We start from the raw sequence: 70,424 nt of genomic DNA on the forward strand, positions 1-70,424 counted from the left end.
GGGCTGATGCTGCAGTTGCATGGCTCTGACAGGAAGTGTCTCCTTGTATGTTGTGCACTAGACACCCCGCTTGCCTCACTCTGGTCCCAGCCTTAACTCCAGACTTTTGATTGATTTTAGACAATGGGAGGTGCTAAAGGCACCAGAGGGCAAAAGGAAAGTGAGGTCCCAGGGTACTCATTTTTACCCTGGCTTCCTCCCTGGGATGTTACCATAGGCTTGCATCACATGTTCCTCTCCCTGTCTGCATTCCTCTAATCCCTCCTTCCCTTCAGCCTGTAGACCTAGGGTGGTTACTAGCTCTGAGGCCCTATGTTATCCCTTGTAGTTTCCTTACAGAGCTGATGCCTTGGTAAGTAGGCCCTTATTAAGTTCTCAAATTATCCACTTTGGCCGTGGATAATTTTGACCATCTGAGTCCTGTCAGGTCCCTGGGTGATACACAATTAGCAAGTCCTGAAAATGGCATGGGCTGTTTTGAGAAGAATGGCTTCTCTGCCTGCTAGAGGTGTTCAAGCCAAAGCTGGAGGGTCAGTGGACACCAAAGCCATGAAGGAGTTCTCTGCTCTGGAGGAAGGCATAATTATGGGACTATGATTTTCTAAATACGGAGACTGCACCAGTCTCACACACACAAAAAAACTGTAGTGTGTGTGTGTGTGTGTGTGTGTGTAGTGTTTGTAGGAGTGATGGGAATAGGGAAAGAAAAGAAGTAAAACAGGGGACTTTATTGCCTTGCTAACAAATATGTAGTCAAGGGAGATTTGTTGGTGGTACTAGGAAGGAACATCTTGGTTAGTAACAGAGAGTAGTGGAGTTAAAAGAGAGATTTTACTGGATCATCTGTGTCAAAATTAGCAGAATTTTAGGTCTCTTCTTTTGAAATGTGAGTACCTGGCTGTGGACTCCTTCTAAGAGTATGCACATCCTATAGTACTCAGGTATAGATTTTTTTTTTTTACAGGTATAGATTTAAATTGGGTATACTAAGTCTCTTACTCCATGTAGCAGGAAGAAAAGTTTCCAGATGTGCAGCTTACAGTATGGCCAAGATGGTGAAATGTCATCTCAGATTTAAAGCACAATGCATGTTCTCCAAAAAGGCATTCCTTGTGGGCAGCTAACCCATGTTAAATTTCTAGTCACCATGCTGGAACAAGTAGGAGCCTGGGTTCAGCCCACACTGGTGTCTTAGGAGCTGGGGTCGGCATGGAAATAGATGAGGACCAGGGTATTAGACTCTGAGTTCCAGGAAAGCGTGGCTCAGGGAGCAAGGGAAGATTGAAGACTTGCAAACAGTTTAAATTCCCCTGGCAGTTCTCTCCTTTCCACCCCATCTACATCCACACTCAAAGTTATGTGATGGAACCAATGTCTTTGACAACAGATCTTTTGGGAAAGTACACTGGAAAATGTATGTGGGAATTTGAGGGAGGCTAACAAATAATGTCCATCTTCCTCACTGGAGTTTGAAAGCAACAGAGAGATAAATGCAGCAGGTAGGTTGATGGCAGTGATAACATAGTCATAACCTAGTTTGAGCTGTTTGGAGAACATGGCTTGGGTTTGAGTGCTAAGTGGACTGGTTTAGGACTATTTTCTGCTTCCCTGTCTTCAACTGTGAGATTGCCCACCCAGTGGAACATTTGAGTCTGCACAGCAGGCGCACTGCATTTATTGCTGCTTCCTCTGAATTGGGGCAAGAAGGGAAGAAAATAATCAATTCCTTAGTGCTTTGAGTCTTTTAATAGATTAGTCCTACCAGTCAAGAAACTTGGGCTAATCCTACCACCCTTAATGAGGCATCTCACTCCTCCTCAATGGGGAAAAGTGAGTAATGAATGGGGCAGAAGACCATGGATATTGCCATGAGGAAGTCCCACTCTCCACAGGGAAACATGAGGAGAAGGGAAATAAGTATTCTTCCCTAACTTGACCTATTGAACTTAGTCATTAAGGTTAGGGTCGATCAGGGATGTGGAGAGGAGATTTGTAGCTATCAGGGAAGCTCTATTCCTTACCTTTTGTGAGATTGCACCTTTTTGAATTCTCCCAGGAATGTTGGTCAATAATGTGAATTTTGCATCCAGAAGACTCTAAACTATATATTAATCCTTATATTAACTAAATTAGCTCCAGGACCATGATGTGTCAAGATAAAAATTTCATTTACTATTTTATTTCCATTCTCACATTATGGCCAGGCCGTTGCCCAGTATGATTCATCAGAGGTTCTGTTATGAGATTAACATACTCCAATAATAAAATGCTAACAACATAGAGATACCCGATTTTAAATATAAACCCCCTCCTACTATAAAATTCCTCATGAAAATTCAAAAATTAAGGTCAAAATGACAGTGTGTTAGAAGGTGGAAGAGGGTCAGTACTGAACCCTCCAGACTAAGAAGTCACTTTAATACCAAAAAACAAAGCAAGCCACTCCATATTATTTATACAGAGTTTTATTCAGGGTAATTTACTGACAGGGACAATCAGGCTGGTGGACAGACGATCCAGGTGTTACTATACAGCTATAATCTGCTCCATAGTCTCTGCTCATTCTCTGCACCTTCATCCCCAGTTTTTATGGAGTGAAGGACATGGTGGTGAGGACACAGGGTAGTTATCTAAAGTGGTGCCATCTGGGGGCACCTGGTGCCTCAGTCGGTTAAGGGTCTGTCTTCAGCTCAGGTCATGATCTCACGGTTCTGGGATAGAGCCTTACTTCTGGCTCCCTGCTCAGCAGGGAGTCTGCTTCTCCCTCTCCCTCTACCCCTCCCCCCACCCATGCTCACGCTTTGTCTCTCAAATGAATAAATGAAAAAAAAACCTTTAAAAAAATAAAATAAACTGGTGCCCTCTGTGCGCCAGAGGGGAGAACAAGATAGAGGGCCAAAGATGGAGTCAGCATTCCTACATTGTGTTAGTCTGTTCTAATTGTGGAAATAACCCCATTATTTTAGTGATTTACAACATCAAAATATTATTTCTTGATCATGTTACCTGAAGGTCATGGGTTGGCTGAGGCTCTTCCGGGCTTTGCTTAGCTGACCAGGGCTCCAAATGTCTTCTCATACTAGCACCCAGGCTCAAAGCGTGACTACTACCTGAGACACGCTCTTCTGATGGTGGAAGATGGGAGCAAAGCTAAATCACTTGAGTCATGTGTGCTCATATTTTATTGGTTAAAGTAAGTATCATGACCGAACCCAAGTCAGTGAAGCAGAGAAATACACTCCAGCTATGCAGAAGCATGTCAAAGGCAGGGAGGAAGTAATTGTGAACAAATTTGAAATACTGTAAACAGTAGTAGTTGAAATTTTTGCCCTTATGATTTGAAGTCTCCAACCTCCACTTTTTTTTTTTTTTAAATATTTATTTGAGAGAGAGCGAGCGAGCAGGGGGAGGGACAGAGGGAGAGAATCTTCAAGCAGACTCCCGGCTGAGTGTGGAGCCCCTAGGCAGGGTTTGATTTCACAACCCATGACATCATGACCTGAGCAGAAACCAAGAGTCAGATGCTCAACTGACTGAGCCACCCAACTACCTCTCCAACCTCCACTTCTAACCCATCTTTCTTATCTTCTCTTCTGCCATGTCTCTCTGACTTCTGCATTCTTCTGCTTTAAGGGGTCATATGATTACATTGGGTCCACCAGTAATTCAGAATATTCTCCATATTTTAAGGTCAGATGGTTAGTAACCTTAAATCCTTCTATAAAGTCCTTTCACAGCAGTATCTAAATTAGTGTTTGACTGAATAACAAGGGGCGTGAACCTTGGGGAGACATTTTTGGAATTCTGCCTACCACACTGGCTTCAATAATAAAGTAAGAAAAATGACTTGCGAATTCATCTAGTCTTAGTTCCTGTCATGTAGGAAATTGGTCTATTCCAAATACCCATTCCTAGGGGTCAATTCTGATTATGTCCTTTTTGATAGGAGATCACCCATTTTTTCTAGATTTTTCAAATTTGTTGGAATAAGTTTGCATGTAATGTTTCTTCTGATTCTTTTCCTTTCTTCTATATCTATGGTTGTTTCTTTTCTCATTCATAATCTTATATTCCTTTTTTGCTCCTTTCCCTTAAATCAGGCTTGAGAAGGGCTTATGCATTTTAGTGTATTTTAAAAACAAACACACAAAATAACTATTGCTTTTATTTATCCTTTTATACAATTTTTATTTCTACTTAAGTATTTTTAGTGTTTCTCTGTATTAATTTCCTATTCATAATTTCTTGTGGTTTATTTTATGCTTTTTCTATTTTCCTGAGATGAGAACCTTGGGATCCTTTTCACTAAATCTTTTTCAGGAAAAAAGAGAAGGAGAAGGAGGATGAGGAGAAGGAGGAAAAGGAGGGGAGAAAAATGAAAACTTGACATTTTCTTTTGAACTAGCTTTTGCTGTTGTGCAAAATGTTTTGGAATGAAATGGTTTCCTTTTCATTTTCTACCTTTCAATTTGAGTTTTGATTTCTTCTTCATCCCTTCTTTATTTTCAAATAGTAAATAAATTTGGATTTTGCTTTATGTTTATTCTTAACTTTATTGGATTATTTTTTACAAGTCTCTACATTTATTTTAAAAAAAGAATATTGGGTGTTTCTGCGTAGCCCACAATATAATCAATTTTCTATGAACAAACCCCCAAATCTATTTTCCTCTGTTTCAAAGAAACAGAGGTCTATATCCATTACATCAACTTTATTAATTGCATTATATAATTACTCTGCATCCATACTTTTTTGTTTTGTTTTATCTGTTTAATTCTGAAAGAGATGAACTGAGGCCTTCCACTATAGTTTTATTTTTATTACATTCTCCTGGGATTTCCAGTAATGTTAACTTTATATAATATAAGCCACTTTCTTCTTTGGCATGTACATAGAGCACCAAAGATGCTGTTTCATATATTGTGCTTTTATTATTACATAAGGTATAAGGTCTTATTTATTGTTTTTAACCCTAAATTTTAGTTTATCTGATATTAATAATGCCACTCCCACTGCTTTTTATTTCATTGGTCTGATATCTCTTTCCCCACTCCTTTATTTTCAAGATTTCTTTATTGCTTTAACTATATTTCTTATAAACAGTATATAGTTAAGTGTTATTTTTTAAACTCAGTCTGAAAGTCTTGTCTTTTAATGGGAAAATTCAACCTATATAAACATAATGATACTTGATTTCAATATTTTTATGATTTATTTTATATTTGTTTTTTTCATTTTCCTCGTTTTTTCATATTAATCCCATTTCCCCTTTTATTTGGGGGTCTTATGATATATTCTATTCAATTAATCATTAACTCTTCTATCAAGATTATGCTCGAAGGTAATAACAAATCCCACCAGTATCTTAAAGAAAATAATATAGTGAGTGTGCAAGTGTGTGTGTATAGTGTGCTGCGCTTGAATCTCCTTAAGTGTCTTATTGTTTTTTTTATCAAATCACTCCTTGTCTCCTCTAGCAGCTCTGTGCGTTTATTTTAGAGCTGGTTACTGACAGAGTTGGATTTGGCAGGGTTTTAGCAAACAGGAAACAACTTTATTTTTTCTAATTATTTTTCTCACTGCTAATCCTATAGAATTACTGTGTTTACTTCTTCCTCCCCACCCCTGAAGGAGATCTCTGGCAATTTTCATAATTTTGTCCCTTTCTCTCTTACAGTCCTGCCTGGCTGGCCACTGGCTGCTGCAGGACCCCTTTAGATGGGTTGCTATTTTCTTAGTTGGCTCAGGGAAGCTCAGGTGTTTGCAGTATTTAGTGACTACAGTACCGTGAAGGTAAAATCTTGCCCACTATGGAGTGGTGCTATAGAAGCAAGCAGACCACAGTCCCCTGGTGAGGCTTCTGGGGGAAAATTCACGGGTCTCTGACTTCCCAGTTTTCTCACAGGCTTAGTGGTTCCTTCCTGGCCTCTTGGGGCCAATGAAACCAGAAACACATACGACCAAAGATAATCTTCCCCTCAGGTAATCCACAGCTCCCAACAGCCAGCTGGTCTTGGGACACAGCACAACCTCCATCACTGCCTTGTGACTCGGAGTCCGGTCTCCAGGGCCATGCTCAGATCTCAGCACCAGAAGAGAAACCATGTCTTTGCTTGCACCCCACTGCCTGACGATCTCAGCAGCTGTTTGGCTTAGAAGATGATAGATGGAAGCTGAGAGTAGAGGAGAAAGGTGCTGAGCGTAGGTCACTACCTTCCCAGAACCCACTGCTCCCAGCTGTCCAGCTGTTTTAAAGGAGAATTCTCAGCCAAATGGAATTTTTAAGTTGATTTAGTGCCTTCCTAAAAGATAAAGCTCACAAGTTCCAGCAGAAACTTCCAAAAACAACGAATACAAAAATCCTTAGTTCTAATTTGCATCTAGTTTGGGCTAAAGTTCAAATACTGTAGTTAGGTCCAGCATTTAATTTAGAAAAGATTGGAGTAAGAGACTTTGGGAGGGCATCTTTTAAGATGTTATGTTAAGAGCAGGGGAAAGGGTGGAAATAGGAAGGGAATTTTTAATGAATGTTTACTACACTTAAGTACTCAGGACTCCACATTATTTTTTTAACACTGAAAATAATAATACTGTAATAAGGTATTGTTGGGGTTGAGGCTCAGACAGTTTACATTCTTTCCCCATATTTATTCATGTATGTCCATATCCAAGGTCCACATGTCATTATCTTGCACTGAGTATCAGGGAAAAACTACCATCATTGTTTATGATATTATTAGGTACGTTTTCTATTTCTTGTTATTTTTATTGTTGGTGATTAAAAAGAGTTTGCGTTTAATCTTCTGAGCCAGCAGGGTAGTTAGGGAAACTGTTTTGCTTTGCAGTGAGCCAGGGAAGAGGGAAAAGGGGGATGGGGTGGGAGTGGGGGTGAAGAGACTGGATCACAGCAAGCCAAGAGAAGGAGAGGATCCATTCCTATTTGCTAGAAAAGAGAAAGATGACTTCATAACTTTGAGCTGCTGCTGCATCTCCTTCAGTAACCAGAAGAAAGGTACAGAGCCAGGAAATGTTGCATGGTCCTCCTCCACCTCCTCCATACCTGAGCCCATCATCTTACCTTAAAGCCTTTTACTCTTGCTCTTCCCTCATTTAGAGTTTCCAGTTGCACCCCTCGTCCCTAACTCTTCCCCCACCCCCATGTTCTCCCTTTTTCATTCTGTTTTAGAGCCAAAACCTGACTCTCCTTGGGAAGAGGTGCCCAAGAGGAGACTTGGCACATGGTAAAGAAAACCTCTAGTCTGAAGTGGAAACAGGAACCTGAACAAATTTATGTCCTCACCTTTGAAAGTTGCCAAAGGCCCCCAAAGCCTTCCCCTAACAGAAATGCTTCTAACTAAACCTACTTCTCCTCACATACTAACAGTTCAGATTTTTAAAAAATCTTTAAACAAATGGATTAGGGGCGCCTGGGTGGCTCAGTCGTCAAGTGTCTGCCTTAAGGCTCAGGTCATGGTCCCAGGGTCCTGGGATTGAGCCCTGTCATCGGGCTCCCTGCTCAGTGGGAAGCCTGCTTCTCCTTCTTCCACTCCCCCTGCTTGTGTTCCCTCTTTTGCTGTGTCTCTCTCTGTCAAATAAATAAATAAAATCTTTTTAAAAAATAAATAAACAAATGGATTAAAAATGAACTTCTGAAATCCAACTTGTTTCTAATTTGAGTTCTGCCTTTATACTGCTTGGGTTAATGATAAACAGTAAAATAGCAATATAATAATATATGTAATGTTCAGTAATCTATAGGACTTGCTATCAAATTTTTTTAGCTTATTAAGGATAAGTTATTCTTTTAAATTACTTAACAGTTCTGAAAAAAGTCAAAGTTATACTTGGAAAAGGCATTCTATAGCAATGAAATACTAACAAAAAGCTATTTTAAATTTTACAGTCTTTTTAATTGCATGATTTGCTAATGTAATACTATTTTCCAATGATTATCCAAAATGCTGATATACGATTAATTCCACATGCATCAAGTTAATGGTACATTTGTCTTATTTGATACTCAATTATTAAGCAAGGTTATTGATATTATTTGGCTTCCAACAGCAAATTACCAGAAACAGTCTGTGTCATTCTTGGTCCCAAATCAGACTTAACCGTGGAAATGCTGATGATTGAGGAATCTAATTGAGATCATAAAAATTCATGAACTAGTTCCTCTTGTTGATAATTATTTCCTAATTTTGTCCTTTTATTTACTAAAAATGTTGGCTTTTCTTGAACAGATGACTGTTGACTTGTAATTCCAATGTCAATGCTTTGCTTTCTTATACCATCCATTTGAACATTATTTTGGTAAGAATTTCTTCTATGATCTTGGAACTTCATTATTTGCTTTTTGTTACTTAAATATTGATGTATAAACAATATTTTTTGAGGTGTCTAAATTTCATTTGACTAGTTTAACAAATCATCCATTGGTGTTACATTATTTAATTTATGGACTTTGAGTATATTTTTTAAAGGCTTTGAGCAATGTTTGACTGGTAAGGCACTGAATTTGCTCCTTGGTTTTACTGTAGAAAACATTCTTTCAAAGTTGCCATGTCTAGCACTCATTTCTTGAATAACACTTTTATCAAAGAAGCCAACAAATTTTTTTGTTAGGCTGGAAAAAGTCTGTGAGAAATTGTAGAGTTTACTCCAGGATAAGTTTTCAAGTGTCTGCTTATTAGTTTTCTTTCTTAGTTTACCCTCTACAACTCTATGGCCCACTTCAAGAGATATTGCTTGTATATCTCTTTTCCATGTTGTAGGCATAATTCTTTTAGGTTTGGAAGGGATAATAAATTGATCACTAATTAAAGATTTGAGGATTTCACAATTTCTTTCTAAAACAAAATCTGCTCTTTTATATGGGTAAATGTTTTCCTTTTCTATAGGATAGAAAGGAAGCTTATTTTTTGTCAAAAGTAACATTTGTACATATCCAGTCTCATGGAAAATTATGGGATTTGTGTCATTTTGTTCCTGTGGATTAAAGAAAAGAGTACTTAGTCATCAGTCTAGTGAGACAAGAAGGCTATATATATTTTTCAACATGAAAATAAAATGGCAAAATATTCTAAAAATGACTACAGAGACGTTTTTAATATGAACAATAATGGTATTCAAACACACAAAAAAATGTACTTGTATGTGACACACTTCCTTCTCTTAATATTCTGCTGAGATATTAGGGGTAAAATCTGAACTTTTGGCCTACTAGAATCCTTTTTGAATAAAGTGAGATATGACAAAATAAATATATTTCTTAGATGTGTGCGATGTTGTCACTGGAAAATAGGATAGTTGGTGGGATGGAACATTGGTCTGGCATTTCTTAGGTTCCCACGTTCAGAAATAAGAAGCATACCAAAAAAATGAATTGAGCCAAAGATCTTAAGAGACATAACTAATTATAAGCCAAAATTACAAAGTCTGGATATCCTAATAAATAATTCCAAAAATATAAAAGTATCTTTACAATATTATATTTATTCTTGTACTCCAACCCTTACTTAGCACATAAAAAGCACTCAATATGTATTTGCAGAAGAAAATAACCAAAGTAATAGATTGACTTTAAAAATAGACTCTTTTTGTCACAGTACTAGCAAAATTTGTATGTAGGAGCTACTCGCTAAACTCTTTTCCATATTTCCATTATAGGGCAAAAAGATTAACTTTAAAGAAACTGGTCAACTATGCATATTACCAGTATTTACTTTGCAAACTTTAAGTCAATGATTGCTACCTTTCCTTTAGAAATATAATTAATGAAGTAAGAAACCAAGGATCATCTAATTGTACATCAGCATACTTAGTGACAAAGGTATATTATTGCCTATAATTACTAAATGATGATGACAAATCTAGTTTTGCAATCCACTGGGATGTCAATGCTACCTGTTTAGCCACAGTAGTGGAGATTTGTCATATTTTTGGTCTGTCCAACACCTCTGGGAATTTTCCACCTTACAAATCCATGTACTCTTAAACAGAGACAGAAACTAGCTTTATTAGCCTCCTTGAGGTTAGGGCATGTGACCTAAGCTCTGCCAATCAGATACACCTGAGATAGTTTTCAGTTCAGAGAAGGCAAGCACTGGCAGAAGTTGGGCATTGTTAAAACCACTCTAGTGAGAATGGCAGCAGATATAGCTGCTTTGAAGGGCAGCAGTGTCAAAGATCTTAAAAATAGTATCTCCTGCCCAGAATCAAAGTCATTAACTCCATAACAAAAGCATGGGTCCCGGTGGAGCAGTCTGGGGTTGTAACTGGGTGACTCCTGACTGTATAGCTTTCTTTTTTTTTTTTTCTTGACTGTATAGCTTTCAAGCCAGATTGTCTCTCCAGCCTTCCGAGAGACTCTGTGAGCTACCAAATAGACTTTAATGCATGTATTTTCTGCTTCAAATAGCTAAAATAGACTTAGAAAAGTGAAACATCATGCAGTCCCCTTTTGAAAATACCATTTTTGCTTTATATTTCTTTTATAATCAAGAAAATTTGATAAAGCCTTCTTCATAAAGAAAAACACAAAACTTTCAGTTGATGCAAAGGAATCCCCACTTTTGGGGTGGCAGTTCTAAAAAGAGCATTAAGAATCTAAGTGTTGTCACTTTGTAATGCAAAACTGAAAAGTAAAAAGGATTTATCAAAGATTCCAGTCACTAGAATATAAGATTCCCACAAGTAGCAATTATACACATATTTACTGAACAATAGTAGATATTATTACCACGTGAGAAGTTACTGTCTTTGGTGGACTAATGTTGATTATCTTGGCATTTGGCTTTTTCAATTCATCCTCAAAGCACAAGGGAAGCAAGCTTTTCTTTCTTATGGAGCAATATTCACTTAATTGATCATTTTTTATGGTTTTGTTTTCTTCCGTGCTAAATTCATCCATCTGTGGGGGAGATTTTCTTCTGAAAATGAGCACAAGTTCAGCATAAATAATGATAGGGTTGATTTCAGTTTGTCAGTTCTGGTCTGTCTCCCCGATCCCTCAAAGTCACTGCCAGCTTTTCCCCCAAATCCTCAGCCATACACTTTCCACACGACAAGACCATTCCTTCCTGCCTTGTGTGTGGGGGAAATGGCAAAAGCAGGGGTGGAAGCAATACAATAATATATATGCCTCTTTGACTTTTGAGTGTGGACGAGATATATTATGTAGTGTAAGGACAACCACCAAAGGTAGAGAGGTATTCGCCATATCTTTTGTTGAGATTCTGGGGGAAAAAGTGCTTTGTAAGGCAGCTTCCTGACAACATAGGGTGGCCCCAGCTTTGTTAACAATGGTATGGTATAGTTAAAGGCCGAAAGAGGATATAGTTTTCATTCCAGATTTCCTTTGGTTCACATAGGACATGGACACTGAGTCTAGGCTTACCAAGGTGGTTGCCATTTCAGAGGTGAGGTAGCCCATATCAAAGGCCTGGCATGAGTGAGGTATGGGTAGTCTAAGGACAGATGAAGGTCATGACGGAGGCTCAGAGGGTTCTACCACACTAATGAGAGTTGAGAGTGGACCCAATCCAAGGTCAGAGAGAATAGATCTTATATTCATGAACCACAGATGTCAGCAGCCACAGAACACCTAGAAATGAAACCAGCAGTAAAAGGGCATTGACCAAGATACTTACTCAAGTACCTTTTCCTCAATGTCAAAAAGTCCAGTGAGCATCTCATCACATACTCAGATACCGTCTTAGAAACAGGACTGAGATAAATTTAGAGAGGCTGTACATTATTGCTCCAAAGTGTAAAACACGCTGGGTTAACATGATTTTACTCAATCTGAGTATCTAATGAGAAAGATCAGAGCTTTATACAAAACCACAAAGCTACTTTTCTTACATCCATATTGTAGTGTATTTAAACTTGTCTCTACTAGAAAAACACAATTGTATTCTCTCTATTCATTTTTCCATGTCCTTCTTTCCATTTGCCTATGAACTTGAAGCAGAACATGAGTTCAAGGTATGAATGTGCTGCTGACGAGTAGAGCACTCTTAGACCAGTCATTGGATTGTATTACAGTCCTAAATGGTAATAATGTGCCCGAATAAATCCATTCTGGTCTACTAAAAAATAAAAGGCAGAACTCTTCCTATTAGAAACATCATTGAACACAATAAAATATGAAAACATTAAAATAAATTACCTTTTATTGATACAGTCTTCTAAGTGACCAGACAAATGTAATGATTCCTCAGGGTTTTTTACAGTTTGAGCTGAAATTATAAACAATTTTCATAAAAGTGACACATATATAATGGCATTTAGAAAATACCTTGTATAAAATATTTTACAATGTAAAATAACAATGAAAAGCACCTGGTAGAGTGCTTGATCTGTAGTAACTACTCAGTTAGAACTTTTATTTTTTTGAAAGTAAGAACTTAAGTGAACAAGACAGAACTGGAAAAGACTGAGGTCAAGGATCTAATGTTTGGCTAAGACAAATCAAACATAAAACTGGTCTTGGACATTTTTGTGGAAGAAAGACATTCCCAAATTTTCAAATCTTTCCAACATGTAGTCATTATTAGCCAGCAGGAAGCTTCAGATGGTTAAACACTGTTGGTAAAGAGGGAGGTTAGTTAGCAGAGGTCAAACAGATCTTGCCATCTGGCATGAAGGAGGTGTCCAGGGTTGAACTCTTCCAAATATGCTTAGCGGACACTCCAGCATTTCCCTACTTTCTTAGAAGTGTTCCCAGACACATATGCTATTAGCAGTAAATTCAACTTTTCTTTTGTCCTGAAGTAGTTTGTATTCTAGTGCAGTGCTTCCCAACATTTTCCACATCATGGTGAACATTTTATTTTTTATTTTTACTTAAAGATTTTATTTATTTATTTGATAGTGTGCAGAGGTGGGGGGCAGAGGGAGAGGGATAAAGAGGGAGAAGCAGACTCCCCACTGAGCAGAGAGCCTGACTTGACTCCGGGCTTAATCCCAGGACCCCGAGATCATGACCTGAGCTGAAGGCAGATGCTTAACCGACTGAGCCACCCAGATACCCCAATGGCAAACATTTTAATATTTCTTATACAGTACACTGGGATAAACACTTAAGTACACTTTGTAGCCAGACTGATATAAGGCCAACCCAGCAGTCTTGAAGGCTGAAGGATCAATATTTCAGCATAACAGTTTACCACAAAAGCTCTATTCCAGCAAAAGGAAACAGTTAATAAACAAGTAAATAAACCAACTAATAAATACATAAAATAATTTCAACCACTTGTAAGTATTATGAAAACAAACATGGCACCTCACCTATGGTGGCTATAGAGGCTTCTCTCAGGAGGGGATATTTGAATTGAAGTCTGAGAAAGAAAGGCAACCAGGTGAAGCTTTGGGCAAACAGACTACCAGGCAGAGGAAATAGCAAGTGTTAAGTTCTCACTGTGAAATCAGCTGGGAATGGTGAAGGAACTGAAAGGCCAATATTGCTGGAGTGTAGTGAATGAGGGGGAGAGTGGAGAAAGCTGGGAGAGACAGGTAGCAGGGGCCAAATCATATAGAGGCACATAGGACATACAGAAAACTTAAGACATTATTCTGGTTATAACAGAGATCATTTAGAGGGTTTTAAGCAGAATAAGAAAGAAGTTTGATTTATGCTTTAGGAACATCACTCTAACTGCTCTGAGATGGACAGTCTGTGGAGGTATGGAGGAATGTGGAGGGCGCTAGCAGCAATGGAGAGACCAATTAGAAGGCTATTGCTGTGGTCTAGATGAGACATGGATTAGACAAGGATTGTAGCAGAGGGAGTGCTGGGTAATGGCTGGCTTCACGTTATATTTTGGAGGCTAATCCAACTATCCTGATTCATGGATGGATATGGGAAATATAGAAATCAAGAATGATTTCTAGGTTTTAGCCTCAGCGATTGGGTAGCCTCAGCGAAGCTATTTACAGAAATGAGATAGGCAAGTGGGAGAACCAGGTCCACTGCTTGAAACAAGGGGCTGGGTTGAGGTTCCCTGGCTTGTGAAAAATTACTCCTTCCCAGGGCCAACTGGGTAACCAGGAACTAAGTTAAACCACTTCAAGGCATGATGACTGGATTTGCCTTATCTGCAGTATTTCCCTAGCAGGGGAGGGAACATTCACAACTCTAAAATCTGGTTCATCCTGAGGGCCATGAGGTCTGAGTGGCAGAAACTTCAAAACTTCTGGAAAGGAAGGAGTAAGGTGAAGTGAGTAAACGGCAAGTGAAGAGAGAAATTTCTAAAATTTTAAAACATATGAAAAATATAAAGCTAAGAAAGACAGCCAACAAAGTTAACAAGTAGAAGATAAATTCAGTAATAAAATTGAATAGAAGAATCCAAAAAGAACTTTAAAATTCTAAGGTATATATTAGCATCATGTCATAGTTTGACAGTGTCATTGTTGACATCTTAGACTTGACAAAACATGGTATGTTTAGGAACTTCAAAAACATAAATGAAAAAAATTCATATAAAAAAACAGATATTGTGAGATGAAAAGAGGCTGAAGTAAGAACAAAAAAGTCAATATAAAAAAACCTGGAAATCTTGAAAATAAATTCTATATCTCTAGATTACATAGCCAAAGCGAGAATTAATGAGCTGGAAGAAAACGCCAAGGAATTCTCTAGGAATGCACAGAGAGAAGAGCAGAATTTGATAAAGTATGTTATGTATTTGATTGTCATTGACTTTAAAACTGACCTTATTTTGTATTTTAAATGAAACACTAATATTTATTGCATTTATACAAACTCTTTTCTCAGATTGTTTTAGATTATTATTAAATTATTTTCTTCAGATTATTTTAGATATAAATTATTTTTTAAAATTTTATTTAGAGAAAGAGAACACACAAGAGTGCCAGAGGGGGGAGGCGCAGAGGGAGAGAGAGAGAACCTCAAGCAGAGTCTGTGCTGAGTTCAGAGCCCTACACAAGGCTGGATCCTATGACTCTGAGATCATGATCTGAGCCAAAACTAAGAGTCAGACACCTAACCGACTGAGCCACGCAGGAGCCCCTAGATTATTTTGTTTTTGGTGTTTTAGACTTTTGCAGTGTTAGTCTTTTGCTTTCTTTTTAACTTAACTTATGGAAGTATAATTTGCACACAATTAAATGCATGCATTTTACATGTATAGTTAGATGAATTCTGACACATATATACTCATATAAGCATCAACAAAATCAAGATATTGAGTACTTCTATTATTCCAAGATAGTTTTCCTTTGCTCTTTTTCAGCAAGTTTATTCAATTTGTTCTGTTCTCTCTTTCAAACACACTGGTTATCTCAGGTTTGGATACCTGTTTTTTTCCCTCATTATATTATCTTGTCTAATCCAGTCATAGTTCTGTCCTTTCACATTGCATTCTATGTGATTTTCCTAAACCTGCCATTCAGACCTTTGATTTGGTTTACTCCAGTGTTTATTCTCCTCTTCGCTACTTTAATATAATTTTAGGTTGTGTATTATCTTAAAAATATTTTTAGCTCTGACAGCACCATTTCATTTTTGGCAATTATCTTTTATATCTTTGAATCTTGTTTCACAGAATCCTCATTTTCTTTAATCTCTTGAGCATATGAAACAATTATTGTCTAAATTTCTTCCTGTTTCACAGGGTACAGTTCCCATCAGAATGTGACCATTAGCTATCTTTTAAAGTATCTCCTTTATTTGCTACAAGATATTTAAAAAGTCCCATGTTCTTGTTTTTCCATCTACTCACCTTTGAATCAGGACACTTAAATCCAGGCTCGAGACTAGTCCAAAAATAATAGAGGAAAATCTTTGGACACTCTCCCTGTTTATCTAGATACTGTTAAATTCTCCCCTTAAAAATTAATAGGCGAATCCAGATGTTACCTTATGTTACGAGTTCAGGCATTCAGCTGCCTGAACAAGCTGGTGAGGGAGCTGGAGCCCTGAAACATTATGGGGAAATTTGTTTCTGTGCACTATATGTTCTGTGAAACCTCTTCATGACTCTAATGAGGTGGTGATGGTGGTGGGTACTCTGTCCATCTATGTGTGAAGTGCCACATGGGTTAGAGTCCTCTCTCTTGGGATAAGCAAGTTTGAGGAGGCATTTAGTCAAAGAAAGGCCTCATAGCTCTTGGGCTGTTTGATGGAGTCATATATTTTTTCTTTACACAGTTGCCCTTGTGGCTCTTATTCATACTTGGAAAGATGATTCCTAGGAAATTGTATCTTGTCTGTTCTGTTGTCAACCCTCCTTTCAAAACCTAGCTCTTCTAAGTTAGGAGGTTTTCCCCCTGAGTACATCCGAAGCAATACTGGGAAGCCTAAGAAAGAAAGGGCTAGGTATGATCATTACATTTCTCTCAAAACACTGCTAATACAGATTTGGACTGCTGTTGACTTGCAAAGAGGAAAGGGATCCCAAAGGGGAGGTTTTACATCTTTCTGTGATCCATCACTAATAACAATCCCCTTTTCTTTGAGTGTGTGGTGGGGTGGGAGGGTGAGGAGGTAGTGGTTAATAGAAGTATTTTCAGAATATCTTCTACTGGCTTTTTAAATACTCTTCCTTTCTTTTAGGAAATGGAATTGTGAATCAACTTCTGGAATCTTCTTTCAAACTATTTCATTTTGTAATATGTAGCAGATTTTCTTTGAGTTTAGGATAAAATGTCTTAGTTTCAATTTAATGAATTTTTCTTCTTTTTGTTATTCACTTTGGCCAGGATAAATTTGTATTTATGTTGCCAAACTTCCCAGAAGTCTTAATTTGGGACTTTGATAAAAGAACTATAATGCTTCTTCGGTAGAGAGACTCAAGAAATTTTATAAAGGGAAATTTGCTTTGCTGAATGAGTAGAACAGCCTGCTATTAGGAACCACTGCAGAGGAAAACAATGTGGTTAAAAGAGTTCTTGTCCATTTTCCCCCTTTTATGCTAATAGAACTCTGATTTTATTCATCTTTCTCCAAACAACTATGTCTTTCATGCGAGGCTGGGCTCCTTCTTAACTCAAGGAAGTGAATCTTTAAATGATCTCAGCCTGTGCTTTTCAAAATGTGAGCTATAACACATCAATTTAGACACAAACTTAATTTAGCATCTTTTGACCAACATTTTAAAAAGTGAAATAGAATACAGTGTATTACATGTGTCCTTAGTAATAATTGTACAAAACACTAAAATACTACAGTCAAGTTCAGCTAACAGAAAAGGACAATTAGGACACATGAAGCTGAATCTTCTGCTTTCTCTATATATCATATACTATATATGACTATATATAATATATAACATTTATATATTATATTATTAATTATTAATATATTACTCTATATTATTGTATATCTTATATGTATCATGTTAAAAGTTGGAAAAACTTATCTAAGCTGATAATGATTTATTGGTTGAGATAAGGGTGCATTAAGCTATTCTAGCCAAGGAGACAGCAGGGGGGGTCTGCTGGAGTGCTTGGGGGGCATTTTCCTCATTTTACAAAGGGATCAAAGAGCTTTTCTCTTTTTCAGTGGATGTTGTCACCCATACAAGTTATCTTGAATAGTAGGCACCAAACTGTAAAGTAGGGCTAGGAGGACAGACTACTTTTTTTTTTTTTTTATTCTTATGTTAATCCCCATACATTCCATCATTAGTTTTAGATGAAGTGTTCCATGATTCATTGTTTGTGCATAACACCCAGTGCTCCATGCAGAACGTGCCCTCCTCAGTACCCACCACCAGGCTAACCCATCCTCCCACCCCCCTCCCCTCTAGAACCCTCAGTTTGTTTTTCAGAGTCCATCGTCTCTCATGGTTCGTCTACCCCTCCGATTTCCCCCGCTTCATTCTTCCCCTCCCGCTACCTTCTTCTTCTTCTTTTTTTTTTTTTTCTTAACATATATTGCATTATTTGTTTCAGAGGTACAGATCTGAGATTCAACAGTCTTGCACAATTCACAGCACTTACCAGAGCACATACCCTCCCCAGTGTCTATCACCCAGTCACCCCATCCTTCCCACCCCACCCCCCACTCCAGCAACCCTCAGTTTGTTTCCTGAGATTAAGAATTCCTCATATCAGTGAGATCATATGATACATGTCTTTCTCTGTTTGACTTATTTCACTCAACATAATACCCTCCAGTTCCATCCACGTCGTTGCAAATGGCAAGATCTCATTCCTTTTGATGGCTGCATAATATTCCATTGTATATATATATACCACATCTTCTTTATCCATTCATCTATTGATGGACATCTTGGCTCTTTCCACAGTTTGGCTATTGTGGACATTGCTGCTATAAACATCGGGGTGCACGTACCCCTTCGGATCCCTACTTTTGTATCTTTGGAGTAAATACCCAGTAGTGCAATTGCTGGATCATATGGTAGCTCTATTTTCAACTTTTTGAGGAACCTCCATACTGTTTTCCAGAGTGGCTGCACCAGCTTGCATTCCCACCAACAGTGTAGGAGGGTTCCCCTTTCTCCACATCCCCGCCAACATCTGTCATTTCCTGACTTGTTAATTTTAGCCATTCTGACTGGTGTGAGGTGGTATCTCATTGAGGTTTGGATTTGGATTTCCCTGATGCCAAGCGATATTGAGCACTTTTTCATGTGTCTGTTGGCCATTTGGATGTCTTCTTTGGAAAAATGTCTGTTCATGTCTTCTGCCCATTTCTTGATTGGATTCTTTGTTCTTTGGGTGTTGAGTTTGATGAGTTCTTTATAGATTTTGGATACTAGCCCTTTATCTGATATGTCATTTGCAAATATCTTCTCCCATTCTGTCGGTTGTCTTTTGGTTTTGTTGACTGTTTCCTTTGCTTTGCAAAAGCTTTTTATCTTGATGAAGTCCCAATAGTTCATTTTTGCCCTTGCCTCCCTTGCCTTTGGCGATGTTTCTAGGAAGAAGTTGCTTCAGCTGAGGTCAAAGAGGTTGCTGCCTGTGTTCTCCTTTAGGATTTTGATGGACTCCTGTCTCACATTGAGGTCTTTCAGCCATTTGGAGTCTATTTTTGTGTGTGGTGTAAGGCAATGGTCCATTTTCCTTCTTCTGCATGTGGCTATCCAATTTTCCCAACACCATTTGTTGAAGAGACTGTCTTTGTTCCATTGGACATTCTTTCCTGCTTTGTCAAAGATGAGTTGACCATAGAGTTGAGGGTCCATTTCTGGGCTCTCTATTCTGTTCCATTGATCTATGTGTCTGTTTTTGTGCCAGTACCATGCTGTCTTGATGATGACAGCTTTGTAATAGAGCTGGAAGTCCGGAATTGTGATGCCGCCGGCTTTGCTTTTCTTTTTTAACATTCCTCTGGCTATGCGGGGTCTTTTCTGGTTCCATACAAATTTTAGGATTATTTGTTCCATTTCTTTGAAAAAAGTGGATGGTATTTTGATGGGGATTGCATTGAATGTGTAGATTGCTCTAGGTAGCATTGACATCTTCACAATATTTGTTCTTCCAATCCATGAGCACGGAACGTTTTTCCATTTCTTTGTGTCTTCCTCCATTTCTTTCATGAGTATTTTATAGTTTTCTGAGTACAGATCCTTTGTCTCTTTGGTTAGATTTATTCCTAGGTATCTTATGGTTTTGGGTGCAATTGTAAATGGGATCGACTCCTTAATTTCTCTTTCTTCTGTCTTGTTGTTGGTGTATAGGAATGCCACTGACTTCTGTGCATTGATTTTATATCCTGCCACTTTACTGAATTCCTGTATGAGTTCTAGCAGTTTTGGGGTGGAGTCCTTTGGGTTTTCCACATAAAGTATCATATCATCTGCAAAGAGTGAGAGTTTGACTTCTTCCTTGCCAATTTGGATGCCTTTGATTTCTTTTTGTTGTCTGATTGCTGTGGCTAGGACTTCCAATACTATGCTGAATAGCAGTGGTGATAGTGGACATCCCTGCCGCGTTCCTGACCTTAGGGGGAAAGCTCTCAGTTTTTCCCCATTGAGAATGATATTCGCTGTAGGTTTTTCATAGATGGCTTTTATGATATTGAGGTATGTACCCTCTATCCCTATACTCTGAAGAGTTTTGATCAAGAAAGGATGCTGTACTTTGTCAAATGCTTTTTCTGCATCTATTGAGAGGATCATATGATTCTTGTTCTTTCTTTTGTTAATGTATTGTATCACATTGATTGATTTGCGGATGTTGAACCAACCTTGCAGCCCAGGGATAAATCCCACTTGGTCGTGGTGAATAATCCTTTTAATGTACTGTTGGATCCTATTGGCTAGTATTTTGGTGAGAATTTTTGCATCCATGTTCATCAGGGATATTGGTCTGTAATTCTCCTTTTTGATGGGGTCTTTGTCTGGTTTGGGATCAAGGTAATGCTGGCCTCATAAAATGAGTTTGGAAGTTTTCCTTCCATTTCTATTTTTTGGAACAGTTTCAGAAGAATAGGTATTAATTCTTCTTGAAATGTTTGGTAGAATTCCCCTGGGAAGCCATCTGGCCCTGGGCTTTTGTTTTTTGGGAGATTTTTGATGACTGCTTCAATTTCCTTAGTGGTTATAGGTCTGTTCAGGTTTTCTATTTCATCCTGGTTCAGTTTTGGTAGTTGGTACATCTCTAGGAATGCATCCATTTCTTCCAGGTTATTTAATTTGCTGGCATACAGTTGCTCATAATATGTTCTTATAATTGTTTGTATTTCTTTGGTGTTGGTTGTGATCTCTCCTCTTTCATTCATGATTTTGTTGATTTGGGTCATTTCTCTTCTCTTTTTGATAAGTCTGGCCAGGGGTTTATCAATCTTGTTAATTCTTTCAAAGAACCAGCTCCTAGTTTCGTTGATCTGTTCTACTGTTCTTTTAGTTTCTATTTCATTGATTTCTGCTCTGATCTTTATTATTTCTCTTCTCCTGCTGGGTTTAGGCTTTATTTGCTGTTCTTTCTCCAGCTCCTTTAGGTGTAGGGTTAGGTTGTGTACTTGAGACCTTTCTTGCTTCTTGAGAAAGGCTTGTATTGCTATATACTTTCCTCTTAGGACTGCCTTTGCTGCATCCCAAAGATTTTGAATAGTTGTGTTTTCATTTTCATTGGTTTCCATGTATTTTTTTAATTCTTCTTTAATTTCCTGGTTGACCCATTCGTTCTTCAGTAGGATGCTCTTTAGCCTCCATGTATTTGAGTTCTTTCTGACTTTTGTCTTGTGATTGAGCTCTAGTTTCAAAGCATTGTGGTCTGAAAATAGGCAGGGAATGATTCCAATCTTTTGGTACCGGTTGAGACCTGATTTATGACCTAGGATGTGATCTATTCTGGAGAATGTTCCATGGGCACTAGAGAAGAATGTGTATTCCGTTGCTTTGGGGTGGAATGTTCTGAATATGTCTGTAAAGTCCATTTGGTCCAGTGTGTCATTTAAAGTCTTTATTTCCTTGTTGATCTTTTGCTTAGATGATCTGTCCATTTCAGTGAGGGGGGTGTTAAAGTCCCCCACTATTATTGTATTGTTGTCAATGTGTTTCTTTGCTTTTGTTATTAATTGGCTTATATAATTGGCTGCTCCCATGTTAGGGGCATAGATATTTACAATTGTTAGATCTTCTTGTTGGATAGATCCTTTAAGTATGATATAGTGTCCTTCCTCATCTCTTATTACAGTCTTTTGTTTAAAATCTAATTTGTCTGATATAAGGATTGCCACCCCAGCTTTCTTTTGGTGTCCATTAGCATGGTAAATGGTTTTCCACCCCCTCACTTTCAATCTGGGGCTGTCTTTGGGTCGAAAATGAGTCTCTTGCAGACAGCATATCGATGGGTCTTGTTTTTTAATCCAGTCTGATAGCCTGTGTCTTTTGATTGGGGCATTGAGCCCATTTACATTCAGGGTAACTATTGAAAGATAGGAATTTAGTGCCATTGTATTGCCTGTAAGGTGACTGTTACCGTATATTGTCTGTGTTCCTTTCTGGTCTATGTTGCTTTTAGGCTCTCTCTTTGCTTAGAGGACCCCTTTCAAGATTTCCTGTAGGGCTGGTTTTGTGTTTGCAAATTCCTTTAGTTTTTGTTTGTCCTGGAAGCTTTTTATCTCTCCTTCAATTTTCAATGACAGCCTAGCTGGATATAGTATTCTTGGCTGCATATTTTTCTCATTTAGTGCTCTGAATATAACCTGCCAGTCCTTTCTGGCCTGCCAGGTCTCTGTGGATAGGTCTGTTGCCAATCTAATGTTTCTACCCTTGTAGGTTACATATCTCTTCTCCCGAGCTGCTTTGAGGATTTTCTCTTTGTCTATGAGACTCGTAAGTTTTACTATTAGATGTCGGGGTGTTGACCTATTTTTATTGATTTTGAGAGGGGTTCTCTGTGCTTCCTGGATTTTCATGCCTGTTTCCTTCCCCAAATTAGGGAAGTTCTCTGCTATAATTTGCTCCATTATACCTTCTGCCCCTCTCTCTCTTTCTTCTTCTTCTGGGATCCCAATTATTCTAATGTTGTTTCGTCTTATGGTATCACTTATCTCTCGAATTCTGCCCTCGTGATCCAGTAGTTGTTTATCTCTCTTTTTCTCAGCTTCTTTATTTTCCATCATTTCATCTTCTATATTACTGATTCTCTCTTCTGCCTCATTTATTCTAGCAGTTAGCGCCCCCATTTTTGATTGCACCTCATTAATAGCCTTTTTGATTTCTACTTGGTTGGATTTTAGTTCTTTTACTTCTCCAGAAAGGGTTTCTCTAATAACTTCCATATTTTTTTCAAGCCCAGCTAGTATCTTTAAAGTGATGATTCTGAACTCTAGATCTGACATCGTACTAATGTCCGTATTGAGTAGGTCCCTGGTGGTCGGTACTACCTCTTGTTCTTTTTGTTGAGGTGATTTTTTCCATCTTGTCATTTTGTGCAGAGGAGAATAGATTAATGAGAGAACAAAATGCTAGCAGAGTAACAATGTCCCCAGAAAATATACTCTAAACAAATCAGAAAAAACCTGAAGCAGTGGGAAAAGAAAGGGAAAGAGAGAAAAAAGAAAAAGAAAAAAAAGAAAAAGATAAAGATAAAAACAAAAACAAACAAAACAAAACAACAACAACAAAAAAACCAGAATGTGATCAAATATGATCAGGCTGATATATAGATCAGTGCCACACACTAGATTTGGGGTGTATTTTGGTCTTTTAGAAGAAAGTGCCTCCCAAAATTTTAAAGAAAGAAAAACTTATATATGTACAAAAATAAGGGTTGATATGATGAAGGGATGGAATATGACTGTAAAGATGGAAATTATAAAAAATTTTATAAAAGGAATTGATAAGAAGTTGTTTGAAAAAAGAAAGAAGAGGATTTAAAAAAAGAAAAAAAAAGGGAGGGGATGTGATCAGGCAGGGGAATAGAAAACACCATATACTAGAGATTTAGGGTATATTTTGATCTGTTAGAAGAAACTATCTCAAAATTTTAAAGAGAGAACAACTTATATATATAAGCCAAAAATACAGGTAACTACTATGAAGGGATAGAATATGACTCTAAAAATGAAAAATAAAAATGTTTTTTTTTTTTTAAAAAGGGATTGATAAGATGTTGGTTGAAAAAGGGAAAAAGAAAAATTCAAAAAGAAAAAAAAAGAAAAAAAGACAGTTAAAAAAAAATTAACTTTGAAAGACTACAGAATCATGGTAAAAAAGCCATGAATTCTATGTGCAGTAGTCCCCTATAGCTGGAGTTCTGCCGTTCTCATTGATCGGTAAACTTGGTCTTGGCTGGCTGTTCTCGCTGATCTTCTGGGGAGGGGCCTGTTGCCGTGGTTTCCAAATGTCTTTGCCGGAGGCAGAATTGCCCCGCCCTTGCCCCCTCCCAGCTAAGTAATCTGCTCAGGTTTGCTCTCCCGGGCTTTTGTTCCCTGCGAGCTTTCCGTACAGCTTTGGAGGCGGAGAGTGAAAATGGCGGCCTCCCAGTCTCCGCCGCGGAGGAGCCGAGAACTCGGGGCCCTGCTTCTCAGTGAGCCCCCAGAGAAAAGCCGTCAGTCACTCCCGTCTCCCCGGTCTCCAGCCGCACTCCGTGCTCACCCGGCCTGTGACCATGCGTTTCTATCTCTGGCACCCGACCCCGGGTGGAGTCTCCAAACCCAGCAGATCCCTGCGGTGCACTCCCGCGTGGCTCCTCCCGGGGGAGGAAGGTGAGTCTCCCTGGATCTGCCACTTGTTGGGTCCCTGCTGGAGGAGCAGGGGCCCGACTGTGCCGAGGATCACGGTTTATGGCAACCCCGAGCTGAGAGCCCGCGCCTGGGCTCCGCCTCTGCAGCCGGCTTCCCTGCTCCGATACCTGGGAGCTCTGCCACACTCAGGCACCCCCGGTCTTTCTGTGACCCGTGGGTCCTGAGACCACACTGTCCCGGAGGGTTCCACCCCCCGCTTAGCCACCAGAGTGACGTCCCTCAGTGGAGCAGACTTTTAAAAGTTCCGATTTTGTGCTCCGCGGCTCTATCACTTGCCAGAAGCGGCCGCCGGAGGCCCCTCCCCCGCCGTCTATCCTCCCGAATATCGCCTCGGATTCCCTTCTCCGCACGTCCTACCTTCCAGAAAGTGGTCGCTTTTCTGATGAGAGAGTTGTTGCTCTTCTTTTCTTCGATCTCCTGTTGAGTTTGTAGGTGTTCAGAATGGTTTGATCCCTATCCAGCTGAATTCCTGAGACCAGACGAAATCCAGGTCTCCTACTCCTCCGCCATCTTGCTCCGCCTCTCAGGAGGACAGACTACTTTTTTAAGAAACTTGAGGAACGATGGAGGGACTGGATATATCTCATCGAGCCCCTGAATTAACCAAGCCTGGAGCTGCCTTACTGATAGACTTCTTGTTATTTGAGATTATAGATATCTTTGGGGCACCTGGGTAGCTCAGTTGTTTAAGCATCTGCCTTTGGCTCCGGTCATGATCCCAGGGTCCTGAGATCAAGCCCCACATTGGGCTCCCTGCTCAGCGGGGAGTCTGCTTCTCCCTCTCCCACTGCCCCTGCTTGTTCTCTCTTTCCCTCTCTCTGTCAAATAAATAAATAAAATATTTAAAATTAATTAATAATAAATAAGTATCTTTGTTGTTTGAACCATATATAGTCAGATTTTATTTTAAATACAGCTGTAAATGTCCCAAATATTCAAGATGAATAAGCATCTATCAGGTGGAGAAGTATGTTCTGAGCATAGAGACCAGAATGGATCAAATTACACAACAGTTGGAACAGATTGTGACTAGAATCAGTAAGGATAAAGAGACAGAATAGAAGACTGAAAAAATCTTATATACCACACTAAGGAATCTAGATTTTACCATTTTTGTAATAGAGATTATTCAGATGTTATTAAGTAGAGAAATAATGTGGTGATATGATCAGATGCTGATATTCTTTGGTTAAAGATTTTCTTAAAGCTTGTATCTTAAAGTTAGATACAGTTAATTTTCAGCTATTTCAATATAAAAACGCAAAATATATACCTGCAAATAAAGTAGAGTCTTTTTCCTTCTTGTAAGCATTGGATTGAATCCTGGGTGCAGGAGAAATGATGGTAGGACCCAGTGTTCTTCTACATGGTTGTGTATTCTGTGGATATAAATATAAATCATGCAAAGGGTTAGCATTCTTCACCTGAACATCAGGAAAAATGGAAAACTATCTTAGAAATTATTCCTTTCCAGGTATATTGATATATAATTTAAATTTGATTATTCATATTTGGCATATCTAATTATGATAACTAACAGCTGTCTAGTTCTTTAAATACTTCCAAATATAATGTTTACTTAATCCTCAAAAAACCCCCTATGATATGGATGTTAATAACACTTTATAGAGGAGGAAACAAATCTACAGAAATTAAAAAGTTGGACTATGTTCACACTTTTTGCTAACTTATATTTTCTTTGTCTCCATTATATTCATATATAAAATTTATTTCTCCAAATGCAGGGAAAGTCTAAAGTTCAAATACTGAGCCAAAAAAAAAGCCCTCTTAGTTTACACAGAAACTTTACTCATACATAGATACAGCAGAATACCTCTGAGTAAAAGGGGAGAACTGGAAAAAGTGATCTAGCTTTTCCTAGATTGGCTCAGATTGGCTCTAATGTAGAGGGAGACTTTGGTGAACCTACTCTATCCCTACAAAGATTATTGATGTTTTTATTTTAACAATGAACTTGATCAGGTTCAAAATACACTCTGTCGCTGGAGCAACAGCTCAAATTTCAGTTCAGTTGTTGTATTCTTAGCTGGGCTCCTTGCAGTCTCCCTAAACATGCATGGTTCAGGGGTTAGTGAGAGACTTGGATAGGGGCTACCATCTTTGGCTCTCTTCTATTTGTCCCTCCTCAATTTCTAGAAGCTTGGGTTGCCCTGAACATTGCTCTCTGATTCTTTTGGCTAGAAAAATACATAAGTTTTCTGTTGAAGTTTTAGATGCCCCATGCAGTGCCAACTTCATCCATCCTTCAAGCTAAAAGCCATAAAAATAGCAACTTTGCTCAATGCAAGTCAGTTATTACAAGTTTCTATGCCTTTTCTTTGTCACTTTCTTTTGTTTACTCTCTAGGGTCTTCAGGTAATTTGTGTGTGTGTGTGTGTGTTCTGAATATCTTGTATAGAGTTTATAGTCATTGTCTGAGACAGTGTGGTATAATAGGAGCTTACTCAGCCATACTGCATCAAAATTCTCCAGAACTTTTACTATTTCCATTATCTTTTCCTATTGCATTGCTCAATACTTGCATTGCAACAATACAATATTATTTATAAATAATAGTGATAAGTGTCACTCTTGCCATGCCATAGACTATCATTAATTATGAGATTGGTTATTGGTTTTATATATAAGGTATACTTTTTTAAATTATGCTGATATTCTTTATCATATTAAACAAGTATTTTCTGTAGTTTTATCAATGATGGTTATTGGATTTATCAATTGTATTTTAAATCTTGCAGCTATTAAAATAATTTTCTGATGAAACTCCAGGTTTAGAGTTGGCAGGTATTTAGGGTGAGAATGAAAACAAAAGTTGTAAAGAGGCAGGTTAACTGAAATTCTATGGAATTTCTGAACAAGTTGTCACTTCCCCCATTTCCCACTTACCCTAGCCCACATACAAAGTTACAGGAAATTTTATTTAATTAATCCCAGGATAAAATAAGTGCTCTTCTTCTAATAAACTTACTGCTAATGTGAGTTTGGTTTCCAGAGTGAAACTCTCTTCATGTTAGCATCCGAAAGACAGACTACCAGTCAAATAAACCTGCTCTCTGCCCTCTTACGCTAAAGTAAAGCTAGCTGGTTGAGAATTCTGATGTATACACAGAAGAGTTGGCTCTCAATTCTAGAGAGATACTTATTTATAAAATTAATGGCAGTTTCATAGAAAGATTAACCCATATCTTCATTCTTAAATATGAACAAATGAAGATTTATCAGATGTAATAAAAATCAATAACTTCAAAAATATCTATCATGATAAACAAAAGGAACACTGACACCAGAAAAGAAATAATTCAAGAAACAGAAAATAACTTAAGAAAATGAACTCTAATATCTTCAGAAAATGCTGAGAACAAATATAACAGGAGACTATGAAAAGAAAAAAACAACTAAGAACAAGAAAGAAATTTATAATGTCATTACCGAACCAAAATGAAGTAAAAAGACCAGAATAAAGGACAAATTTTCAGAGACAAAAAAAAATAGAGAATAGCAATATAGAGGATTAGTTGAAGAAATCTATATCTGACCATTAGAGAACAGAGAAAATAGTGGAAAGGACATTGGAAACTAAATAAAAGACATTTTTTAAAACCTAAAGAAAGATATTTGACTTTACGGTGGAGTCTACTGAACACTGAACAGGATGAATTGAAGTAAAATTACCACATTCATACATATCCTCAAAACATTACAAAACAACATTAATAAAGAGAAGATCCTAGAAGTTTCCAGAGAAAAAGGTAAGATCACTTACAGAAGACTGAGAACTTTTCATTAGTACCATTGAATGGCATAGGACAATGGAGCAATGTCATCAAAGTTTAGGGAGAAAAATGATTTTAAAGATATAATGCTACTCAGCTCAACTATCATTCATATACATGGGAAAAATAAATACATGCCATTTCTAGGGAAGTTTCTTGAAGACATATTCTAGGAAAATAAAGATGAAATCCAAGAAGAAGTAAGACATGGAGTATTAGAATCTGGCAACTAACCCAGGAATGGAATGACTCTGACAACTGCAGAGCAGGCTTAAAAGTAATGGGTCAAATTTAGAACAAAAAGTCACTGAGCTCCAATGAACAATTCCTCCAAGAAGACTGGAATGGATTCTACTCAATAGAGAACCAATAAGAAAGCTTGACCATATCCACATATAATGAGAAAGTTACATGCTTCTTTTTCAGAGGTTGCGTATCTTAGAGGTAAAAGAGCATGTATCAGACTGTTAGGTTTTTCCTAACTCTGTTATTTTTAATTTGATCTCAGCCAAATTACTGATCTTCTTTGTACCTCTTTTTTCTCATCTATAAAATAGGAATAAAAATAGTACTTACTTCATTGAGTTGTTGGGGATGTAAATTATAGACACACACATATATACACACATACATATATATATGCATTTATATACTATAGAAGTACTATAAGTACTATATAGATGTTTGCTATTATTATTCTCCACAAGAAAAAAAGGAAGGCGACTAGAATATTCAGAAAAAAATTCAAAAGTGTACAGGAAAGTCAAGGTCTCAATATGAGGCAGACTAACATATAGCATTACTTTTTGAGTAACTGATGGAGAATAAGAAAAGGGAGCCTTTGTTTTTACATTTTAGCCATTGAGAAGAACTGTAATCCTAGCACATTATTTTGTTCTACTATGATGGTTATTTACAATGTCATAGTAACAGATATTATTTATAGTTTTGAGTTTTAGAATTAAGCTATAGACAAAACACGAAGGCTTAATCAGAGTTGCAAAGTTGAATATAATCATTGACCTCAATAATGTAAAAGTAAAGACATACTTGACTTGGGGAAGAAGATGTGGAGGAGAGTAGGAGAAAAGAAGAGGACTGCTAAAATCTTCATCTTATTTAAAGGGGAATCAGGAGTTAGTGATTAAAGTTGATACAAAAGAAAAAATTTTTAGATATTTTATTTATAGGTACAAAAGTTAACAATAGAAAAAGCAAAAAGGTAACTATCAAAGATTCAGAAGAAAAAACGGAGAGAAGTGGAATGTAGAGCAGTGTAAATAAGCTATTTCAAGTATGTCTTACTGATTATTCAGTAGATAATATTTAAAGTAGATAAATAAAAAATAGTTGTAGAAGCTCATTCTTTAAAATTATGGAGTGAATCATAAGAGAAATTAAAAACCCCCTAAAAGTTAAACGTGGTTACCTTTGAAAAGGGGAAATTAGAACAAAAAGTATGGGATGCAAGTGCTTTGTGTTCTTATTAGCTTTTCTGTATTATTTAATTTTTTAAATTCATATGAATATTTCAATTTATTTTTAAAAATTAAAATGTTGCATGTTTTCTAAAAGATGCTAATAAATTTAGTATTATGAGTAAACTTGTGATGTTACAATATATATTTCTTGGAAGATTTTTATTAAAAATGAGCCTAAACAAAACATGTAGTTGAGGATAAAATAGTCCAGACAGTGGATGCCGTAAATCTTCTTAAAAATTATAAAAGGCAGCAATATGCAACAAAAATTATAATGTCCTTAATTATGGTCCAAAGTATGTATTTCTTTATGTTTCACTCTCCATGTTAGCAATAATCAGGGTTAATAATAAATAAATTAATACCTAAGAAACTCTTAAATGACTTTCCCTTGCTGATTCTCTGGATAACTTCTCTTTGTAGATAAAACTTAATGAATAATATCCAAGGCATGCTCAATGCTCAAGGTTAGCCAACTACTTTCCAGGATGCCCATGAACCTCTGCTCAAATGGTTATCAAGAGTCAATACTATTGTCAAATCACTATGTTGTACAGCTAAAGCTAATGTAACATTGTGTATTACACTTCAATACATCAATTATACTTCAATAAAAAAAAAGAGTCTGTATTGTTGGTCCCAAACCTGTTTATGGTAATTGTTAAATGTAATTATATAATTTAAATAACCATAGCATGCTCAAAAAAAAATGGTCTTGGCTACACATGAAAAGATTACAAATGGATGCATATTTTCATATTTTAAATTAAAATTAAATATTTAAGTTATGCATGTAGAGTTTTTTATGATGTTCTGTTTTAACTGACTTTATGGTAACTGTTATGCCTTATCATATTCGATAAATTCTGCTGTATGGACCGTCAAGCAAATAATATATTATTTTCTGTATTATCCCTGTACATAAAGTTTTAGTAATATCAAAGATGAAATCACTTTAAAATTTTACATTTTTGAATCCTAAAATACATTTGTATTTGGGACTTACAGAAGTATACATAAAATTGTCGGCGCTAATCTGAATTTCTACCAAGTAATTGTTAAGTGGACAAATTAAACCTACCTCAGCTGTATCCTTAAGATAAAGAAAAGGTCTAAAAGATCTTGATTTCAGATTTTCTTTCAAGGGCTCTAAAGAAACAAATCCAAACATAAATGATATTTCCATACTATTAGACTACTTCTAATCTATTAATAAACCATTTTCTCTACTTCTAGTAAACTTTTTGGAAATGTAATTTGATAAACTTAGGTGCTTACGAATGCATTACATGTGTATTTTCAGAGCTAAATATATTCTAATTTGCTTTAAAAGTGAGTTTCTATTAACAGAATACAACTTGTGATGATTATTTCTGGCTACTTATCAGAAATTATGGGGGGGTCAGAACTATGACTTCAGAACACACAACAAAGTGGTATCTTCAGGAAAAAAATGGATTTCTAAATAAAATGGAATCACAATAATTTCATTCATTATTCCTTTGAAGAGAGAAATATTCCCCTCAACCTGAATCCACCCCCAAACTCTGATTATTTATTAATCTGGATTACCTTCTAATGGATTTTCTTAAGGTAGGTATGGTGTCAGGTCAAGCATAGACTTTGGATTTAGATAGCCTGGGACCAAAATCTATGTTTTTTCTGTAAGTCCTGTAGCCTTAGTTTAAGTTATTTAACTTCTGTGAGCCTTAGTTTTCTCATCAGTTAAGGGGAAATAATGGCGCTTACCTCAGAGGAATGCTGTGAGGATTGAATGAGATAATAGATTTAAAAACTTAATAGTATCTGGCATTCATTCAATCAACAATTTTTTATTGATCACCTATTATATGCCAAGCACTGGTGTTGGACTCTGTAATTCTGATTCCTGCCCAATGATGCATACATTTTAGTGGGTAATAGAGAAAATAAACAAGTAAGACAAAGGAGTGAATAATTACAAATTAAGATACATGCTATGATAGAAATAAATAGATTTTGGTGAGGGAGAACAACAGAGGGAGGTATAATTCAGATAGGGTAGTTGCTGTGGACTGAATGTGTTCCTCCCAAAATTTATATGTTGAAGCTCTAATCCTCAGTGTGATGGTATTTGGAGGTGAGGCCTTTGGGAGGTAATGAGGTTAGATGAGGTAATGTGAGTGAAGTCCCTGTGATGGGATTAATGCCCTTCCAAGAAAAGACATGAAAGAGATAATCTCTCTCTCCACCATGTAAGGATACAGGCAAGAAAACAGCTGTCTGCAAACCAGGTAGAGGGCTCTAGCCAGAACCTAACCATACTGGCACCCTGATCTCAATCTTCCAGCCTCCAGAATTGTGAGAAATAAATATTTGTTGTTTAAACCACCCAATCTATAGTAATTTGTTAGAGCAGCCCAAACTGACTAAGAGAGAAATTGGCACTGAGAAATGGGGTGCGGCTGTAACAAAAAAATAGGGAAGTGGCTTTGGAACTGGGTAATGAGTAGAAGCTGGAAGAGTTTCGAGGTACATAGTAGAAAAGCCCAGTATTTCCATGAAGGGATTTTAAAGGGGATTCTGGTGAGAATTCTCTAAGATTTTTCCATCTTCTTAGAGAATACATAATCATGTACAGAAATGCTGATAGACATATGGATGGTAAAAGCTATTCTGATGAGGTCTCTTAGAAATTAGAAAAATATTGTTAAACAATGGAGAAAAGGCTTTCCTCGTTATAAAGGGACAAAGAACTTGGCTGAATTATGTTTGCATTCTAGTGTTTTGTGAAAGGTAGAACTTAGGAGTGGTGAAACTGGATATTTAGCTGAAATTTCTTAGCAAAGAATTTTGCATCAGGAGGAATCATACCTTGAGTCTCACCAATGTCTGATTAAGATAGTATTCAGATAAGACTCTGGATTTTAAGAATAACCTACAAACTCAGATGTCAGTAAAATAATTGAAGTGTTCTAAGATCCTTTTATTGTCCAGAATGAGGGTAATACTAGATTTTAAAAGGTTGCATAGGGTAATCATTTACTATATGCTGGCTAACTGAACATAATTTAAAAATAATAATAATCGTGACGCCTGGGTGGTTCAGTCAGTTGGGCAACTGCCTTCGGTTCAGGTCATGATCCCAGGATCCTGGGATCGAGTCCCGCTTTGGGCTCCACGCTCAGCGGGGAGCCTGCTTCTCCCTCTGCCTTCTCATCCCCCTGCTTGTGCTCTCTCTCTCTCCAACAAATAAATAAAATCTTTTAAAAAAATATAAATAACTAAATAAATAAAAATTAAAAAATAATAAAATTTTAAAAATTTAAAAAAGAATAGAAACAGAGTATATAACTCCCAAATTAATAAAGGGAAAAAGTGAAGCTTAAGAAATTCAATCCTAGAGAAAACATGAGAAGATAGGGAAAAAAGTATAGAATTAAAAGGGCAAATAAAGAACAAAATAAGATGGTAAAATTAAATCTAAAGATATCAGTAATTACATTAAGTATAAATGGACTAAGTGTTCCATTTCATTTCAAAGACAAAGATTACCACAGTAGATTTTTAAATTTAATATTATGATATTTACAAGAAATAAATCTAGATTACAATGTTATAAGAAGGTAATAAAATGATAGAAAAAGATATACCATGTAATGGTAGCCAAAAGAAAGCTGGCAACTACAGTAATATTGGATAGTAAGACAAATTGCTTTACAATGAAAAAGGGTTCAGTTCACTAGAACCATAATAATTTTAAATTTTATGTAATTGATAACATTGCCTAAACTATATGCAAAATGTATAAAGCAAAATTTGACGCTACAAGGAAAAATACAAGTCTGAAATTTCTCACTAACTGACAGAAGAGCAAACAGAAAAATCAATAAGGTTTATATCCTTATTGAAAATAAGTCGAAAAATATAGGGAACAAATTTGACCTAAAAGACATATACAGAACAGTGTAGTCAACTACTGTAGGATATACATTATTTTCAAGCACATACAGAGCATTTACAACAATTAACCATATATTGAGTGATAACACACATTAACTAATTACATAGGACTGAAATCATATGGAGTGTATCCTCAAACAACCATGTAATTGTGCTAAAAAGCTATAGTCAAAAGATAATTAGGAAAGCTTCAAATAGGGATGCCTAGATGGCTCAGTCGGTTAAGTGCCTGCCTTCAGCTCAGGTCATGATCCAAGGATCCTGGGATCAAGTCCCCCATCAGGCTCCCTGCTCAGCAGGAAGCCTGCTTCTCCCTCTGCCTGCTGCTCTCCCTGCTTGTGCTTGCTCTCTCTGACAAATAAATAAAATCTTTTAAAAAAGAAAAGAAAAGAAAAGAAAAGAAAAACCTCAAATATTTTGAGTGGAGACATATACTTCTAAATAACCAAAGGGTCAGAGAAAAAAAACATAGTGGAAAATAGAAAATATCCATGATATTCTTGGAGAACAAAGTTGGAAGACTTGCTCTACCAGATTCAATGGTTATTTTAAGCTACATAAATTAATGTGGTATGGTATTAATGATAAATAGACAAATAATGAAATAGAATAAGATCCCCAGAGCAAAGAGCCCAGAGCATTAGGGAAAGAATAGCCTTTTAAATTACATGCTGAGATAACTATATCCACATGAAAAAATTAAATTTGACCCTTGCCTCACTCAAAATTTAATTACAGGTAGACTTCAGGCCTAAATGTCAAAAGAAGAACTGAGGTCTTTTATAAGATAAATAGAAGGTCTTCATGACCACAAAGTAGGGAAACATTTCTTAAATATGGAACAAAAAGAAGTAACCAAATGGAGAAAGATTTGGTATATTTGACTTTATTAAAGCCAAAGAATTTCTGTTCATCAAAAAGACACCATAGAGTGAAAAAAAAGAAGAAAAAAAAAAAGAGAGAGAAAAGGGAAGATATTCACGATACATAAAACCAACAAAAAACTAGTGACCAAAATATATAAAGAAATCAATGAGAAAAAGACAAAAACCTACTTTTAAAATGATCTAAGGGGCATGTGGGTGGCTCAGTCACTTAAGCATCTGACTCTGGGTCTGGTTATGATCTCAGGATCCTGGGATTGAGTTCCACATCAAGCCCCACTTTGGGCTCTGCACTCAGTGGGGAGTCTGCTTCTCTCTCTCCCTCTGCCCCTCCCCCCCCATGTTCTCTCTCTCTCTCAAATAAATAAATAAAATCTTTAAAATAAAATAAAATGAGCTAAAGCTCAGATGATTTCCAAAAGTGTAAGTTTAATTGATCAATAGTCTTACGAAAAAGTTCTCAAACTTAATGGGAATCATGGAAATGCAAATTAAAACATAATCATATATTATTATGTACACTAACATAAAAATCAGGCAATTCTGAATGTTACCAAGAAAGCAGAACAAAAAGAACTCTCACAAATCTGATGGGAGCACAAATTGGTACAAATACTTTGGAAAGTTTGCCAGTATTTATTATAGTTGAAGATAAGTATATTTGGCAATATAAATCCTGGATATGCACTTTCAAGCAACTTATATGTATGCAGTAGGATGCATAAACAAGAATGTTCATTCAGCATTGTAATGGCTGACAAACCAAAAACCCCAAATTTCAACGGTAGAATAGATAAATTGTGATATACAGTTGATCCTTGAACAACATAGGTTTGAACTACATGAGTCCATTTACACATAGATTTTTTTGATACAGTACAGTACTGTAAATGTATTTTCTCTTCCTTATGATTTTCTTAATAACATTTTTTCCTTAGTTTATTTTATTACAAGAATATAGCATATAACACATATGTAAAATATGTGTTTATGTTATTGGAAAGGCTTCTGGTCAACAGTAGGCTATTAAGTTTTGGGGGAATCAAAAGTTATTTGTGGATTTTTGACTGTGCAGTGGAGTCAGTGCTCCTAACCCCCATGTTGTTCAAGGGTCAACTGTATACTATTTTAATGATGGAGAAGATAAATTAAGAGGAGAGACTGAAGAGTGATACAGCAGGAAAACAAGAGATATGGGTTCCAAAATCCCAAAGAGGAGAGTTTTAAGAAGGAGGGAGTGATCAACCAACTATATTCATATTGAGAAGTGGAAGAAAATGAAACCAGAGAAATATTATTTGTACTTAGCAATGGAGATCATTGGTACTCTTGATCAGAGTAGCTTCAGTAGAATGGTGGAGGCAGAAACCAGACTGGAGTTGTCTGAAGTTTGAACAAAATTTGAGGAAGTAGAGAGAGTGTATGTAAACAAGTCCTTTGAGAATTTAGATGATGAAGTGTTTCAGAGAAATGAGGCAATATGGGGTAATGTGGAGTCAAGGAGCCTCAGTCAAAGGGGTCAATGAGAATGATTTAGTCGAATGGTTCTTTGATAATCCCAGATAAAGAAATATAAAGGCAACACAAAACTCTAAAATTCTCTGAAGATCTGCAGTGCTAGTTCCTAGCTTACAGATTCCTTAAGTTTCAAAGAAAGTTCCTTTACAGTTTCTATAAAGTAAGTTTTTATTAAGCAAGATGTCCATACTTAATTGATTTCTTTTTTTAACAGTAACAAGAAAACTCTTAGGGTTGACCTGAAAGGAAACTCAGATATCTTCTTTCTAGAAAAATAAACATAAAAATATATTCTTAATTTGTGACTTGTATAAATTGTCCATTCTGATATTCTCTTAGGAAATTCTTCTTTCTGGCTCGCTGAAATCTTTCACACTGCAGTTATAAGCCCTATACTTTCAAGCAATTTCTTTCAACAGAGACATCAAAAACTTTTAAGATACACATTAGTAAATAATAAAGTATATAATAAAAGCACTCATTAATACATTAAAGGAGAAGTAAATATGTTACACAGAGCATTACCTATTAACTTGCTTTCTTGATTTTTTATATTTGTTGGTACAAAGTGTGGTCTTAAATTTAACTTTTCAAAATCACTCTCTCTAGGTTCAGGTTCATCTTTGAAGAAGACATATCTAGAAAAAATAAAATTAATCTAAATTAGAATATTCAGAGGGTGCCTGGGTGGCTCAGATGGTTAAGGTCTGCCTTCGGCTCAGGTCGTGATCCCAGGGTCCTGGGATCGAGTCCCACATCGGGCTCCCTGCTCAGTGGGGAGCCTGCTTGTCCCTCATCCTCTTTCTCTCTCTCTCTCTCTCTGTCTCTTATGAATAAATAAATAAAATCTTTGAAAAGAAAAAGAATATTCAGAAAAATCTATGAAACTAATCTAAAAAATAAATTTGGAGAAATGTGGTTAAGTCCCAGTTATATAGATTAGATGTTGTTGTATTAATAATATTACAATACAAAATGTAAAAGGATGGGACTAAGCCAGAGCTGAAAATATTAGTGATAATCACTTGAAGTAAAGACAGATAGGAAGCTGCTATTGTCATAGGATTGAGGGCACTCTAGGACACTATAGTTCATAAGCTGATTAACCCTTTAAAAATATGCTGGAAATTCATTAAATGAGCTACTGGGAACATTGTCAGACCTGAGTTACAGTCATGGGACACAGAGTTATGGTCAGTTCAGATACCGAAATAGTAGACCAGATAGGATAATAGTGTTTATTTATTATAAAGGAAATTTTCTCCACTAAATCCTTTAACTGACTATTGATGGTATATAATACAGTTAATGAAGTAATAAATAATAAATAATAATAAAGTATTACATAATTCATATTTCTGACCACTAAATGCTGGAATAACCCATGATTCAGTCATCCAACCTCAAACATTCACCTTCAGTTGATATCTAATCTCACATCTTTACATATTATCTATAGACTGATGTCTCCCAGGTTTATAATTATAATTTATAATTTATAATCTCTCAAACTCTTCCCTGAGCTCCAGATTTATATATCCAACTGCTACATGACTTCTGCAGTTAGGTATATCGTAGGCATCTCAAACTTAACACATTCAAAACCAAATCCTTTTGCTTCCTTCCCAATCTGTTCCTCTTTGAGGCTCCCCCAGCTCCATTCAACCAGAGGCTTAGGCCAAAAACTTGACAATATCTTTGATTTCTCTTTCTCTCATTCCCCATTCCCAACTGTTGCCCAATCTCACCAGATCTTTCTTTGAAACACATCCCAAATCCAGCTACTTCTTTCCTTGTTACTTCTACCCTAGTCCAAGACACCTTCATCTCCCATCTGAGTTACTTCCATGGGTTTCTCGCCTTCTGTTTCTCTCTATCACTCATCCCCTACAGTCTATTGCCAGTGCAACCATGGTGGCACCCATAAAATATAAATGTGATTGGCATTTCCCTCCAATTGCTTCCTACTAGACTCAACTAAGGTTCAAAATTCTCACTCCAAGACAGAAACTGTCTCCCCATTGCTCATGTTTCTAAGTAGAGGAATTTCCATTGAATGCCCCTCCAGGGCTCTCTCTGTGCATCAAACCCCCACCTCCACGTGGAAGCAGTGAATTTTCCAGCTCTTTGGTTTAAGGAGAAAGGAACTTAAGCCCCCACTTAAGGACCTTGGCATTTGCTCTTCCCTCTGTCTGTAATATTCTTTCCCCGGCTAGTGCCAAGGGTTACTTCCTTAAGTTATAAGAGAGAATTTTGTTAAGACTCTACTCAAATTTCCATCTCTCCAGAAAGGTCTTTTCTGTCCCCTTCTCTATCTAAAATAGTAATCACTATCAATCTTAATTCCTTTAATTTACTATATTTTTCTTCATTGTATTTATCACTACTGGATTTATATTATATATTCATTTGTTCATTTAGTTTAATATTTGTCTCCCCACCTTATCCTAAAACATAAATTGAGGGCAGAGTTTGTTTTGTTCACTGTTGAATACCCAGCACCTAGAACAGTGACTGGCACATAGTACATGTGTAATAAATGTGCTGAGTGCACAAATTGTTCTGGTAAATTTTTATTAAACTTTCTTATCATCTTATAATTTCCAATGAGATTTTAGTTTATTCTCTTTGGGTTTTTCAGTAAACAATAATTTAATCTTCAGAACATAATTTATCTGTTCTTATCCAAACATTTATATTTTTGTCTTATGTTCTTATTTAATATCACTGGCAAGCACTTCTAGAATAGTGCAGTATAGTGAGAATGGGCATCCTTCTGCTTCTAATTTAAATGGGAATGTGTCAAGTGTTCAAACCTAAGGATGATGTTGGCTATATAGTCTTGTTAAGGAGATCATTTTTTTAGCCTTATCTTATTAAGTCATTTTTCAAATACATTTGCAGAATATATAGAGGTGTTTGGATATGAATTTCCTTATGGTGAACTAAAGAGCGTGGACTTTGGAGTTGGATCTTACTTTGCATCTTGACTCTATGTGAACTTCTCCAGAATATTGATATCCTCTGAATCTCAGTCTTTCACAGGCCAAATGCAGGTAATAGCTACCTTATAGGGTTAGTATAAGAATTTTGTAAAATAAGGTTTAGAAAGTGCTCAGCAAATATTTGTGACATAGTAAGAGGTCAATGTCAAGTACTTTTTATTATTCCTGAAATTTACTCCACTTAGTTATAGTAGAGTAATATTTATTTAATATAGTGTTAGATTCTACTTTGTTAATACAGTAAGTTATTGAAAGGCACTTAGCCTGGTATTTTAGAGTGGATGACCAGATGATTTTTTAGCCACGGCTGAGTAAAAAGGAAAAATAAACAGTCTGTATTCTACAAAGGCCCACCAATATTTGGAGTTAGACATTCCCTTCTTCTCCCAAGTAGCAGAAAACTGTAATGGGATAGGTGGGCATATCAGAATTATGTCATTGACCTCATAGAATCAGCTGTGGCTTTTCCTTCTCTTTTCAGTGTCAAAGGGAGCAGGGATGCTTAGGGTTTCCTAAGGAATCACTTATAAAGCCTTGGCATTTGCTCTTCCCTCTGTCTGTAATATTCTGCCATCTCATTCCTCAGCTGCACACCCGTTAGCACACTTGCTGATTTGCCCTATGTCTAGCTATATAAAAACAAATTTGGAGGGTAGAGTGGGGAGGAGAAATCAGAGCACACTGCCTCCCATTGTTTGGTATGGCAAGGATGCTTGAGTTTCTGAGGGGGAAAATGTACATTGTGGTTGTTACTGGGCTTAGGCCATTTTACTGGTTCCCCACTCAGATTGCTGACTGCCAACCTAGTGATCCTTAGCAAAAGAGGTTGTGATATATACAGGAGAGTGTAAGAGTTGAGGGTGAATTTGAAGAGGTGTGGCTGAAGGAGGCTCTCCTCCATTAGCGAACTGGTCTTTCTGAGGCACTGTTACCATGCATCGTTAAAGAGTTAGGCTCTTTTTTGTCTTCTCCTTCGTCTTGCAACTGTAAGGACTGCAATTTCTTGAGGGCAAGCACTATGTCAAATATAGAAATTCTGAGGCTCCTCTTCCCTTGGGACAAACACCACCTCTCATGCCAACACCAAATGCCTAACACTTACTACATAAGCACACAGGAAAAGCTTTTCTTCTTTTTCAATTGAGATATATTTGATCTACATTGTATTTGTTTTATGTGTACAACATAATTATTTGATATATGTATATATTGTGAAATAATCACCACAATAAGTCTAGTTAATATTCATTACCATATTACATAGTTACAAACTTTTCTTTCTTATGATGAGAACTTTTAAGATCTACTCCCTTAGCAACTTTCAAATATGCAATGCAATATTGTTGACTAGAGTCACCATGCTGTACATTACATCCTCAGGACTTATTTATCTTATAAACTGGAAGTTTCTATCTTATGACCATCTTCATCACCCATTTCACTAGGAAGGCTCTTTTTGACTAGAGTTGGCTGGAAGATGACAAATGAGAAAGAAGATGGTAGCAGTAGCTAGGTAAGTAAGAAGCACTGTCCTTTCCTTCTCCCTCCTCTCTTACTCCCATACAGGGGTGGGGGTGGGGGGTGTGGTGCTGGTAAATATTTAATAACCTTTTGTCCAAGTGTAGTTCCAACATGAATGTTGATTGACATTTTCATTTGCCTTAATGAATAACATGAAAGTGAAACAATAAAGACATATGTTGGAACTTCACTCATTCATCAATAACATAAGCTACTTTTTTTTGCTGAGCCAGACAATAATTTTTGAATTCTAAAATATATCCTCAATTTTGTGTGCTATTCAGAGTATGATGGCTACTGGCAAGACAAACGTTTAAGTTTAATCTTCATGAACATTTTTCTTCCCCACTTTCTTAAATCTAGACAAATAACAAATCAAGCCCCCTGTTTGTAGTGTTTGCCAATTTCTATGGTGTAAATACACCCATGGTTGATTTCAAGTGATTTCAGTGATGGGACATCACTGAATGAGGATTTGAAAAGAAATGTGTATTAACATGATATTATATAATAGTTCCACCATATAGATACAATAGATGTAAATGATTTCAATCACAGATGATAGTAAAAAATGGTAAAATAATTAGAAAGGGATGAGTTTTGAGTATTTGTTTTTATTATGTCATTGAATTTTTAGCTTACATAGTTTAATTTTTAATAATAACTTAACCATCTCATAAAATTCCTAAAAATTCAACAGTCAGTTCTAACAAATTGGTAGGAGCTGGCTCCAGCACAACACTTTTCCCATACCAGAAGCACAAAAGATTATAGGAAGGAAGAAGGGGATGTGTGCTAGGAAGACTACACCCACCTCCTATTCACTGGCCATACTCCTTTTCCACCTCAGCTCCCTCAGTGTCAATAGACTGGCTAGACAGGGGAAGGGAAAGCCTCAACTGGCATCTGGGATCAAAATACTAAATTGGACAGACTTTTAATAACCAAAAGTGATCAGAGTGAAATTGGAGAAATGTAAGACTGTTTTACGTTATGTGTTCCTGAGTTGAGAATAGGCAAATGAAACAATTAAGCTAATATTTTATTTTAGGTTTTAAAAAATCTATATTTGTAAGTGAAATTCAACAATGGTTTTATGTTCTTGTGGTCAGACATGAGGATCAAAGACATCTTTTAAAAAAGGACTGAAACTATTCCATTTTTGTCTATGCTCAGAAACCATTAACTTCGAAGAAACTGACCTCTGACACAACTTCAAGATGGTAGTTTTGTAAAAGATTGTTATTTGACTATTTCTCAAAATTTTCTAGTTATTTATTTATGTTTCATTTTCTTGTTGAGACTATTTCCCCATTTATACTTTCCCAGATTATTCATTATTACACCTGTGTTTCAAAGCAAAGTACTCATTATAATTATTTTAATTTCTTCTATATTCATAGTTGTAGCTCCTTCCTCATTACTAATATTGTGCCTTTATTTTGCCTATTTTTTCTCTTCAATTTCTCAAATTATGGTCATTTTAACATTCTTTTGGGAGGTGTTAGACATGCTAATTTTGTAAAATACTTTTAAAGGTCCCGTATGCTTATGAGAGGGTCAAAACTTGGTGGAAGTACTAGGAAATGATGGGGTTTTTATTTTTATTCTTTTTGTCTTTCAATTAATGCACACTTAACATGATTTATAAGAAATAAATTGAACCAAATGCTAGATATTTGGTTTATAAGATTAATTATACACAAACTCTGTCCTCAAGTGATCATGATTTTCTTTTCTAGTTTACAATGTCTCTTGTCATATTGTTTTACTTCTTTTAAAAAACTTTATTATAGGGATTAATTTTGTGAATTTAGTTGAGGAATAACCTAAATTATAGATCCTGCTACCTAGAAACAGATAGGCTTATAGGGTAGACAAAATGGGTATATACAGAGTTCTTCTAAGCCTGCAGGGACCTGGATAAGGGTGTTCTTTTACTCACTGAATAATGAGTCCAAAGTATGTTTACCACTCAGTTTGCAAAAGAAGAGCGGGGAAGGGTGTCACAGTTTGTCATTCTACCTCCAAGCTTCTTTCCTCAAAATAGGTGGGAAGAACTGTGAAAGGTCTGAGATTTGACCCTACTTACAAGCTAACAAGTTAACCTATTACAGTTTCATCTATGCTTGTGAAGAAGTAGACTCCTGGGTCAGGGACAAAAGCCTAATTATTGCTCACAGTGATAGGAATAGCATTTTCTGCACCAGTTCTTTGAGCCCCAGTTCCACAGGGCAACAAGCAGAGGGCCAGATGATTCCTGCACACACAGTGGGTAACCTGAGCTTATGGAACCCAAATCTTTTATAATGGAAGGCAGCTATGCTCACCACTATACCACCAACGCGAAATCTTTTATAATGGACAGTAACATGTCTGCTCTTGCTCAGAGAAAATCACTATCTCTATTTTTTTATTTAAAGATTTTTATGTATTTATTTGAGAGAGAGAATGAGAGAGAGAGAGAGCATGAAAGCGGGAGAGGGTCAGAGGGAGCAGCAGACTCCCCGCCGAGCAGGGAGCCTAATGTGGGGCTCGATCCCGGGACTCCAGGATCATGACCTGAGCCGAAGGCAGTTGCTTAACCAACTGAGCCACCCAGGCACCCCAAAAGCACTATCTCTTTCAAGGCTCTTTGTTATACAAAAATCCTTGAGGAGATAGGAATAAAAGCATCCAGTGCCTCTGCTCACAAGATGTACAGAAATACAAGAGATCCATGGAGAATTTTTTCCAACAGCAGAGAAGGAATGGGAGGCTAAGAACCTAGGAATAAAAATTGATTTCCTAGCACTAGGTTCTCACACAATATGAAGAATGAAGCCTGGATTATAAATTTGGTGGGTTAATTCACTAGCATAAAATCGTAAGTCGGTTTTCTGTAAATTGTATTGGTTTTGAGCTGCTTATATATATTTTTAATTCATCCCTCTCTCCCTCCCCCTTTTTTGGTCTTATATTTAGGAAAATTCCCTGTGAAATTATATCCTGTTGTAGTTGAGTTAAGAGAATATAGGTAAGGGCCTTGATTTTGTACTGCATGGGCTAGAGTTAAAGGAACGTTGCTGCACATCCATGGAATGAATGTGAAATGGCACTGGCACATAAAAGGAAGAAACCCAAGAGAAGGGCACAGCTCAGATGGAAGCATGGGGGTTGCTCTAAAAGCTCCTCTTCCCAACTGGAAATCTCTTATGGATAACTTCCCTGATAATGCTTTGGAATGTTTTCTTGTTTTTACAGAACAGCCACTGTGAGTTGGAAGTCCAGAGCTTTCATTCTGATGCCGTGGGATAATTCCAAATACATTTTTGTGTCATAAAGACTTCCAATTTGGATCTTTATTTTAATTATATTACATTTTAATTTGGATAAAATAGTTCTCCAGGTAAATTCCTCAGAGAGTATACATAGGCAGATTACCTTCTACAGTTTTTCATACCCTAAAATTTGTCTCTCTTTTGTTCTCATAAATAAATGACGGTTGAAAAAAATAAAAATTTTTTTAAAAATGATAATTCATCCAAGTAGAGGATTCTTGGATTGCCGTTCTATTCAAAAGTTGAAAATGGGGTGCCTGGGTGGCTCAGTTGGTTAAGCGACTGCCTTCGGCTCAGGTCATGATCCTGGAGTCCCTGGATCGAGTCCCGCATTGGGCTCCCTGCTCGGCAGGGAGTCTGTTCTCCCTCTGACCCTCCCCCCTCTCATGTGCTCTCTGTCTCTCTCATTCTCTCTGTCTCAAATAAATAAATAAAATCTTTAAAAAAAAAGTTGAAAATGGTTTATTATTTTCTAGCCTCAGAGATGCAGATGAGACGTATGAAACTCATTTGCTTTCCTTTCCTTTGTAATTAACCAATTTTTTTCTACCTTTGGAATTAAATAAATAATCAAATAATTTTACTGTAAGTCTAGCACTTGGTAACCCTTTTGATCTGAAAATTCAAGTATGTCTTCAAAAAAGGGGCATTCTTTCCCTAATATTTCTTTATTTCCTTACCATGTTACTTACTTTCCTGATTTATGTATTAAGGATATATTTACAGGTCAAATATCCTGATTGTGCCTCTATTTGACCTTCTAGATTAGCAATCCAGTTTTCATCTGTATTCTATTTCTATCCTACTCAATTTTTTATTTAGAAATATATATATATATTTAAGATTTATTTATTTGAGAGAGAGCGAACAGAGGGAGGGGCAGAGGGAGAGGAAGAGAGAATCCTAATCAGACTGTGCCGAGTACAGAGCCTGACACAGAGCTCGATCTCACGACCATGAGATCACCACCTGAGCCCAGACCAAGGGTTGGACGTTTAACTGACTGTGCCACCCAGGAGCCCCCAGAAATATTTTTTAAATCCCTTTTTACTTTAGAAATATTTTTAAATCCCTTCACTTACTTTTAAATCCCTGATTATGTGTCCTTAAGATACATATTTTCTTTAAAGATTTTTATTTATTTATTTGAGAGAGAGAATGAGAGAGAGCAGGGTCAGAGGGAGAAGCAGACTCCCCGCAGAGCAGGGAGCCCGATGCGGGACTCGATCCCGGGACTCCAGGATCATGACCTGAGCCGAGGGCAGTCGCCCAACCAACTGAGCCACCCAGGCGCCCAAGATACATATTTTCTTAAGTTCTCTTCTGTTTCTTCCATAATCTGCCTTATTAGGAGTCACCTGTTCTGATTGTTTTTGTCTCCCTCCTTCATATGAGTGACCTGTGATTTCTCTTTGGCCTCTCATTTCAGTGAATGTAGGTTCCTCAGCACCTATAAAAGTCAGGCTATTTGAAACTCAGGTAATATCAGTCAGGGAGAAATAAGATTCTTTTGCCATGTATTAGCCACAAACAAGCTGTTATAAGAGGGTGACTAAGGGAGGGACAAATGAAGAGGCTTCTAGAAATGTTTCTCAAATTTCTAGCTGTATATTAGAATCATCTAGGGTGCTTTGATGCCCAGACTTTTCCCCAATAGTTAAATCATGATCTCTAGGCAGGGCTCAGCATATTTTCCAAAAGCTCTCAAGTGGGCAGTCACTGTTGAGAAGCCCTGCTCTAGAACATCAGGTTTCTCCAGGTATGAGCAGTAAGTAGGAGTCCTCTTCCAGCTACAGAGAAGAGGAATGTTCAGCGCAGTAGTGAAGCTCTCCCCACAGAGACCTAGAGTTGAGGCTGTTACCTTTCCAGAATCCTCGTGGGGCCTTGAAAGAGCCTGTGCCCACATAACTGAGAAATGGTGTGGGCAGTAGCAAGCGAGGCATGAATCTCTTTTTCCACTCACATAAAAGTTTCTCTCTTCTCTATCCTTACAGCTCCCACCTCACCCCAGCCTACTTACCTGTAAGTCCTACTTTACCTAAGATTCTAGAAATGATTGCCATATGTAAACATGACTTGTGTATCTCATTACTATCTTATTTTTAATGACTGGAATATATGATTGTATATTTCAAAAATACAGCTTATATTTGTATTAGCTGGGTTTCGTTTTTGTTTTTTTTTGAGTGCCTACTGTATGTTGGAGAATTTTAAACTCTTCACATGTTTTAGTCCATTTAACTCACACAACAACCCTATGGACTACGTACTATTAATATCCACAGGATAATGATGAGGAGATGAGGAGACCGAGGCACAAAGAGGTTATATAACTTGTCCAAAGTCACAACTAGTAGGAAGTAAAGCTAAGTACAAACCTGGCAACTGGCCTATAAACATCATTCTCTTCATCTCTATTCCAGGCTAATGTCACACAAAGTATTAAACTAAAGGAACAAGGAATTTGGCCAGTTAAATTTCACTATAGGCTGCAAGTGAATGCTCTATTCATGTTTAATTATCTTTTTTACATGCAAGTTTATCCTATTGTCATAAAAATATTCCTAAAAGGAATATTCTTTTGACAGGTCTCAGTGTAGATTTATTTTTAGGAAAATAATTCTTCTAATGGGAAGCCCCTATTAATCTGTTAATCTAAAGAAAAGATATTCTTTTTTTGTTGTAACCTCAGTAATCTTGTAATTTTCGGTGACAACTTAAATACTCTTAATCTGTCTTTTCGCCCCTAACTTGTTTTCTATTTCTTACCACTTTATAAGTGGTAAAATTGCCATTTTCAGCTGATAATCCAGTACTAAATGCTTAGGTAATGGAGAAATCACTTTGTCTCTCCTTTAAAAATTCTTTATCCAGGTAATTTTTTAGTTTTATTTAATTTTTAAAATTTTTTTATTTAAATTCAATAAATTCACATATAACACATTATTTGTTTCAGGGGTACAGGTCCAGCTAATTTTTTTTTAAGATTTTATTTATTTATTTGACAGAGAGAGAGAGAGAGAACAAGTAGGCAGAGAGGCAGGCAGAGGGAGAGGGAGAAGCAGGCTCCTCGCTGAGCAGGGAGCCTGATGTGGGACTCGATCCCAGGACCCTGGGATCATGACCTGAGCCGAAGGCAGCAGCTTAACCGACTGAGCCACCCAGGTGCCCCTCCAGCTAATTTTTTAAAGGGATTTTTGCTAAAATGAGTATGACTCTTTTGTAAAACATCCAATTATGAAAAGTTGTAGAGAAGAGTAGGTTTGGTGTTTACTGAGAAATCTTAGAGAATTTTTATACAGATTAATCAAGAGATATTTTTAATATTTTATCAATTCCCATTTATCCAAGAAAAATACAGAAATCCTGAACTAATAATAACATGGGAAACATGTCTCTGGGAGTAAATGAGAAAGAAGCCCTAAGAATTTGAATGGTTCCCAATCTCAGCTTTATGTAAGAATCATCTGGGGAATCTTGAGAATAGTAATGCCTGGGCTTCACTCCAAACTAATTAAAGTAGAATCCAATTATTTTAAAGCTCCCCAGGTAATACTAATGTGCAGATGGGTTGAAAACTACTACTCTGAAAGCAAAGCTCAGCTACAAATAAACCTGGACAGATTTCACCAATTAGGTGACCACAGCACCAGATTGAGAGTTGCTATGATATTCATCAAACCATGGAAAAAAACGGAACGAACAGATGTTGGTGCTGGGCAGCAAGATTAGAGAAGCACATAAGCTTATATGAGCTTATTTGAGCAGAGACTCAAAGGATGGTCCCTGGACCAGCAGCACCAGCATTACCTGGAGACTTACTAGACATGCAAATGATCACGCCCCAGCCAGACCTACTGAATCAAAAACTCTGCAGGTGCAGCCCAGCAATCTGTGTTTTAAGGAGCCCTCCATGTTTGAGACCCACTGGGCTAGAGCAGTGCATCTCTATCACTAGTGTTCACGGGAATCACCTAGGGGATCTTGTCAATTGCAGCTTCTGTCTGGGAGAGGGTCAGACATTCTGCATTTCCAACAAGTTCTGGGGTGATAGGGTACTGCTAGATGGAAGACCACCCTTTGAATAGCAAAGGGGCTAAAGGTAAAAAATGAAAGAAGCCTGCAGTGACCAGAAAGTCACTGGTCCAGGGGGAGCAGTTATGACATATAGTTTAGGCTAAGCTGAGAACTGTGTGAATTAGATCTGACATCTTGGCTCACTGTAGGAGCTAGGTTTGCAAGCACTGGTGGAGGGAGACTGGTATCCTAAATTATAATTACCATAACTTATAAGACCAGGAACTGCATCTCAAGATATGGAGGAACTGAATCTATCCAATATAACCAATGAAACCAGGATATCATTGTTGATATGAGAAACTTTCAGCCTCATGCTCTGTTATTTAAGCAATCATTTTGTTATAGCTGAAGAAGACTCACTACAAGAATGGGTTGCTTCCTGGAAGAAGAATGCCCCCCTCCTGAATACCCCACAGACATCTAAAACTTAATACATCCAAAATAAAACTCAGCTCTTCTCACTCTAATCCTCTTATCCACCCCAATCTGCTTTGCATCATATGTTCTCCTAAGTACAAAGTGTCATAATGCAGCTAGTTACCGAGCCTGGAAGATGCAAGTCATTCTATGTTCAGAACAGGGTGGTGGTGATACTGAGCACAGGTTCTGAAATGGGACTGCTAGAATTTAAATCCAGCTTGGACCACATATCTGTGTGACCTTGGGCAAGTTATTTAACCTCACTGAGATGGGCTTTTCATCTGTAAAACTGCACTGAACGCACTGAATGGTCACACAGAAAAAATGAGGTAAGAACCTCATTCTTAAGTCCCCCCTCCCACCACCACCAATGTACGACTGAAATTCTATTAATTCTACATCTTATTATTTCTTTTGTCTGGATTCTCCTCTACATTTCTGATGCCTAGAAAAATTATATTGCATACTGCACATACAGAATGCCAGCGAAAAACCAAGTATGACATATTCAGGCTACCCTTTGTAAGTACACAGAGAAACTGACTTACTTGATTTTCTAGGTGGACTTCTTTTGGAGTCTACTGGTCTAAAGTTTGAAATAAATCCTGACATTAATTTGAGGCAATGTAATAGAATTCAAGACAAGTCTTTCTTTAAAAATTCAGAATTGTAATTAGTACCTAATTACCATCTGTAATAGTAAGATATTTTAATAAATATTTTATAAACGATGAATATTCAGAATGCTGATCAAGTATGTTATAACTCATAAGCACTATGAAACATACCTGTGTTTGACAAAGCTTACATTTAATACAGATTACATAATCTAAGAAAAATCTACAGTAATGCTTTAAAACTCCAAACTGAAAGTCTGAGGTAGTTAGGATGGTTACCTTTTTGCTTTTTTAATTCTGTATGAATTATCTTCTGTGATCCTGGGTACTTTCTTAGATATGGATGGAACAATGGCCTCTTCAAATTCTAAGTGAAAGTCAAACGTCAGGGGTGTAACTGAAGTATTTTTCTTTCCTTGACTCTGAAGGCTGTTTTTCTGCAGGAAAGCCAAAGTACAACATTGTGAAAAAATGAGCACTTTTCATATAGGGAAAATCCTGTGTGGAAAGGAATGAAATTAGTCTCACTTTATGCACACACACAGAATTTATGTGCTAGTCAATAATGGAGAAATATTACAGATTGAAAACTAGGGGCCTTGTGTACCAACATTTTTTAGGCTGTTGCTGTGTGTCCTGAGCTGCTCTTTTCCCATTCATGAAATGAAGGAAATTTGGACTAGATGATCATGAAGACTCCCTCGTAATTCTAAAATTTAGAATTGAAGAATGACCTATAAATTAAGCAAAGACAATCCTCATACATAGAGTTATTGGAAGGAGAGCAACACGGTCTCCAACCTGCTGCTCTCACTATCCCCCCAGGAACATGGTGAATCACTCCAACATTTGTCTAGTTGCATGAGCCAGAAATAGAGTTAAGAAAGCAATCAAAAGACTTTGTTCAAATATTTATAGAGATGGCCAAAGAAAGAAAAGGATATAGCTTAACGAGTTAGTTAAGGAGCCAAAAATCTTTTCTAAAAAAATCTTTCAGCACTGCACAGAGGAATAAAGTGATGAAAAATGTGAAAGCAAGTCAAAGGATAAGAACTTCTGTTTCTGCCAATGAAGGATTAAGCACTACAGGAATTGCCCACCTGCTGTAAATAACTAGAAAACCAGACAAAACATAGGAAAACAACTGTAATCAGGCATTAGAAAGTAGGCGGGGGTGGGGTGGTGTGGGGGAACCATAATCCCCAGGAAAAGGGAAACAAATGAGGTAAATCCCACAATAGCTCAGCCTACTTATTGGAGGCAGTTTCCACACTGAGATGCAAGGGAGGGGGACTCACTTCAAACCCTGGGCCTTAACCTTGTTGATTTTAAGAGGCAGAAATTGCACCAACAATTACATTCTTGGGCGTTCACCCCAGAGAAATGAAAACTTATGTTCACACAAAAACCTGTACACAAATATTCAGAGCAGCTCTCTTTAATCTTTTTTTTTAAAGCAGCTTTATTTTTAAAAGCAAAATACTGAAAACAACCCAAATGTCCTTCAATGGGGAAGTGGTTGAAACTCTGTACATCCATATAATGGCATACCACTCAGCAATAAAATTTATATATTATTTATAATAATAAAGCTATTGATTCATGCAAAAACTTAGATGAGCCTCAAGGGCATTATGGCTTGTGCACAAGCAGGGGTAGTGGGAGAGGGAGAAGCAGGCTCCCTATTGAGCAGGGAGCCCTATGTGGGGCTCGATCCCAGGACCCATGGATCATGACCTGAGCCGAAGGCAGATGCTTAACCAACGGGACCATTCAGGCGCCCCTCTTTAAGTATAATTTTTATATATATCTATATGTTGCTTATTTCCAAAAGTATATTTTAATTTTATACTTTAAAAAATAAGAAAGTTTTAAATTTTGATTATATATACTTTCAAAAGAATTTCCAGAGAATCCTCTGTCAGTAACACATAAAGTAGACATAGTAACACAAAATCAGAAAATGCATTGAAATGCTTTGCACAAAGGAAACTCAGTAAAAGGTAAGAATTATTATGACTAATCATGTATAAAAGGGAATTCTAGGACAAATTAAATAGATTTAGCTCTGATTATATTTTCTAAAGTACATTTCATTTTAAACAAAAAATTAAAATGGAATGAACTTGGGGTGCTTAAGTCCAATATGGTTGCTTTAGTAAGTTACTCCTGGTTTCCTATTTCAAAATTTGGGTAACGATAACAGAATGAATTTAATGTTTTTTCCAATATTTCCCTACTTTATTTTCTGAATAAAAGACAATTATGGGCAAAAAAGAAAATCAAGTTATTATTCAAGCATCAGAATTTTTATTTTCAGGTTCACAAATATGTTCAGTCACTTTAGAGCTCCTCTCTGTGCTATTTTCCTTGATTTCTTGGACTCTATGCTCTTTATGCCTCATTTACTCACATTGTTATATTATTTTGCAAGTTTTTGTGTAACCAAATTAAATTGCTCATAGGTGCTAAGAATCTGGTTTTTTTTCCTTAAAGATTTTATTTATTTGTCAGAGAGAAAGAGAGAGAGAGAGCACAAGCAGGAGGAAGGGCAGGCAGAGGGAGAAGCAGGCTCCCCAATGAGCAAGGAGCCCCATGCGGGACTCCATCCCAGAACCCTGGGATCATGACCTGAGCTGAAGGCAGACGCCCAACCGACTGTTCCCCCTCTCGCTGTGTCTCTCTCTGTCAAATAAATAAATAAAATCTTAAAAAAAACCCATATTCTTTTTTTTAAGATTTATTTATTTATTTGGGAGAGAGAGAGAGAGAGAGAGAGAGCACATAAGGGGGGAGGGGCAGGGGCAGAGGCAGAGGGAGAGGGGAAGCCGACTCCCGCTGAGCAGGAAGCCAGATGCAGGGCTCCATCCATGACTGGGGGGTCATGACCTGAGCTGAAACCAAGAGTCTGACACTCCATCAACTGAGCTACCCAGGCTCCCCAAAAACTATATTCTTTATTAATATTTTATATTGAATTTTATAAAAGTCTCACCTTTTTTACTTTAATTTTATGACCTTTATTTTTAATTTGGGTAACTATACCAAATATTTTCTTCCTTTTAATAAACCAATTAAATAAATTTTTATATGTTTAAAATATTAGTGAGAACTACAGTAGTCACATTTACTATTTGACTGCCTATTTGATTTTTTTATCTTAGTCACTTTAGATACATATAACCTAATGTAATATGGCAGCTATCCAATAGCCAAAATATGGAAAGAGCCCAAATGTCCATCAACTGATGAATGGATACTTTAAGAAACAAAACAGATGAACGTAGGGGAAGGGAAGGAAAAAAAAAATTAGACGAAAACAGGGAGGCAAACCATAAGAGACTCTTAACTTTAGGGAACAAACTGAGGGGTGCTGGAGGGGAGGTTGTTGGGGGGATGGGGTAACTGGGTGATGGACATTAAAGAGGGCACTTGTTGTAACGAGCATTGGGTGTTATATGCAACTGATGAATCACTGAACTGTACCCTGAAACTAATGATACACTATATGTTAACTAACCTGAATTTAAATAAAGTCTTGAAAGAAAAAAATAATGGCAGCTATCCAGAAATTACCTTGTATATCTAATTAATTCTTTATAGTATACGCTTACATGGACTACTTTTTGAACTAATATTATTTGCTTTTTACAAATCAGTTTATATTTCCATATTAATGCATCATTAACTAAAAAGTAAAAATCATCACATTTGAAATGATTAAATTTTAATGATTAAATTTAATTTTAGCTTTCATTTACAAACCTTCGCTCTTCTGGCCAAGAGTATCTTTGCCTGTTCATCCAGAATATCGAACTTCTCTAAGATTTTTTCTGCCATTTTCAGTCAGTAAACTCCTATTTAAAAAGGAGAAAAGAGAAGAAATCTCCAAAACAATTAAAATTTAAACATATAATTTGATTATTTAGGCATAAGAGACCCACATTTACATTACTGTTTGGGGTCCAAAAGAGAACTGTATAGATCATGGAATCAATCATGGGATTATAGAGGTATCCAAGTTTTTTTTAGATAGAAGGTCACATGATCAGAACTTCCAAATGTGTGTGGACCTTAGGAATGTTTAAATGTATGATGTGACTCATACTTGAAGAAAGGGCATATGGCTTGATTTATACCTATTTTCTTTTTGTTGTGATATAATTTTAATGAAAGTAAATGTGAAGAGTTCACATTTGTATAATTAATTGCATTCAAATTAAATTGGTCAATGATCCAAGACTGTTAATACAGCACTTAGAAAGCGGCCAAGCTGGTTGAGTCCTATTGCCCTAATAACTCAAATTCTCTAGTCAATTAATATTGCTGAAAATTACATCTGAGGTCAGGCAGTCCATATTAGGCTTGGGAGCCTGAATGTTAGACATCAGGACATAAAGCACCTTTTCAATGCACTACAAGTAGCTAGGAGCAGAGTAGAGGCAAATATCAGAATATTAACCCCAGGGTCCCTCTAGATTTTTGCTCAGTGAATTGAATGTGCTCCAGTGGTATTTAAATGTAAACATGGTATGCTTCACAGAAAGTATTGAATTCATCAATATTTCCAAGGAACATCAATGTCAACACAAAGGTTCTTTCTAGCTCAAAAATATCTATGCTATTTCTCTCATATTGTATATCATTCAATCAGTATCTCCCAAAACAATAATGCATGAAAAGACAAGGATTAAGGATTCTATGCCAGAAGCTCACATTATTTAATACTTGGTTTCTTTTAGCAGTCTTTTCTACTCTTGGACTCTTCTGGGCCATGTGGCTGCAGGCAGATTGTTTGCCTTGTTACAAACCATATAACCTGAAGTTGCAGACTGGAGAGGGGATATGTAGGCAAGGGTGTTAGCACAATTATGAATACCTCAGACTTTCTGGGTCTCCTATTGAAGAGTACAGGACAGATTTTAGAAGAGAATATAGATTATCTAGACACTATGTGTTGTCTTTTCCAAGCCAGGAACCAGTCCTCTCATACATACTAAAAACAACTAAAGGAATTTTAGTTTCTGTTTTTTTTCCTTAAGCATAATATGAGTTCAAGGGGGTGGAGAAGACTCCCATATTTCTCACCAAAATTTCTTTAATTGGGGACAAAGATTTCATTTTCTCAATAAGGGATAGAAAGGCAAATAACTGTAAGAACCAGAATATTGAAGTGAATGGGTTTCCCAGTTTGAGGAAGGGATAAATTACACAAGGGACAACTGAGGCACAAAGCTTACTTGTAAGAGGGAACAGAAAGCAGGTCTTTTTAAAGGATAAGATGTCCTGCACCTCTCACTTGTCACACATCTTCAACATCACATCAGACATTTTAGGATGCACCATATCATCACATTTTACACACACACACACACACACACACACACAGAGCTGTAATTTGAAGGAATTGTTTTTTATTTAAAATTATTTTTCTATAGTAAATTACTTAGCTATGATATGATTTCTAGCAAATCACTGTGCATATCATAAGGTTTTCTTGAAGTGAGAAAACCTAAGCAACAAATTATTTTTAAATGTCAATGACAGTTTTATGAATACTAAATTTGACTGTTAATGAAACTGACAGAATGTTATTAATTTTAGTTTTGTAGTTTTATTTTGTAGTTCATATTTTGAAGCCTATACTTTTTTTCAGTTTGCAAATGTTTTCATAGGTCTTTGGCAGTGTGCCAGTGGTTTCTAATGGATAAATGGCCGTGGGACAAAGTGGAGGTGAGGAAACACTACAGACTAATTTGCTTGCTTTCATCATTATACCAAGGGTACCAAAGGCTTAGCTGTATCTCTTCAAACAAACACTGACAGCAAAGCAACATCGGGCAGGTCTACTACAATGGTGTATCCGAACTGCTGTGCATAAACTAAAAACTAATCCTTTAATGCAAAATACTCTATTACGTGTTCCTCAATATGACTTTCTGTGTTTCAGTCCTTTCTTGATTCAATTTTTTTCATTTTAATGTCTACTTTAAACCAGCATATTGATTTCATACTTCTACTTCATACTTCTATTTCTATGAGCACATATCCTACTTCATTATTCTATTTCTAAGCATATATTATTATCAGATGGTAAACTTTTAATTGTTCATTTCTTCATTTGGCTACTTAACTGTATTACATGAGTGATATTGTGCTAGGCATTCCACCAAATCTACTGAGGAAGTTGGCACCTGGCAGACATTATCTTCTGAGCAAGGCAGATGGGCTCCCCTCTATCACTAAGAAAACAGAGGCCATCAGTCTTCTAGGTGGCTTAGTCAGTTAAACTGGCTCAGGTCATGATCTCAAGGGTTGTGAGATCAAGCCTTATGTGGGCTCCATGCTCAGCAGTTTCTGCTTGAGATTCTCTCTCTCTGCTCCTCCCCCTCGCCCTGCTTGCAAGCACCCCCCCTCTCTAAAATAATAAAATAAATAAAATCTTAAAAAAAAAAGAAAGAAAACAGAGACCATCAAGTAAGAACTTCTTCAACTTCTCTCTCTCATGCCAAAGTCTTATCCGCATCTATTCCCATCTCACTTGTATTTTAATTTTAATGGAAGTGTTGCCTCTCCCATCCATAGTTAATCCCTCGCAGGGTACTCTAGACTATTACCTCTGTCCTCCTAAAAGAATTACTTCCATTGGTTGCACCATCTCTCTGGTATGGGTCAATCTCTTTTCTTCACCAATTTCTTCTCCTTAGCATGCTCACACCTCTTCTAGTTTTAAAAAAGAAAAAAAATTCTTCCCCTCACCCTACTAGCTGTTATTTTCTCTCATCTTCCCTGACTGACACATTTCTTAAAATGCTCATCTTTACTTAGGGTTTCTAATTTCTTACATTTCTTTTCCTTCTTAATTTACCATCATTTGGCTTCCTTCCTTACTCTGGTACTAAATCTACTCTCACAGAAAGTACTGAATTCAGCAGGGTCACCATCTTATAAATTAGTGAGCCCTTTTCTGCTCTTATTTACCCTATTTGAATGTCTACAACTCTTTTTTTTTAAAGATTTTATTTATTTTTGACAGAGAGAGAGTGTGTACAAGCAGGGGAAGCAGCAGGCAGAGGGAGAGGGAGAAGCAGGCTCCCTGCCTGGCAGGGAGCCCGATGTGGGGCTCAATCCCAGGACCCTGGGATCATGACCTGAGCCGAAGGCAGACGCTTAACCGTCTGAGCCATCCAGGCGCCCCTGTCTACAACTCTTATTCATGTTGACTACTCCTTTCTATGGAAACTGCCCTCTCTTGGTTTCTATCACAACAGTCACATCTTCTTACTCTCTGAAGATTCTTTCTTCCTCCAATCACTCCCTAAATACTTGTGAGAGGGAAGTGTTCCTCATCCTTAGTGTTTCTAAGGGCTCAGGCCATCTTTTTCATTATTCCATACATTCTTTGGGATGACCTCCTAAACTCATAGCTTCATCTACCACCAACTGTTTTCAAACAAAATCTCAGTTCCAAACCCATATTCCTAACTCAACCCAGATTTCCCACAGGTAGCCCAAATTAGATCTAAAAGTAAACTTGTCCACATCCTCCTCCATCAGCCAAAAGCCTCTTTCAACCTTTATTATCACATTAGTTATCTCTTAGACATCCAGCCCATAAACTTAGGCATTGTAATAACAATCCTTGTTACTGCAGAATGAACTCAGAAATTTCCAAGGAATACAGATGTCCAGTTGCTACCCCAGGCCTGCTAAGTCAGGATTTACAGAGGTGAAGATAAGGAATCTATTTTTTAAAGCCATACTGATGCAGCTATTCCCCAAACCAGGATTTGGTCACCACTCTGCTGGAAAACTCCCTCTCATCTGCTCCCTAAATATACACAATCTTTATCTTGTCTTTGCTACATCTTACATATCCTCTCAGTTTTTCTCCTCTTATCCATTCACATTGCTATTGTTTCTGTTTAGGATTCCATAACTTGTTGCCTGGATTATTGCCACAGTTTCAAAATATGTCTATACTTTTGATCCATTCTATCTTCCATTCTGTCCTTCACATTTGTCTGACTTATTTTCTCAGGAAAACACACACACACACACACACACACACACACACACACACACCCCACACATCCCTAATTAAGGCTTGAATCTCTCCCTACAGCTTTCAGGACAAAGGGTCAATTTCCTTGATTTATCATGTAAGAATCATGATTTGGCCTCCAAGTCTTTAACCTCGTCTGCTTCTTCTTCATGTATACATGATACCCTAGTCTTAAGGAACAACTTGCAGTTCCTCAAATGTGTTGTATTCTTCTTTACTTGTTGCTTGGCTTCTGCTGTTCCCTCTGCCTTCAAAGTTGTTCTTCCATTCCTTGTATTTCTAAGGTCTATTCATCCTTCAAGACCCAACAGAAATAACACCTCTGCGGGGAAGTCTTCTCTGATACACTGTGATTTATTTATTTATTTATTTTATTATGTTATGTTAGTCACCATACAATACAACATTAGTTTTTGATGTGGTGATCCACGATCCATTGTCTTTGTATAACACCCAGTGCTTCATGCAGTACGTTCCCTCCTTAATACCCACCACCTGGCTGACCCATTCCCCCACACCCCTCCCCTCTAAAACCCTGTTCGTTTCTCAGAGTCCATAGTCTCTCATGGTTCATCTCTCCCTCCGATTTCCCCCCCTTCATTTTTCCCTTCCTTCTCCTAATGTCCTCCATGCTATTCCTTATGTTCCACAAATAAGTGAAACCATATGATAAATGACTTTCTCTGCTTGACTTATTTCACTTAGCATAATCTCCTCCAGTCCCATCCATGTTGATGTAAAAGTTGGGTATTCATCCTTTCTGATGGCTGAGTAATATTCTATTGTATATATGGACCACATCTTCTTCATCCATTCATCTGTTGAAGGGCATCTCAGCTCTTTTCCATAGTTTGGCTATTGTGGACATTGCTGCTATGAACATTGGGGTACATACGGCCCTTCTTTTCACTACATCTGTGTCTTTGGGGTAAATACCCAGGAGTGCAATTGCTGGGTCATAGGGTAGCTCTATTTTTAATTTTTTGAGGAACCTCCACACTGTTTTTCCAAAGTGGCTGTACCAACTTGCATTCCCACCAACAGTGTAAGAGGGCTCCCCTTTCTCCACAACCTCTCCAACATTTGTTATTTCTTTCCCTGTCCATTTTTGCCATTCTAACTGGTGTAAGGTGGTATCTCAGTGTAGTTTTGATTTGAATTTCCCTGATGGCTAATGATGATGAACATTTTTTCATGTGTCTGTTAGCCATTTGTAAGTCTTCTTCAGAGAAGTGTCTTTTCATGTCTTCTGCCCATTTTTTTGACTTGATTATTTGTTTTTTTGGGTGTTGAGTTTGAGAAGTTCTTTATAGATCTTGGATACCAGCCCTTTATCTGTAGTGTCATTTGCGAATATCTTCTCCCATTCTGTGGGTTGCCTCTTTGTTTTGTTGACTGTTTCTTTTGCTGTGCAGAAGCTTTTTATCTTGATGAAGTCCCAAAAGTTCATTTTTGCTTTTGTTTCACTAGCTTTTGGAGATGTATTTTGAAAGAAGTTGCTGTGGTCGATGTCAAAGGGGTTGCTGCCTATGTTCTCCTCTAGGATTTTCATGGATTCCTGTCTCACATTGAGGTCTTTCATCCATTTTGAGCTTATCTTTGTGTATGGTGTTAGAGAATAGTCGAGTTTCATTCTTCTGCATGTGGCTGTCCAATTTTCCCAGCACCATTGATTGAAGAGACTGTCTTTTTTCCATTGCATATTTTTTCCTGCTTTGTCAAAGATTATTTGACCATAGAGTTGAGGGTCCATATCTGGGCTCTCTATTCTGTTCCATTGGTCTATATGTCTGTTTTTGTGCCAGTACCATGCTGTCTTGGTGATCACGGCTTTGTAATATAACTTGAAATCGGGCAACGTGATGCCCCCAGCTTTGTTTTTCTTTTTCAACATTTCCTTGGCAATTCGGGGTCTTTTCTAATTCCATACAAAATTTAGGATTGTTTGTTCCAGCACTTTGAAAAATGTCATTGGAATTTTGATCGGGATGGCACTGAAGGTATAGATTGCTCTGGGTAGCATAGACATTTTAACAATGTTTATTCTTCCGATCCATGAGCATGGAATGTTTTTCCATTTCTTTGTGTCTTCCTCAATTTCTTTCATGAGTGTTCTGTGGTTCCTAGAGTATAGATCCTTTACCTCTTTGGTTAGGTTTATTCCGAGGTATCTTACGAAACTAGAAGCTGGTTCTTTGAAAGAATTATTAAGATCAATAAACCACTGGCCAGACTTATCCAAGAAAAAAGAGAAAGGGCCCAAATTAATAAAATTATGAATGAAAGGGGAGAGATCACGACTAACAACAAGGAAATAGAAACAATTATTAGAAATTATTATCAACAACTATATGCCAACAACTGAGCAATCTGGATGAAATGGATGCTTTCCTGGAAACTTATAAGCTGCCAAGACTGAAACAGGAAGAAATTGACAACCTGAATAGGCCAATAACCAGTAACGAGATTGAAGCAGTGATCAAAAACCTCCCAAAAAACAAGAGTCCAGGGCCTGATGGATTCCCTGGGGGATTCTACCAAACATTCAAAGAAGAAATAATACCTTTTCTACTGAAGCTGTTTCAAAAAAATAGAAACAGAAAGAAAGCTTCCAGACTCATTCTATGAGGCCAGTATTACCTTAATCCCCAAACCAGGCAAAGACCCCTTCAAAAAGGAGAATTTCATACCCATATCCGTGATGAATATGGATTCCAAAATCCTCAACAAAATCCTAGCTAATAGGATCCAACAATACATTAAAAGGATCATCCACCACCACCAAGTGGGATTTATCCCTGGGATGCAACATTCGCAACATTTGCAAATCAATCAATGTGATAGAACACATTAATAAGAGGAGGGAGAAGAGCCATATGGTCCTCTCAATTGATGCAGAAAAAGCATTTGACAAAATACAGCATCCTTTCCTGACTAAAACTCTTCAGAGTATAGGGACAGAGGGAACATTCCTCAAGTTCATAAAATCCATCTATGAAAAACCCACAGCGAATATCATCCTCAATGGGGAAAAGCTGAGAGCCTTCCCCTTAAGATCAGGAACACGTCAAGGATGCCCACTCTCGCCACTATTGTTCAACATAGTACTAGAAGTCCTAGCAACAGCAATCAGGAAACAAAAAGAAATAAAAGGTATTCAAATTGGCAAAGAAGAAGTCAAACTCTCTTTTCACAGATGACATGATACTTTATGTGGAAAACCCAAAAGACTCCACCCCCAAATTACTAGAACTCATACAGCAATTCAGTAATGTGGCAGGATACAAAATCAATGCACAGAAATCAGTTGCTTTCTTATACACTAACAATGCAACTGTAGAAAGAGAAATTAGAGAAACGATTCCATTTACAATAGCACCAAAAACCATACACTGTGATTTAAATGTCCAGTGTCCATGCTTACATGATAGTCTATGTATATTGCCAACCCAGTTCTTATCATTCTCTATTAAACCATTTGATATTCTTGTTTTATTCTTCCTCTAGACCATGTGTTTCTTGAAAGCAGGAACCATGTCTAATTCAACTCTGCATCCCTACTACCTAACAATATGAATGAATTAACCATCAGCCATAAAGGAAATGGATGACTATAAATGTTATAACAGCTTTTAACTGGCATTTACATTTATGAGTTTGCACAAGTAATTGTCAAAGTCCTGTTGACGTTCTTCTAGATCAAACTATAGCATTTAAAATCATTACTTTCTCTCCCACCTTCAAACTTAGAAAGGCAGCATAATGTGTTGGTTAAGAACATGGACTCTGGAGTCAGACTGCCTGGAGTCCTTGGCTCTGCTACTTATCAGCTGTATGACTGTGGGCTAATTGCTTAACTTCTCTGTGTTTCCCCTTTGTTGTTCCATCTGTAAAATGGAAATAAGACAAGCACCTACTTTATGGGGTTGTTACAAGGTTCAGTTGAATAAATATAAGTGACATATAATATTTGGTAAATAAAATAAGTAAAAACAAGTAACGATGCACTTACCTGTTAGGGATAACATATGCGGGATACCTATAAATGCTGCAAAATGCGTTTTCCACCTGCATTCCATTTCATTTTTTTTTCTGCAATACATGCCATATGTCTGTCTGCTTACTTCTTCCACAGTATATTTCTTTAATTATACCTACACAAACTCCTTGGAACTTGATAAACAATGAGAATTTATTCAGCAATTTAGTATCTTCTATTTTAATCCAGCAATTCAGTATCTTCTGTATCATGTCATCTGCTTATATTGTTTCCTTTCCTTCTCTAATTCTTTCATAGTTTTATTTCTCAATTTTCTATTAAAATCTTATTCTGAGTACAGTTAACAGAAATTAAAACTATGTCCTATAAAGCACAAGTATAGGCCTTGAATATATAAAACAACTATTTAGGGAAACAACCCTGATAAGCATTACCATGTCTCCATACTGGATACACATCAAAAACACATAATTAGGTTTTGCTCAAGCAAATAAATCTAGTCATCCCCCTTTCAACCAATACATTAACTGCAGTGGGAGAGATGATCTCAATTCTGAAATATGTATAGATACATCTGAAGTGTCCTTATATGTACTTACACTTGTAGGGAAATGCTCTACTCTGGATTGTAGGGTTCTTATGTGGTCACAGAAGCCTAACTCACAGAATCTTGGGGTTAGAATGGGTCAATAGTCTCTCACATAATTCCATGAACAGTGAAACAACATTGATCCCAATTGGACAAGACTTTTCTGATCCTTGTCTTTATCTCATTGTCATTGTCTTCCCCAGACCTACAGGTTTTACTTTTCCTTCCAATTGTTTACTGTACTCTACCGCCCCTAATTTGCCTGCCCCAATCTTCCTCCTCATCCCTCAGATACTTATTCTTCCTAATTCCAGCAGAGCTGTCTTTTTGATGATACTGAATTGTTGACCAACTCCAGCTCCAGGATACAAACCTTAACTAGCTCCCCATTACCTACAGAATAACATGCAAACTCTTCAGATGACATATGAGTTGTTTGAAGAAGAGGCAGTCCAGGATCTGGCTCAGTCCACCTTTTGAGTTAATCTTCCCCCATATCCAGTCTTCTACTGCCATACTCTACGATTCTTATTCCCTGGATGCATCCTGCCTTTTTCCCAGGCATGTTCTTCACTCATGCTTTTCCTTTCCCTGGCAATGTTCTCTCCTCATGTCTTCCAGTCTAAAGCCTACTCTTTATCAAATCCTAGTATGAAGGCTACCTCTTCTGCGAAATTTTCCTTGACATCCTCACATTCCTTGTCTTGGTGACAGTCTCTTCCTCATGTGTGCTCCTAGCGTGCTTTGTCCTATACCATAGAATTTGGTACGTTGTGCTATAGAAATTCACTCTTTGACAAATTGCCTCCTCACTGTGTCGAAAGCTCATGATTACCCACCTCTGAATCTCAGCACCAGGTAAAGGATTTTATACCTAACTGGGATCTGAAAATTACAGTTTAATTTGTAGATGTCTCTGATTATATCATTTAGGGAGAGTAATCCCAGTTTCTGTAATAGATGATGTTAACTCAGAATGATTTACTGGGGGATGAAACACAAAGTTGAGTGAATGATTATAAAATATGGTTCTTGCCAAATCTAAATTCAGTAAAATTATTTTCAAAGGAAACTTGGATTTATGTTCTCAATTACTGGCTCAGTAATGACAGTTTTTTGAAAAAGAACACAATGAAACAGAGAACTTGCCAACTAGGACAGAACGAAATTCTCAGTCGCTCTTACAGTAAATCACTCACAGACCTTGCTGTAAAGACTTGGCTGCATAATGAATAATTTCAAGGTTGCAGGACCAACAGTATAAGTACATCAGAGGCTGAGTCATACTAAAAATAACAATATCAGACTAAAAAGTTTCTTTTAAGAGCAATACTTCATTTTTAAAAGTTAGCAACTTTGGGACTGAAAAAAATTCAAAAAACACACAAACAAAAAACCCCAATGCTTCCAACATAATAGGCTCTGCTAACCAGGCTTCTTTAGCAAGTTCTAAATGTCTCCTATTAAAGGAAGAACTCAGGAAAACCCAAAGGGTCTCAGATTCACAAATTAAAGAGTAGGACTGTGCAATTATCTAGAAAATGGAAGTTTAAATTAAAATTTTCTTCCATTATCTGGTTTTATCAGCTCAAACATTTACTCCTTGAAGGCAAGACCTCTGTCTTATGCTTTTATCTTACACATCCATTAAACACTGTATTGAGCACATTGAACTCACTGTTCAATGATTACGTTTTACTAAATAATGAGATACCAGGCTGAATTTCTCCACCTCACATTTCAAGTACAGACACAAGGAAATCCTTTTTTTTTTTTAAGTCTAAAACATTGATAAATGGCCCATAATTATGGGCTGAATTATGCCTCACCAAAATTCCTATGTGGAAGCCCAAATACCTAGTACCTCAGAATGTGGATAGAGACAGGGCCTTTATTTTACCAAGTAACTAAGTGAAAATGGGGTCATTAGACTGAACCTTAATCCATTTGACTGGTGGTATGTAAGAAGGGATTAGGACACAGACATCATGCACAGAGGAAAGCCCATGTGAGAACACAGCAAGGCAGGCATTCCCAAGCCAAAGAAAGTGGCCTAAGCAGAAGCCAACCCTATAGACACCTTGATCTTGACCTTCTAGCCTCCAGAACTGAAAGAAATAAATGTCTGTTGTTTAAGCCCCCCTAGTCTGTGGCATTTTGTTATGGCAGACCCAGTAAACTAACAAAGCCCACAAATCATGAGTACTAATTTAAAAGCTCACTATCAGAAGATTTAAGTATTAAATCTGGCCCATGTGCTTAGATCTATACCACAAATTTTCTTGTCTTTTTGTTATGAGAGAGGGAGAGAAACTTTACTCTTCATTTTGAAACTTTACTAAAATTTGCCTATCACCAACTTGATGTTGGGTAGGAGGCTTCTAAGGAAAAATATCAAGGATGTTTAAAAAATTAAGAACAAGGCAGAGGATCATAGGGAAAGAGAGGAAAAAATGAAACAAGATGAAACCAGAGAGGGAGACAAACCATAAGAGACTCTTAATCTCAGGAAACAAACTGAGGGTTGCTGGAGTGGAGGCGGGGTGGGAGGGATGGGGTGGCTGGGTGGTGGACATTGGGGAGGGTATGTGCTATGGTGAGCGCCGTGAATTGTGTAAGACTGTTGAATCACAGATCTGTACCCCTGAAACAAATAATACATTATATGTTAATAAAAAATAATAATAAAAAAAGAGCCTCAAAAAAAAAAAGACTCATGAATCAATGAATCACAGACCTGTACTCCTGAAAAAAATAATACATTATATGTTAATTGAATTTAAATTAAAAATAGTTACCAAAATAAATAAATAAATAAATAAAATAAAAGTCTGGAAAAAATATGTTGTACAGGATCTGGGGAGTACTATTGTGAGCAACCAATCAGATAACACTTGGGAGAAGCTCAAAATTCTACAAGTATTGCAAGAGTGATCAATTCTCACCATCCCATTCCAGGTTGTTTCTGTCTGGCAAGTTTGGAATGAACCAATTAGGTCCCCTCAAGCGGGCTCACACCTTGTGCCCACCTCACCCCCACCTCGTGCCCACCTCACCCCCACCTCCAACCCCCTCCCCAGGTTCACCTTCCAGGTGGCTCCTCCACCCCCAACTGGCCTGCACAGGGCGGGAGGGCGTGGCTAGAACATAGGGAGCCCAACTAAAACACTCTATGCCTTTGTCCTTTAATGGAAAGTCAAAACTAGGAGCAAAAGAGGAAGATCCTTAATACTAAGTACAGAAGATGCAAAGGTTGTTTTCAAAGAACCTGGAAGAGCCCCAGACCAACCTCCCTCCTCCATCCTACACTCACGTGAGAAACCATGGTGGGGGGAACCCAGGAGCCCAGCTTTATACATGCCACTTTTCACATCCGCTCAATCTCTCTCTCTCCCCAACTAGATCCGGCTGGAGATAGTTCCACTGACTGGGGGGACAAAAAGGGCCTAAGATTTAATAAAACTATGTGTTTCCTAGTTCATCTCCCATCTCCACACAAATTTTAATTCCTGGCCTTCCAATACCACTGTCTCTACTTCCTTTTTTTCTCTTCTGGCTCTAGTAGTGCTTCTCTCCCCACCCTGCCACCTCCAGCCCTGTTAAACACATCCTGTGTCCATCGAAAGTTTCCAGAACTTTCCCTACCTTGAAAAGGTCAGCTTTCTCTCCCCAGGGAGAGGTTTCACCCATAAACTTAAGTCACTAAAAGCTAAAGTGACTCACCACATATTATAGATATAGAAACAATTATGCTGAAAGAGTAGAATAAAGAGGTTAAAGAAAAGATCAAGTACAAAAGGACTGGGAGTAGTGACTTCGCTTTTCTTTATTTCTTTCTTCTTTTTGTACTTTCCTGGAAACACAGAATTCTGAAAAGAAGCTTAAAACTTCTTCCATGCAGCCTGCAGGTCTGAGTGGAAGTCAACAGCCTGTATTTGAATATTTGTTGAAAGGTTGCTTTCATGACTTAGGACATAAAAAACAATACAACTACAACAAAATTCTTATTCCTAATATCAAGAAGCTGCCCTTGTAATTAGTAAGATCACCCTTGTATTTTATTAGTCAGATAGCAGGATTGGGCACCACTACCACACATACACACACCATTCATATACACCACAGAATCATAATTAAAAAATGACTGACTTGAAAATGTTCTTGATTTGAGAATGGTGGAGCATTTCTACATTAATTAAGCTGTTAGTCAAGAGTTATGTTGGTAAGCATTTCAGGAATTCACCTCATCATACAAAGCAAAATAGAAATAAAAGTTTTTAAAAACAGCATTAACATCCCAACACAAGTCCATGCTAGTGGCAATGGGAGAAATTTTGCAAAAAATGTGCTTTTACTATGTAGTAATCAAAATTTGGCTAGACATTGCTATTCATAGTCTGCATGAAAACATTGGAATCAATTTATTTCACACACTTAAAATATGAGAAATACAATAATAAAAAGTATACAGTAGTTTAATTCTATCACATTTTAAAACCATGTACATTCAAGTACATGATTTGTAGGGAATTGGTAACTAGAATCTAGTTGATTGTGGAGTTTTGCCTAAGATTATTATAATGCTTTCAGCTCATAAATTTGCACAAAGGTGACATTATCTTAAATAAAGGGGAACTGAATTCAGAAATGTTAGCTACTCACCAATTTATAATCAATAAAATTTATAAAGCATGAATCTTATATAAAATTCTTAGAATATTACCATTATCTCAGTTAATATTTATGGGATGCATACTATGTGCCAGATGCTACACTAGAAATTTTTAATGACATATCTCATTTCATCCTTCATCTTCCATTAATCTATAATCTTTAATTAGTATCTATGGGAAAGGTATTATCTTCAGTTTTAGAAATGATAAGACTCAAAGAAATTACATGATTTCCCCAACATCATACAATTAGTAATTATTATTTTTTTTTAAAGATTTATTTTTTATTTATTTTTTATTTTTTATTTGAGAGAGCGAGAATGAGAGAGAGTACATGAGAGGGGTTAGGGTCAGAGAGAGAAGCAGACTCCCCGCCGAGCAGGGAGCCCGATGCGGGACTCGATCCAGCGACTCCAGGATCATGACCCGAGCCGAAGGCAGTTGCTTAACCAACTGAGCCACCCAGGCGCCCATACAATTAGTAATTATTAATATAATAAAAAATATTTTCTCTTTACTAAAAAACATTTGGTAAAATGTACCCTAAAACAATCAACAGGAAATTACTGAATGAGATCATGAAACTATTATAGATAAATATTGAGTAAAAGAGCTTAATGAATGTTTTATTTTAAAAGTATACAATTTCTTGGGGCACTTGGGTGGTTCTAAGCACCTGACTCTTGATTTCAGTTCAGGTCATGATCTCAGGGTCCTGAGCTCCAGCCCCGTGATGGGCTCTGCCCTGAGCATGGAGCCTGCTTCAGATTCTCTCTCTCCCTCTCCCTCTGTCCCACCCCCTGTGCACTCTCTCACTTAAAAAAGGAAAAAAAGGCAAAAGTATACAATTTCTTAAAATATAAACTGAATTCTATAAGAAAGCAAGGAAATTAATATCTGCAGTCTTTTTCCTGCAAGGAGTTTAGACCAACCACAAAGTTAGAGGGTACATTCCCAAGACCACTCTCACTTCTGACACCAAGTTCAAACCCTTGGTTCAATAATTAGCTAGGACTTAAAGAACTCACTGAAAGCTATTATACTCAGGATTATGGTTTATTACAGGGAAACTACACAGATTAGAATAAGCCAAGGGAAAAAGTACATAGGGCAGAGTCTAGGAGAAGGACTAAATGCAGAGCTTCTGCTGTCTCTTCTAATGGAGTGAGGACAGGTTACTCTCCTGGTATGGTTGTATAAGAATACATAAGGAGTACTGCCAACAAGGGAAGCTCACCTAAGCTTGGTGTCCAGAGTTTTTAATGGGGCTTCATCACATAGGGATGTTTGACTGATTGCCTGCATGGTTAATCTCAGCCATGTTGACCTAAAGCACCCACCTTAAGTCACATTGTTGGTCTTTCTAGAGTGGCCAGCCCCCACCTTAAGACATATGGGTGTGGCCAGCCCTCCATCCTAAATCACACTGTTAGACTATTCAGTATGACCCAAGGCCCTTGAGCAAACAAAGACATTCTATCAGGCACAACATCCCTAGGACCCAAAGATTACCCCCTAGAATAGTCGAGGGCAAAGGCCAGAACTTCTCTTTGGGCAAGAGATTCTTTACTATAAATTCTTTCCTACACACTCACTTTATTTGGTTTAGCAAGTATCTAAATTTTTATTTACCCATTCTGAAATGGTGAAAAGCCTGTGATTGTCCACTTCCATCTTCTGTCCTCTCACACAAACCATGAGGTCTGGGAGACGTGTCAATATTCTTCAGCCTTCTTTTTGTCCCTCTCATACCATTATTATTCCTCTTCCTTCGGAGAGGCCTCCTTTTATGAGGTTCATGTCAATCATCTCTCCACACCTACTTACTAACAAATTTCTAGCCATTTCCCACTTGTACTAATTTAGGAATGTTCTCAGTCTTCCTTTCCATATTAAATCCATGAAGACAAAAGTTTTGCCTCTAAACTCATTAACTTCCCATATTAAAGCTACCTTTAGGGGCGCCTGGGTGGCTTAGTCATTAAGCGTCTGCCTTCGGCTCAGGTCATAATCCCAGGGTCCTGGGATCGAGTCCCACATCGGGCTCCCTGCTCTGCGGGAGGCCTGCTTCTCCCTCTCCCACTCCCCCTGCTTGTGTTCCCTCTCTCGCTCTCGCTCTCTCTGTCAAATAAATAAATAAAATCTTTAAAAAAAAAGCTACCTTTATTTCTTTACCTCTAAAACTATGAGTCTAAAATCTTGAGCTCTGATAGATCATCTCTGATCACAACCTCTTATCCCTTTAGTTCATTACCTCTTTTCTTCCAGATAATAGGCTCTTTGGTCCCTTAATCACCCCTTAATTCCATCTCTTTCATTTGCAAACCCAATGGACATCTTTCAGACCCTATATTATTTGATCTCTGTTTTGAAATTGACACTTTAATTCTGGTTCTTTGAAACGTTCCCATCCCTTGGTTTCAAGGATCCCACTCTCTCCTACTTCTCCTGCCTTACTGACAATTTCCTTCTTACCCTCCCTTATGAACTCCTATTTCTCTGCTCACTCCCTGAGATTCTTTCTTGTGTTCTTCTCCCTTCATTTCCTTCCTGGGCTTGACATTGCCTTCAGAATACAGTCAAAATTACACAGCATAGAATATGGAACCTTGTATCATCTGAGTCTTGTCTATGTTGAACTGAGTTCTGATTTCCTTTCCAGCTTTGCCTCAGCCAACCTACTGTACACAAAGTGACAACCTTATCAGTTAATGTAAATTCTTCAGATGTTCCAGGTTTTTCCTATCCCTTTGTCTTTGTTCATGCTGCTCCCCCTGCACAGGCACTTTAAAAGAACTAATTCAACACCGTGGCTCCAAGGAGGAGCACTTCATCTGTGCAATGCCAATGAGACCCCTGGCCACAACTCTCTGACCACATGATTGGCTCAGCAAGAGGCAAATGACTCAGGGCAGGCCAATTAGGACCCAGAAAATTCAATTCTGGGACATGGAGCCTCCAGGACAGCAGATTCTCTCTCTTCTCCTAGTCTGTTTTTGGCTTTGGGGGCCACCATAAATAGTCTGAGGATGGAGCTGATCCAGAGGAAACAAACTGACAGATGGATATTGGTGGTATCATCTGAGCCCAGGGTAAAGCTACCACTGATGCTAGAGCTACTGCTAGCCTTTGTCAGCTCACGTGATGAAATAAATTCTCTTTGTGCATATGAAGAGGAAAATTACCCAGAGCAGGCCCAGGCCAGCAGGCCCTAGAGGATGGAAAGTTGCTAGCTCAGTCAGTAGAGCAAGAGATAACCAGAAGCCCCACTGGGAGCAAGAGATAACCAGCCGTTTCTGCTTCTGTGAACAGGCTTCCCACCACAAGCTCCCTAACCACTGTTCCTGCCTAAAGCAGCCTCCCCTCCCGTGGGGGACCCAGTTTAAACCCACCTACCTGCAGTCAGCATGGCCCTTGGCCCTTGGAACCTGACTGCCTGCGCTCCCCTATAAAAGCCCTGTAACCCCGCTGCCTGGGGCTCAGAATTTCCAGTGCGAGCTCGTCTGGGTCCGCTGGCTTAAAATAAACCCGAGTTCTCCTACTTCTCTGAGTGTCACTTGGTTTCTCACCAGTCTGATTATTTTTCCACAACACATAAACTAGTTTGGATTTATTTATTTATTTTTTATTTTCTATAAGAGGAAGTCTAAAAACTGATACTGTGCTCAACAAATACTTGTCAAATAAAGGGAAATGGTAAAGTTAGGAGATTAATGATCTCATAGGACTAAGCTGAGAATTAAGTAATTTACCAATCTGAAGCACCAAGCACAGCACCTAGCAAAAGGCAGATACTTAAAACTTTTTGTTTCTGTGCCCTTAGCCCTCTCCCTTTCCCCACAAAGTCCACACAACACAATTCAAAATTGCTACCAGCACTTGATTTTATAGTGCTAAGAAAATACATATTCTCAAATATTTCAATTATCAAATCCTAGACCTTTTTCTCCATAAATCCTTTCCTCCTATTAAAAATCACAACTGTAACAGCATCTTAAAATGTTTTTCCTGCTTTCCATGCAAAAACATAATATTTAAAGTAAAAGATTGCTAGATCTGACTTTATATTTAAAATTTCTGCATGTTAAAAAACATCATAACAAAATTTTAAAACATATTGAACTTGGGAAACTGCCCAACATATGTAAACACAGAGTATCTTAAAAATCTTACAAATCATTGGGTGCCTGGGTGGCTCAGTTGGTTAAGCGACTGCCTTCAGCTCAGGTCATGATCCTGGAGTCCTGGGATCAAGTCCCGCATCGGGCTCCCTGCTCAGCAGGGAGTCTGCTTCTCCCTCTGACCCTCCCCCCTCTCATGTGCTC

At 37.4% G+C, this 70,424-nt stretch overlaps 1 protein-coding gene across 1 annotated transcript; it reads right to left on the bottom strand.

Moving 5' to 3' along the window:
- Nucleotides 1–8,415: 8,415 nt before the first annotated feature.
- C4H1orf141 (chromosome 4 C1orf141 homolog) lies at nt 8,416–52,612 on the bottom strand. Its single transcript, XM_021679989.1, has 8 exons — nt 52,538–52,612; nt 49,052–49,209; nt 36,335–36,447; nt 30,547–30,614; nt 25,464–25,614; nt 12,173–12,242; nt 10,742–10,931; nt 8,416–8,988 (listed from the first exon to the last, which is right to left on the bottom strand). The coding sequence occupies exons 1-8, from the start codon at nt 52,610–52,612 to the stop codon at nt 8,416–8,418; spliced, it is 1,398 nt and encodes a 465-aa protein (XP_021535664.1).
- Nucleotides 52,613–70,424: the final 17,812 nt, after the last annotated feature.

Source organism: Neomonachus schauinslandi, chromosome 4 (assembly GCF_002201575.2).
Source record: "Neomonachus schauinslandi chromosome 4, ASM220157v2, whole genome shotgun sequence".
NCBI lineage: Eukaryota > Metazoa > Chordata > Mammalia > Carnivora > Phocidae > Neomonachus > Neomonachus schauinslandi.

What these genes read in the sequence shown, in the direction of transcription:
- C4H1orf141 (XM_021679989.1), bottom strand. Translation starts at nt 52,612, where the DNA reads ATGGCAGAAAAAATCTTAGAGAAGTTCGATATTCTGGATGAACAGGCA. An exon ending in AGAATTAAAAAAGCAAAAAG is followed by an intron (nt 36,448 to 49,051) that starts GTAACCATCCTA and finishes TATTTTTTCTAG; the next exon opens with ATATGTCTTCTTCAAAGATG. An exon ending in AGACTCTACTTTATTTGCAG is followed by an intron (nt 12,243 to 25,463) that starts GTATATATTTTG and finishes TTATAATTTCAG; the next exon opens with CTCAAACTGTAAAAAACCCT.